The sequence below is a fragment of the Acomys russatus genome, chromosome 6, assembly GCF_903995435.1.
Source record: "Acomys russatus chromosome 6, mAcoRus1.1, whole genome shotgun sequence".
Taxonomy (NCBI): Eukaryota; Metazoa; Chordata; class Mammalia; order Rodentia; family Muridae; genus Acomys; species Acomys russatus.
Window position 1 is genome coordinate 76513127 of NC_067142.1, and position 71569 is coordinate 76584695.

The 71569-nt window shown below is 46.7% G+C and overlaps 1 protein-coding gene and 1 pseudogene across 1 annotated transcript; one reads left to right on the plus strand and one right to left on the minus strand.

Moving 5' to 3' along the window:
- The first annotated feature begins 10847 nt into the window (after positions 1–10847).
- On the plus strand, positions 10848–19993 carry Srp9 (signal recognition particle 9). Its single transcript, XM_051148050.1, has 3 exons — positions 10848–11061; positions 17048–17116; positions 19674–19993. The coding sequence occupies exons 1-3, from the start codon at positions 10990–10992 to the stop codon at positions 19791–19793; spliced, it is 261 nt and encodes an 86-aa protein (XP_051004007.1). The 5' UTR covers positions 10848–10989; the 3' UTR covers positions 19794–19993.
- Positions 19994–57796: 37803 nt separating this feature from the next.
- LOC127190806 (vomeronasal type-1 receptor 90-like) lies at positions 57797–58712 on the minus strand (annotated as a pseudogene).
- Positions 58713–71569: the final 12857 nt, after the last annotated feature.

Below are 71569 nucleotides of genomic sequence, written 5' to 3' on the forward strand. Positions count from 1 at the left end.
GTCCTTACACCTCTGCCCACAGCTTAACCTGAGACCTGCTTAACGTCTTCTGCTGGGACCGGAGAGCTCACTCTTGGATGGTGCCTGGAGCTGCTGAGGTGTTTCCCCCCCTCCCCCAACTGGTACAAAAATGACTCAGCTCTAAAAACCCAGTTGCCTCAGGGGCCTGAACCTGCTGAGCAGGGTTGTGGGGGGAAACTAAGGGGCCACCCTTCAGGGTTCCAATCTTGTAGCTCCCTGGGAAGTATGCTGGGAAGTTAGGAACACCGAGCAGAAACTGGCTGACTCTAGGCCGGCCGGCCTGAGACCAGGTGGTTATTATGTAGGTGGTTCAGAGAGGTCACAGGACATTCCCTGAGCCACATACTTATCCCATCCCAACTTCATGTGGAAGGAGGCCCTCTAGCAGTCCCGGTTTCAACTGAGATAGAGGAGCTGGGCGTGGTGGCGCACACCTTTAATCCCAGCACTGGGGAGGCAGAGGCAGGCAGATTGCTGTGAGTTCAAGGCCAGCCTGGTCTACAAAGCGAGTCCAGGACAGCCAAGGCTATACAGAGAGACGCTGTCTCGAAAAACAAAACAAAACAAAATCAACTGAGATAGAGAAGGAAGGTTGTGCCATGTTTCACAAGCCTTAACCGTACATACAGACAACTCCAGAGATCTCACTGCATGTATATTCAAGTCAACATCTCAGGAACTGCAGAATTTCTCTCAATCAGTGGCCGAGAGTAATGTTTGCCTTAACCCTGCATGTGAGGTCGTTTCCCCATGCACTGTCACCTTGGGCACTAGTGAACACTTACAGAACTGTCTGTTTGCCTGGCCCTGTCTGAGGTACTGAGCCACAAAGCCAGTTCCAGCCCTCTCAGCTTCTGCACGCAGCAGATATTTAAAAAGTGTAGTGAGGCGTCCAACACTAAGGGGATGGACATACCATCTGTGCTTAGCCCTGATCAAATATGCGCGACACAGGACACCGAGTCTTAGGACTGAAGTTTGCACATCCTGTCGTTTTTCTCTCCCATAGGGGCTTGGAAGGCTAAGTGCTGTGAGGCAGGGAGACGTGCCAAGGAGAACAATTGGGTGGAGAGGTTGACAAGGACAGAAGAGAGCTAGGGAGCTGGGCACGGGGGTTCCCAGGGCTGAGTGAGGAAGATGACACAGCAGAGGCCCTTACCCACCATCGTCCCTCCCCTTTTATCTTCCTCGTCTGCTCCTCCACAGTCACAGAGCATCCAGTGCTGGGGAGTTTCAACCCTTCTCTCTCTGTACTTCCTGCTTTGGAAGTGCTGCATGCTGCAGCCCAGATGCCATGCTGCTAAGGATGCTGCCAGGCCAGTGCTGTCCCATGCCTCACAGCGGACAGGTGGGAGGACCTTCCTCAGCTCAGTTTCAGCTCTCACTGCCCACTCATCGCCCTCTTTGCCAACAGGCCAGTAAGGTCATCATGGTGTTCCCAGGATTCCTTGCTTGCTGTGGCTGTTGCTCACACCTCCTCATATCAGAAAGCCTGACCATTTCATATTGCAGAAACTGCCTTTCCCTGCAAAGCCCAGCTCCTTGGCACAGCTGTACAAAATGACTCAGAAGAACCAAACACTTACGATGGCCTTACTCTGTGCCCCGCCCCTCTCCCTGCAAACCCAAGGAAGCTCTTACACCAGGAGGATGCTGGGAACGGTCAACTGACCTTTCGGACTGAAGGACCAATGGCTTGATAGCTGTGAGGCTGTCAGGATTCCACAGTGCCTGTTCGCTAGGCCACCCAGAGGGTTTCTACAGCTGAGCAGAGCCCGCTGCTGAGTGGAGATGTCATCTGATTCATTAATTAAAGCAAACACTGTTCATCCAATGCTCTGGGGCATGGTTTAAAAAAAGGAACCCAGAACATTTAACATTTGATAAAAATAGCATTTGCCAGCATAGATGTAACAGAAGTTTTTCCCCAGCCCCTTGTTCCAGGAGCACCCCTGCCTGCCCTGTCCCCCGTCCCACCTTCCCTACCATGCTTCTTTGTTGACAAGGGAATTCCTAACAGAGTTTGCTAATTGGGTTAATGGAGTGACTGTGTAATTGTTCTCTCTCCCACAGCCCAGCCCACCCCACTGGCTGCTTTCCGACTACCTGCCTCTCACCACTTCCAGGATGGCTAATTTGCAACAACAACTCCCTTTGTCGTCCACATCTGGGACTTTGGGGTTTTAAGTGAAGCTCCCTAAGGCAGAGGACAGAAAATGCTGCTATTTTGGTTTGTGTGGCCTACAATGGGACCATTCTGCGGACTTTCTGGGCAGTGCGGGGCTACCCAGGCAAAGGGGAAATCGGAGCTGAGCAGTGATGGGACCCAGGCCAGATACAAGAAGGAGGGACTGAGGGGAGGTCATCGGCAGGGTCAAATCCCGACCTTTTCTTCCAGCTGCTGGGATTTGAATTTCATTTTAATCAGATGCAGATGAAACCTATGGGCTGAGCCTCAGAAATCTCAGCCTTTGACCTCTAGTCTAGAACCAGCAGCTTGTTCCAAAGGAGACAGCCCTGAGGGCGGCCTTGCTGGTCTACGAGGTTTAGTCAGAACCTCTTTGTACTCAGCACCCTTGGGAAAGCACCAACCCTTATACTCCCCCAAACAAGACAAAACAAAATACTCCAAGGCTTTTTCTCCTGTTGTTTTTTGGGGTGTGTTGGTTCTGTTTGAAATCTGTTTCACTTAAAGGGATTATTACTTGTTCAAATTGTAAAAACATCAGCATTCTTGAGGTGGGGCACAAGACGGACAGCTGGAGGCAGCCTCCAACACCTCTGAGGTGTACCTAGGGTGTCTTGGAGGTGGGCAGAGTCTGCTTCCTTGCCCCTGGGCTTGGGTGCCCTGAGGCTCTTATGCTGAACCCCCACCCCCACCCCCAGTTGCCCTTCCCTTCTCTTCCTTCTCTTCTGCCCAGTCTCAGTACAATCTTGAGGCAGCCCCGGATTCTGGGTGACGGTTCTGGCTGTCAGCACAGTTCAGAAGGAGAGCGACTGCCTATTCATGTACAAGACCCTGGGTTCTATCGTCAGCACAGGAAAATAAAAATCAGTAAAAAAAAAAAAAAAAACCCAAAAACATGTCGGGTTTGTAATCCTAGCACTCAGCAGGCAGAGACAAGAGAATTGCCACAAGTTCCAGACCAGCCAAGGATTACAAATCAAGACCTTGTCTCAAAAAAAAAAAAACTAAGCACACAAATAGCCCACCACTACCACAACAAAAGACAACCAGTAAAGAAAGAAAATCCAGGGGCTATTGGATATGGGTCATTGGAGATCAGCCTTGGGCGACTTCCCAGATCATAAACTTCTCCTGGCCCTTTGTACACACACTGAAAGTTTCTGTTGTCCTGGCTTGTGACTGGTTCGGTCACACAAACACCTGGGTAGGCAGGGACTGTGAAGACCTCTGTGGAACCGTCAGTATTGCTTGTCCCTTTGTGCATGTACTACATCAATGTGAATTTTGACCTCCAGGTAAATTTGACTGACCTCTCCCACCTGTGCTCTCTCATTAGCTTATAATCAACTGATGTGCCTCTTTGGAGTCTCCAAAGCTCATCTACTTGGATGGCAGGCCCAGGAATAGGTGCTCGAGGAGTAATTAACACTGGATTGGGAATTCCTGGCCAAGGCTTGCTGGCGAACACAAGTGTCAAGATTGTCTGGCTAAGGAGGTTGACCAGTGATGGGACAGGACGGCATGTGAATGCCATTGTATGCACAAAGGTTCCTGGGAGGCAGCTCAAGGCTGGTCTCCATGGCTCCACGTTCAATGGTGCCTGGATTTTGAGTACAAGGCAAACAACTTCCTGCTAAGCTGGGTTCCTGCTGCTTGGAGCCTGGTCTCTTCAGGGCTGAAATCTGTGCCAGCACTTGGCTTGGATCTACTGCACTGCACTGCCCTCCTCTGGACACTGAGCCGAGGCTGCCTAAGCCCTTCTGCTTTGAGTTTCTCAGGTTTCCGTCCCTCCTTCCTTGGGACAACAAGGCTTTTCTGGACAAACAGGTTTTTCAGTTGTCTCCTCTAGCAGGTGTGTTTTACCCGGCCTGCCTCACTTTGACTCCATGAAACCTGGGAAGGTACAAGAACAAAGTCTTCCTTGACTGCTGCTGGAGCACAGTGGGCTCTATAAATATTTAATTCGGGAAAATAAACTAGCCGCACACATTCTTGGCATGCCAGCTGCACTTGGGACTATTATAATGTCCATTAGAGGAAGAATTCATTTAAGAATTCACACCTGTTCTTAGTTGAGGACAGTTGCAGCCCTGTTTGTAGAAGACAAACGCAGAAAACAGGGAGGGACAAAGGTTCAAGCAGAAGAAAAGAGCTCAGAAACAGCCATTCCTCTCCAAAGACAACTTGAGATTTTGTTCTTCTTCTTTTGCTGTACTTGAGTGAAACTCAAGACCTCATGTACAGTGGGCAAGTGCTCTGCCAATGACAACAGTCCTGGCCCCCTTGGCACTTCACAGAAAAGAGTCCCCTTCTCCCATCTCTTACCAGCTACATTTGTTTTTTTTTTTTCCTTTAAAATTTTATTTATTTACTTTTTACATACACATTTCTATTATTCGACATATATATATTAAACTACCTACAGCAAGAACAACCATGACACACAACTAGGAGTTATAGGTATATGTTACATTCTTAGTGTTTTGGCTATTTGTATTTGACAGCCTTGAAGAAGATATCTTTCCTATCTTGGTGCATCTAAAATTCTGAATGTAAATTTGTTACTGTCCCTGTTGCAGAGATTAAATAGCACGACAAAAGCAACTCAAGGATGGAAAGGGTTAGGCGGTCACATCACACCCACAGCCAGAAAGCAGAAAATGGCCAGGAAGCCAATGTGGCAGGAGACTGAGGTGGCTGGTCACATCACACCCACAGTCAGAAAGCAGAAAATGGCGGGAAGCCAATGTGGCAGGAGACTGAGGTGGCTGGTCACATCACACCCACAGTCAGAAAGCAGAAAATTGTGAGGGTTTGTGCACCACTCATTTTGCTCTTGTTGGGTTTTTTGTTTGTTTGAGTCAGTATCGATAGTCCTGGCTGTCCTGAACTCACTATGTAGACTAGACTGGCTTCAACTCATAAAGATCTGCCTGCCTCTGTATCTGGAGTGCTGGGATTAAAGGCACATACCATCATACCTGGTGCTGCCCATAGTGGTTGGGTCTTCCCACTTCAATTAAACCAATCGCTATAACCCCCACAGGCACCCTCCTGGCCTGTCTCCCAAGTGATTCTGTATCTCATCACGTTGACACCTGAGGTTAACCATAGCACCTGCCACTGAAGCGCTTTGGTAAAAGATATGGAATTAAAGACAAGGAGCAAATGAAGCCAGTGTCTACCAGCTCTCAGGAATCAGGCTGCTTTGGCCCTTGCTGTGTATAGGTATTTGTAAACTCGCCTTCTTGTCTCTGCTCCTGGCCTCATTAGCCTTAAAACATTCTGCTCAGCACAATGACTGGCTTGTAAGAAGTATGCAACTCAAAGGCACTGTCAGATATAGTGTACGGATGACAATAATCTGCTAACCATAAGCCTTAAGGAAGCAGATGTTACACTTATTCCTTAGATGTTATTATGATTTGGTGAGAAACTGTTTTAGTCTCTCAAACTCAACTCGGGGGTTAGGCCAGGACCTGGCATATTTGGACATATAAGCCTCAAGTTCAGAGAAGAGGTCTAGACTCAGTACTAACCCAGGTGTCCCTCATCATGTATGTGGTAGTTAAAACCAATGGCTTGGGCTGGAGAGATGGCTCAGAGGATAAGAACACTGGCTATCCTTCCAAAGGTCTTGAGTTCAATTCCCAGCAACCACATGGTGGTTCACAACCATTTATAATGTGATCTGGTGCCCTCTTCTGATGTGTAGGCACATGCAGGTAGAATACTATATAAATAATAAATCTTAAAACAAAACACAACAAAACAAATGACTAGTACGTTGGGATTCCAATGCCCAGGGGAGGCAGGGGAGGCTATCATGGAAGCAGGGCAGTTTTCCATGAGGGCAAAGCTAAACTCTGGAGCAGAAATGACTATCTTATAGAAACCCCCTAATTTAGGGTGATTTCGGGATGCAGGTAGGAATTATGACAATAGGAACTATGAAGATGAGGGGAAGGCCTATGCCCTGCATAAGAGCCATCAACACTAGCGTAGACAGGTAAAGAGAGGCCATAACTACAGGAAAGTGGTGACTTCAGTCTAGAAATCAACCTGAAGTCTAAGGTGGATGAATTGCCAGACTGGGTTGGGTCACGTAGACTGTCGCTGGAACAAGAGACAAGAACTTACAAAATTCTACCACAAAACTCAGAAAGGTAAGGGAGAGAGAATGGGCCTTGTCTACTGTTAGGGTTTAGAGGTGCTTGTGATGGTAAATGTTTATTGTCAACTGGACTCACACAGAAGCACACCCCTGGGTAGGACTAGGAGGGTGTTTTCAGGGTAGAGCCTCCTTGAATGTGGGTGGCTCCATCCCATAGGCTGTAGTTTTGGGTGAATGAAAAAGAAGGCTGCTGAGCATAGTGTTCATCTGTCTATGCTTCCTGGCTGTGGACATAATCCTGACTCCCTATCATGACGGAGTCTATCCTTAAGTCCTGAGCCAAAATACATTTCTCCTTCCTTAAGTTGTTATTCTCGGGCATTTTTTTTTACAGCAAAGAAGAAAATTAATAGTATTTGAAAGTGGGATTCTCTTGGTCTCGATTGAAGAGATGGGGATCTCCCCAAGAGGCTCAAAGGAATAGGTCCTTGGAGCTTGCAGAAATGACGCCATCTTTCAACTCTGAGCAGATGACCCCATGACCTGGTAGCCTGACTATAATTGGAGATAGACTTGGTAAGGGTCAGGCCAACAGCTTCAGGTGGCCTTGTATTCCGTGGAAAGGCTTTTAAATAAACCAACCTGCCCCCCTCTATTAACACAAGGACAAGGATAACATCTGGAAAGCGTAAGGCCAAGTTTGAGGCTGCCAATACCTTGGTAGTCAGCAATGGCTTTGGTCGCCTGGACCCAGAATATAAAGTGCTGAAATGGATAATGAGCCTCAGAATTTAATAAGGGAAGAGATCAGCCTGGAGAAAAGATGTACCATAAAGGACTCTGAAAGAGTAGAGATGAGTGGGTAGTCTTGGGGGTAATTTGGGATCTTAAGGGTGAAATTGGGAGGAGAGTGGGCCAAGGCTATTGAGTTGTCAGTGTGAGCTCCTTCTATCGTTGCAGAATATTGAAGGTGCCGGGTGGCACGGGCATACTGGAAATGAAATCTGGGCCATTATCAGACTTTTGCGACTGGGAAAGCCCAAAGCAAGAAGTGCTATGTTCTGTAAGGATGATGGCCACCTCTGAGACTTTCTGGTGGGAAGCCTTTATCTATACAGAGAAGACAGTCAGTCATTATCTGCAGCTCTTGCAATGGGTGCGTGTAAGTCAAATCCATTTGCCAACCCTCCCCCTGTGCAGTTCCTCTATGCTGTGCAGAAGTAGAAGGGAGTAGGTTTAAGGACCCCCATCTGCACTGGCTTCACAAGTCAGGCCGGCCTTAGAAAATGTATCACACTGTCTAAGGAACACTGTGTCTGTGAAGACGGGCTCAGTTAGAATTTGGAGGGACTTAGCCTCAAATGTATGGCCTAATAAGAATTGTTAAGGACCTTTCTTTAGGAGGATCCAGGGAGTAACATCTTGTTTTCTGGGCTTTGTAACTATGCCTCTAGAGTGGTTGTGAAGCCCTGATCTTTGAGACATGGGAGGAGTTGGGACTTTCGACAGCTGTAGCTGGGCTTTTGGCTACTTTATTGGGTTCTTTTTCCTACCTCCCTTCTCCACCTGAATCCCTTCCAACCACCTCACCCCCAGCCAACATTAGATAGAAGAGAAAAAAGGGTAGAGGGAAAAAGGGGTGTAGATCTTTTTAGACTACTTCCTGATGATTAGGGGGCGTCAAGTTCCTTGGGGCAAGTCTATTGTCACTGTCAGGGTATCTCTAACCAGCCACCAGTAATCCAGCAGCCAGCAAAAGCAATCAGCAACCAGCAAAAGTAGCAGCAGGGACCACCAGTAACAGGGACCACCAGTAACAGCGACCACCAGTAACAGGGACCACCAGTAACAGGGACCACCAGTAACAGGGACCACCCGCAGTAGAAGGAGCAGCAGCTGCCCCCAGGCCTTCTTGGGACTCTCACATTTATACCCTGTCAAGAGTCTCCAGAATTCCAAACATAAACTATCTTCAGCTGGCACCCCTGCCAGAGCATGGGGCACATTATAGTCAGCTGCTGTAGACAATCTGAAGCAGGCGTATATCCCACACCTGGGATTAAAACAAAAACATAGTCACAGAACATAACTGGTTTTTTTGTTTGCTTGTCTTTTTTTTTTTTTTTTTTTTTTTTTTTTTTTTTAAGAAACCAGAATTCTCAGTACAGCAGCTGAGGTGGAGGCTTAGCTGCCTGTTTAGCCTGATGATCTGCCTTGTTGCATCCATGAGATGTCAGAGTGGTCTTTAAAGTGGACCTCTAATTATAATGCCATCTGAATCAGAAGCCAGGGGACTTCTAGAAAGGTCCAAACCTCAAGAGCATGTTGAACCAAGGTATTCCCTGCAGTGAAAAGGCCCCTTTCTCTCTAGATGGCCACATGGGTGTGGGTCACATAGAAACCACAGGCCGAGTCTGTGTAAATATGTCTCACTCTTTCCCCTAGCTGGAGGCCTCTGCTGAGGGCAGTTAGTTCTGCACCTGGGGCTGACTTGGGGAGCGACACAGAGTCTGAGCCCCCGGGCTCCCTGCTGCATACCCTGAAAGTCTGTGTCTTACTGTCATTAAACCACTTGCGTTCAGGAACCAGGTTGCCTCAGCTTAGGAAAGCGGGGAAGCTTGTTGAGCTGGGTTAGTGTAGCGGGAATGTTGATTGTTTCTCACAGGAGTGGTACAGACAGACCTTGGGGTTAGTGTAATGGGTGCTGCTCCCACTGCTGTGACAAAAAGCCTGTCAAGAGCCACGTAAGGAAGAAAAGCTTCTTTTGGCTCAGTTTGGGGTACAGGCAGCTGGCCACACTGCACCCACAGTCAGGAAGCTGAAAGCTGGGTGCTGTCACTCAGCTTCCTTTCTCCTTTTTGTACAGCCCAGGACCCCAGCCGATGGGCGAGAGAGGAAGCTTTCCAACACAATGAGCCTAAGCTAGACTTCCCTCACTGACATGTGCAGTGGCTCTGCGTCAAAGTAGAAAGCTATGTCATAGGAAGGCTTGACAGGAGGGTCATAAAATTCGAAGTTTTGTGATAAGTTCTGAAGTCTGTTTTTGTTGATTCTGCCTCGGAGAGACAAACTATTGGGCATTTTGAGGACTCCACAGTTTGGACTAAACTCTCAATACTGTGCCCTTTCACTCAGATACATGTGCTGGGACAAATCTAAGAGCTTTAGGGCACGCGGGGGCAAATATGAGCAAAATACACTTTGTACATACATGAAGATGTCCTACGAAACTCACTCGTATGTGTACTACTAAAAATGGTTAAAAGCTCCTCTTCCAAGAGGGTCATTTTGCTGGACTGTCATGACTTTTGCTTCTTTAGGGTTCCCACAGCCCTTGTACTAAGATGCGGGCTCCTACTTCAGCACTGAATCTTATTCACGAATGACTTCAGCCTTTGTGTAGATGACTTAATTAACAACCTAGCCTCCTGGGAACCTGAGGCATTAAACCCTAAAATTTGAGGAGGTCTTCAAATATCCCCTAGTTAGATTTCTTTGAAGTTTCATCCCTTTCTTTTTTTCTAAAATTATTTCTTTTCGTTTTAATGTGCATTGGTGTTTTGCCTACATGCATATCTGCGTGAGAGTGTCAGATCTTGGAATTACAGACAGTTGTGAACTGTCATGTGGGTGCTGGGTATTGAACCCAGGTCCTCTGTAAGAGCAGTCTGTATTCTTAACCACCGAGCTATGTCTCTAACTGCGCTCCCCCCTTCTTTTTTCTAACCTAAGTGATTACTACCTATTTAGCCTGATGCCATGATGGTCTCTTGCTAGGACCATCATCAATCTTATTTATTTAGAGACAGGGTCTTCATAAGTAGCCCAGTTTGGCTTTGGACTCATCACGTAGCCAGGGCTGCCCTTAAACATAAAAATCTGTCTAGTTTTGGTTGCACACTCTCAGTCACTGCAGAAGTTAAGAAAGAAGAACCATTCAAGCCTGGAGCTTGAGGCAAGTCTGGGCAACAGAGGAGACGCTGTTTCAAAAAGAAAGAGGAGAGGGGCCCGGAGGAGAGGAGAGGAGAGGGGAGGGAAGGGAAGGGAAGGGGAGGAGAGACCATGCCTAACAAGTGCAATCCCCACCAATGTAATCCCAAGACAAGACCAGACAAAACAAAACAAAAAAAAAAATGCCTAAAGCTGTTCAATAGACATGGAAAAGTAATTTATAGTAAAAGAAATTATATTTGTGGGGCCAGGAGTGAAGGTGAGGAAATGAATATAAGGAAGCATGAAAGAGATCTTTGGTAGTAAAATAATGTCCCATACATTGATTATGACATTAGGCATGTAGGTATATGCTCCCTGGGTGTGGTTTTTGGTTTTTTGTTTTGGTTCCACTGACTTTATTGTCCATCATCAATCACGGTCGGGAAAGGCTGCACAGGCATCACGCCTCCAGCCCTGCAGGCGGCACTGTGACAGCTGCCACCCGTCTCCCCGCTCCAGACTACTCTAAGCGGAAGCCCCGCCCCCTGGCAGCATGCCTCCTGCCCATTGGACCGGCGCGGCCGAGGCTGACCAATGGCGGAGCGCTGGTGCGCCTCCACCTTTGTGCCGCCGTAGTCCTCCGCTCTGGGCGGTTGCAGGAGAGAGGTGGGCAGCGGGTGCCACCGCGCCGTTTCTTGCTCCGGGGCCTGGTTTCTCGCTGCCCGAAGCCGCGATGCCTCAGTTCCAGACCTGGGAGGAGTTCAGCCGCGCGGCCGAGAAGCTGTATCTCGCCGATCCCATGAAGGTGAGCCGCTGGCGGGACGGCCCCGGGGCCTGGGGTCTACTCTACCTTTTGGGGCGGCTTTAGCACATTAGGAAGCGGAGTCGGCCCTCAAGTCTCCCTGCCTCCTCTGTCTCCTTCCGTCTGGCTCGGACAGTAGCCACAGGCAGGGCCATCTCCGCTGTGGCTGACTCTACACCCGGGGAAACTTCGCCATGGCTTTGGTTTACGTGTCGCTGAGGCTGAGGCTCCTCCCCTGCACCTTCCCTTTCCTGTCCGTCACTTAATTTTGTACTCCCTTCCCACAAAGACTCAAGAATATACCTAATGTTTATAAAATGGTGATGAATTAGGTCCCAATTGGGAAATACCTGCCCCACTCCTCAGGTTAATGGAGATTTTTAGTCTTTCCCGTGAGTCAGTTATCTTTTTAAAACCCTGAGAATGCTTGCACTTATACCGTAGATATGTGTTTGCAAACGGCTTTTTTTCCCCAGAGCAAATCTACCCATTCCCAACTGACCTACTCAGAATAGGTTCTGTGAGAAACTCAAAGGTCAATTTCACCATTCCTTAAGGGCTGTTGAAGGTGCGGTAGATGCATATGTTGAATATATCCTTTGGGAAAAAAGAAAACGAGCACTTAACATCTCAAGAACCTGGCCTCAGGGCTTAGTGTATTCCATCTCTAATGATTGAAATTCAACACGAACTGTTTTTAAAGATAGGTATTGGGTCTGGGGAGATGCTTAGTATGCACAACTCACATAAAGAGAGAGAGAGAGAATGGCCAGTCATGGCGGCACACGCCTTTAATCCCAGCACTCAGGATGCAGAGGCAGGCAGATTTCTGTGAGTTCCAGGTCAGCCTGGTGTACAGAGCAAGCTCCAAGACATCCAGGGCTGCACACAGAGAAACCCTCTCAACAAACAAACAAACAAACAAACAACCCAAAAAGGTAGATTTAATAGATTCCTCAATGTAGTCTTCTGACCACACACACAATAATAAGTTTTTAAAAAATTACATTAGCTAGGTGTGGTGGCACAGGCCTGCCTTTAATCCCAGCACTCAGGAGGCAGAGGCAGGCAGGATCACTGTGAGTTCAAGGCCAGCCTGGTCTACAAAGTGAGTGCAGGACAGCCAGGGTTACACAGAGAAATTCTGCCTCTCAAAAAACCCAAACCAAACCAAAACATTGCTGCTGGCAACTTAATACGCTTGTTTGTTTGTTTTTTTACAAGAAGCATCATTTATAGTTTTGGTTGTAAACTTAGCCTTTAGCAGCTGAGCCATCATCTCTCCACTCCACAGGGAGCATCTTTTTAAAAATTAAATCTTATGTGTATCAATGTTTTTCCCGAGTGTATGTAGGTACACCTGTGCATGTACGGTGCCTGCTGAGGTCAGAAGAGGGCATTAATCCCCTGGGGCTGGAATTAGGGATGGTTGTGAGCTACCTACCATGTGGATTCTCGGACCAAAAATTGTCCAACTGCAATACGTTGCTATTACCATCAGTGGCTGGAAGGGAACGGTGGCGCACACCTATAATCCCAGCATTCAGGGGGCTGAAGAAAGGAGAATGGGGAATTTGAGGTCAGCTTAGGCTACACAATGAGACCCTGTCTTAAGGAGAGGAGGAGGAGGAATAAATGCACTAGGGGGAAAACGGGGAACTGAAGGTCCTCTGCAGCAGGCTGAGTCCTGGACTACAGGCTGCTGGTGGTGCCATTTGTCCTAGTTTCCTTCTGTTGCTGTGACAAAACACCCCAACAAGAAGCAAAGAGGGAGGAAAGGGTTTCTTGGCTGCCCATTCCATGACTGTCCATTACTGAGGGAAGTCAGGACAGGGACTTGACACCGATACAACTGTAGTCACAAGCAGAGCGACAACACAATACTTGCTCGTGCCACACTTAGTTCATAGCTAGCTGTCTCCACTCACACAGTTCAGGGCTCAGCCCATAGTTGGTTGTCTTCCCACCTCAATTAACAGACAGCCCGGCCCCTCATACCATAGGCCACCTGAGCTAGATAACCCCAGGCTCCCTTCTAAGCCGACGTTTAAAGTTAATTATCCTTTTACTATTAAAATTGGCAATAGTTCATCAGCTTCGTTTACAAAATGATAATAAGTGGCAAAATAAATGAGGTGTTTTTGAAATTGTGTAGTTTGTGACAATCGTGGCTTATGGTACCTCCATCTGTTCATTTCCCTTTCTCCTGCTTTGCCGTTTGTTTCCTCAGTTGAGCAGTGTGCTGCAAGGTGGTATAAGATTTTGTCCAGAAGGGCCTGATACTGGCAACAGTATGCTTGTCTTTAATTTAGTAAAAGGATATAAAGAGTACACCAACACACGTGGACACCAACACAAGTGGAATGGCCATTTTCAGAATGTGGTGGTTGCAGGAAACATGGAAACAAAAACAGAAGTGACAGAGAATTGTGGTGATCAGAATAGTCTAGAATGTACAGGGCAGGGACCATCTCACCTTTCTACTTTTCTTTATAGCTTCTGTTAGTCAGTGTCTTGTCTGTCTGTCCCACTTGTCGTCCTGACTAGAGAGGACTGGACAATGTGATAGCATTCTCAAGTCCCTGAATGACTTGCTGTGAAAGACCGAGCTTAGGTACAAGCCTTGGCCCCGAGCCCCAGTCCTCTCTGATCCTGTAGGGCTAAAGAAGACAGCTTGTTGGGTCTCTGAGATCTGTTCGCCAGGGTTCTGCCTTCTCCCCCCAGCGCACTTAGTCTGGAACGCATGCCTGTCTTTTTACCCTTTACCACTCTAATCTGCATGGCTTGAACTGAAATGCAGGTGGATTTTTTTTTTTTTTTTTTTTTTTTTTTTGCTGGTGGATTGAAAACGAGCCTGTTAATTGGGTCTGTCTCCCTTTTAGTCTCTACTTCACATTTGTGCCACATCTTTCTGAAAACAAACACTGAAGTGTCCTCTGCTTAAACCGGTTCTCCCTATATAACTGAGTAGGGTCCCAGCTCCCAGCCGCACTGTCTTGGCTTAACCATTGAGGCTTTAGACTTGGTGAAGCCACAGTCTAGATCCGAAGAATACACTGGCTTTTTGTTCAGAATGCTCCTTTATGCTTTCTCCAGCCTTCTCTACAGGAAAACAAAACATATATCTTCAAAGCCACCTTCTAAGAAAAGTGGCTCTTGACCTTTTTCCAGTATAAATTATTTTTCTCCCTTTAGCACTTTCTAGGGCTTTTTTTTTTTTTTTTTTTTGTCTTAGCAGACTTATGTGGTAGCCACAGCTGGGGCCTGGATCTTCTGGTCTGGGTTTTCACAAGATGGTCAGTGAAACCTGATGAGACTTGGTGAGCACAGGCTCTCTCCTGAAGTTGGGGGGTCAGGTAGCCGTAGGTCTTGGAGGTGTGGCCTTGTCAAAGTTGCCCAGGGTGGCAGTGCAGCCCCTGGTTGATGTGTAGCAGTCATCAATACTGGCCATCATCAGGTGCAGAGACAATAACAGTGCCTCTGGGGGCAGGGATGAGACGCACCAAGACAGAGCCACAGGGACAATGGAAAACTTCGCCAAGGTGATGGCTTCTTAGATGGCAGTGGCTACCTCCTAGAGCACGTAAAACTGAGACCAACGTGACCATGGTAGTCCCCAATAGCGACAAAAGCCTTGAACCTGGTCCACTGGGCAGCCCGTGTCTGCTTCTGCACTGACATGATCTTGAGAGCCTCATCCTTTAGGGATGCTAGGAATGCGCCCAGGAAAAACTTGATAATCTCGGATTTCTTCTTCGTCGTCTTCTTCTTCTTCTTCTTCTTCTTTCCTTCCTGCCTCCTCCCCCTCCTCCTCCTCTTTTTCTTTCTTTCTTTTTTTTTTTTTTTAAAGTTTCTCTTTATGTATCCCTGGCTGTCCTGGTCTCACTTTGTAGACCAGGCTGGCCTAGAACTCAAAGGGAAGCACCTGCCTCTGTCTCCCAAGTGCTGGGATTAAAGGCATGCGCCACCACGCCCAGCCCAATCTCAGATTTCTTACTGGGCAGGGAGAACAAGTAGATCTCCTCCAGGGACAGAGAACAGGTAGATCTCCAGGGACATCTCATGTTCTTGACTTGGTGATGGGGACCCACCCTTGTCTTTGGCTTTACCCTCATGACTGTCCTGGTCTCAAACGCAACCTCAGCCACTAACGCTGCTGCCAAATCCTCCATGAAAGCCCTGGCCTCTGAGCCCTGGGCCCCTAGGTCCTCCGTGCCTTCTGGCTACACCAGGGTCATCTGCCATTTGGTGTTTTCCTGATAAGAAGCCAATTTATTTCTTTATTAACACATGCACGCACGCACGCGCACACACACACACCCTGCCTCCATGTACACCTGCAGGCCAGAAGAGGGCACCAGATCTCATTGTAGATGGTTTTGAGCCACCATGTGGTTGCTGGGAATTGAACGCAGGACTTCTGGAAGAGCAGACAGTGCCCTTAACCTCTGAGCCATCTCTCCAGCACCCTTTGTAGGACTTTTAGTTCATTCTGTTTTGTATCTGGTTATTTTGGTTGGCTGAATTCAAAGTTCTTAACTAAATAGAATCCTTGACTTTGTCTTTGTGATTCGGTTGAAAATGGATGCTGATCTTACTGCCCCATTAGCCCTGTAACTTTCCTGTGAAAACGATATTTTTTCAGTCAACAGTTGTCTTGCTTAGTTTATCTTTTAAGTTTTGATTTCTCTTTGTTTCTGGAAACTAAAATTTTAAAATGTATAACAGTAGTTCAGTGAATGGGTCAGGAGTTGTAAACAGATGTAGTAACTTTTTTTTTTTTCTTTTGGTTTTTTGAAGCAGAGTTTCTCTGTGTAACAGCTCTGGCTGTTCTGGAACTTGCTCTGTTGTCCTGGCTGGCCTCGAACTCACGGAGATCCACCTGCCTCTGCCTCCCAAATGCTGGGATTAAAGGTGTGTGCCACCGCCGCCCTGCCTGTAGCAACTGTTTTATAGTCTCAATTTTGGGTGAATTTCCCCTCTGCCCTCACAGAGACAAATCTCTTCAAGGGCCAGTAGCAGTTATAGCCTCAGCAGTGCAGAGTGCCTCAGGGAGAGCTACAGATTGCCACACTGAAATCACTTTAAGATTGTGGGCTTTTGGAATTGTAGGGGAAGAGGAAAAGACTGGTGATTCTAGGTATTTTGTGGGGGTTTCTTTGGGGGTTGTGTTTGTTTGTTTTCTGAGATGGGGTTTCTCTGTGTAGCCCTGGCTGTCCTGGAACTCACTTTATAGAACAGGCCTTGAACTGAGAGGGGGTCTGATTGCTTCTGCCTCCTGGGTGCTGGGATTAAAGGTATGTGCCACCACTGCCCTGCTAGTGTTTTGTTCTTTAAAGTTTCCTAAACAGGAATTATTGATAACTCAGGAGTTTACTGACTTATCAGTATAAGAAAGAAAGTGTTCATAGAAGTTGGATGTTTGGGCTGTTGTTGAGGAGGGTTTGCTGAAAGCCAAATGATACCATAGCGACTTAACTGTAGAATAGCAAGCAACAAAGTGTCCTGTGCTCATGTTCTGAGCGATTCTGGCTTTGAGACTTCTTCCAAGTGGAATTCCTTTAAGGACGAGTGTGTGGTGTGTGCTGAGTGGGCTGAACCCGCCTTCCTGGAGGAGCGGGCACAGGGGAGAAGGTGCAGTAGATTGCCCACAGCGTGGTTTCCACAGGGATGGACATGGACTTCGGCAATTTCTGCTACTTACCACCACCTGCTTCCTTCACCCTTTTACTGACAAGAACGTATCATACACACACACACCTATTTAAAGTATAAATAGAACAAAGAGACTTGAACTAATGGCTGGCTTTCCCCCCTTGCCTCACTTCAGTGTTGAGCACACAGTGGAAGTGTTTTCAGGTATCTGGGGCACTTACTCTGAAGAGCCTCCGTTGCATCTCACTTGACTAAGTTGCTTATGAACAGTGCCATTGTTTTGTTTGTTTGTTTGTTTGTTTTTTGTTCTTAAATAAGTATTTTTTTGTTGCAGGTACGTGTGGTGCTCAAATACAGGCATGTTGATGGGAATTTGTGTGTCAAAGTAACAGATGACTTAGTTGTAAGTATGCATTTTTATTTGTTGCATTGGGGGGGCGTGAGTTGACCAGTTGTTTGAAATTATTGATGGAGAATTCATGCAGATGACTTACTAGGGTGCTTATTATGCATGCATTCCACAGTGAAGAACACCATTTGAGAGCTGTTGTTGTAGATCAGCGAATCACTAACCTGCCTCCTGAAGGCAGTGTGCCAGCTCTGGCCTGGCCAGAGAGCAGAGGCTACACTTGAGCAGGTTTCCGTTCTCATGGTGAGAGGTAAATGATAGGTAGCTTTTGTTTCCTGTTTGTTTGTTTGTTTGTTTCTGAAACATGGTTTCTCTATGTAGTCCTGGCTGTGCTGAACTCACTATGTAGATCATACTGGCCTTGAACTCACAGAGTGCTAGTATCAAAGGCATATGCCACCATGCCTGGCTCTGTAAAAGATTGATTTGAAAAAGGAGGGGCTGGGGAGATGGCTCTGAGGTTAAGAGTACTGGCTGCTCTTCCAGAGGGTCCTGAGTTCAGTTCTCAGCCACCACATGGTGGCTCACAGCCATCTATAATGTGATCTGATGCCCTCTTCTGGCACGCAGGTGTACATGCAGGCAGAGTACTGTATGCGTAATAAATAAATAGATCTTAAAATGAAAGAAAGAAAGAAAAAGAAAAACCAAGCCAGGACCTGTTTCTGTCTCGCTTCCCTCCTCCTTCCCCTTTGTTGGCTGGTCTCTTTGTGCAGCCCTCCTTGAGTATTGCTCCTGGTGTGAGCTCCACCATGCTGGTGAGATCTGAAGCCCAGTGAACTCAAGTTCATGCTCCATTTGGTCTCCGCCACTTGCAGTGTGAAGGCCATTTTCTGATGGGAAGTTTTAGCCCTTGTAGTTTCATTTTATGTTGGCTTTGCTTTTCTATGTTCCTGTCTTTGCTAATTATTAGATGTTTCTCCATAAATACTGTTTTTTACCAGTATTCTGTTGTCTCGTACTTCCTGTATTTGTGCCTGCTTGAGATTTGTATCTTTGGCCCCTGTCTCTGCTGAGGCTCTGACTAACTCTGAAGTCAGGTAACTATATGTCATGCACTGGTCAGAGTTAGCCTTTCCAGAGTGGAGCATATCAGCTCTTCTGGCCTCTCCTCTTCCACCCACCTGGCCAGAAACCTGGGGAGGTATTTCCTCCTTTTTTTCTCTCGTTATGCCTACTGTTGGTTATTTGGGCATTTTGATCCCTTACCATATACACACTTGGCTAGGCACTTAGACTTGCTGGCTTGAACCTCTTCGGCCCCTCCCTGTTGTGCTGCCTCTCCATCCTCACTGGTTCTGCAGCTTAGGAGCGTACTACTTGTTTGGTTATAAGAATTGTCTTCCAATGGTACCCTTGCTTTTACTTCACACTGTGCACTGCCAGTGACCTTACACACACACACACACTCCCTCTGTCTCTGTCTTTCTTACACTTCCCTGCCATTCAAGGGTCTTGCCCACATATGTTCTACTTCTGAGCACATTCCTAGCACTGCCAGAATTATTTCATTTTTTGTTTTTGTTTTTTGAGACAGGGTTTCTCTGTGTAGCCTTGGCTGTCTTTGCCTCGAATTCACAGTGATCCACCTGCTCTGCCTCCCAGTGTTGGGATTAAAGGCATGCACCACCATGCCCAGCTGCCAGAATGATTTTTAAACATGCAAACTTTCTATAGTTCCTTTAAAAACAATCCTTCTATGCTGGGCGTGGTGGTGCACGCCTTTAATCCCAGCACTCGGGAGGCAGAGGCAGGTGGATCGCTGTGAGTTCGAGGCCAGCCTGGTCTGCAAAGTGAGTTCAGGACAGCCAAGGCTACACAGAGAAACCCTGTCTCGAAAAACCAAAACAAAACAGAAAACCCAGTCCTTCTCCATGTTATCCCCTGTCTCTGCTAACAGTTTCCTGCATTAGTTAAGGGACTGTCCTCCCAAGTAGGACATGTACATTGTGTAACCTATGCTGAGCTCACCCTGCTGTGTAGCGGAGAATGAGCGGAACTTTTGAAACATTAATTTAGGTGTTTGGGTGTTTTGCTGCATGCATGCCTGTGAGCTGCATGCATGCCTGTGGGCCGCATGCGTGCCTGGTGTCTTATCAGTCCAGACGAGGATGTCAGTTCCCCTGGAACTGGAGCTACAGGTGGTTGTAGCCAGCAGGATTTAACTTGCCATGTTTGAGAGTTTTCTAGAAGAGTTTCTTTACCTTTCATCTGCAGCAGTGGCATTTACAAATAGGGAAAGCACAGCCTGGCACATGCCTGTAATTCTAGCACTCAGGGAGGCAGAGGCAGGTGGATTGATGTGAGTTCAAGGCCAGCCTGGTCTACAAAGTGAGTCTAGGATAGCCAAGGCTACACAGAGAAACCCTGTCTAAGAACAAAACAAAACAAAAAGATAGGAAAAGCAATAATTGCTGGGTGCTCAGTATGACACCAGAGAATAGACCAGAATACAGGCGGCCAAGACCCCCTGCCACTGGGCCACTCACTTGCTTCCTTCATTATTAGTATCTTGTTTTGCTTAGTTTATGCATCTTTACATTTCTGACAGTGTTTGATGTACAGAACAGACCAAGCTCAAGATGTAAAGAAGATTGAGAAATTCCACAGTCAACTAATGCGACTTATGGTGGCCAAGGAATCCCGCAGTGTCGCCATGGAAACAGAGTGACTGGTTTGAAATGGAGACTGTTTGTTATGTTCTTGGGAAGTAAATAGCTTTTGAAACTGAGAAAGTGTTGGGAAGAAAATATTTATGTAACTGAGCCGTCAAAAGCTGAGCGACCAGCCTGTGTTCTAAGGTTTGCTTTAGAGTAGGAATGTCAGTGTTTTTAGTTAGGAAACCTTTATTTTTGGAAATGGAATAAGAAGTACCTTAGACACTTTTTGCAGATCATTTGCTGTCAGGCAAATATGTAATTATTTTTCTGGTAAACTCATCAGTAATTTGTGGAGGAATTAACAAGAAAAGTTAGTTCCTTCTAGATTGTGTTTGTTTAAGCGAAAATAAAATGTAACCTTTTGCTGCATTGGATGTTTCCTTCAGAGCATAATGTGTGTGTCATTTATACTAAACACGTGGTAACTGGGATCACCTGCTCTGTGCCGCGCCCAATCCAGTGTTGTGCCGGCAGCTCTGCTTTACCTTTCTGGCCAGCTTCAAACTGGGTGTTTGAATGGAAGGAACTTGAAGTGTCGGCTTGCTGAGTGTGGCTGACTTTAAGTCTGGCTTCCAGTGAGCTAGAGCCAGACGCAGTTCTGTGACCCCACAGCAGGGCAGTGACCACTGTGGTGGGCTGAGACCACCACGGGCAGAACTTGTTTCGAGTTGTCCCCACCTGTAGTTACTAGAAGGGCTAAGGATGACTCAGACTGAACTAAAGTATGAAGTGGAGCGCGCCTCTCAGAACTGTTAGGTTTCTAATGAACCAGAAGTCTGCTGTTTATATTTAGCTTGTATTTATAATCTGATTTTACCATCTAAATGTAATATTCCATGTTTTCTGCTCGAGTGAAGTTAAAGTACTGTATTAACATATTTTTGAATAACATTTTAACTTGAAATTTTTATTAGTTATAAGAATTTTACCCTGTTTTAGAACGGTCAGTAAATAAAATATAAACATACTGTTTTTGTTGAGGTTCTGGATTTCCTGTATAGGCTCCTTTCCTTTCCTTCTTTGTCTATGGTCTCACTAGTCATGGCTGTCTGAGAACTTTCTATGGAGGCCAGGCTGGCCTTAGACTTACAAACATCCACCTGCCTCTGCCTCTCAAGCATTGGGGCTGAAGAGAGCATCACCACACCTGAGTATGGCTTTCTTGACTAGGGTATGCGTTACTCATTTCATCTGAGATGAGTCTAGAGGTACTGAAAGTGAGTGCTTCTGTTAGTTATTTTTCTAATCTTTTTATTGCATGAGTCTCTAAGCTATTTGTTGATGGTGAGTTTGTTTTCTTGATTTAGGGAAATACAATCAAACACTACTTTTTTAGTTTCAAGTTTTCTCCCCAGAAGAAATGGGAAAAGGGAATGTGCGGTCTATTTTTTTTTTCCATGACCCTGTAGCAATAACATGGAAGGAAGGGATGGCTGAGTCCTTCTAGCCCATAATATAACTTCAGCGGCCATGTCTGCTGAGTGGTGTGGCACGGTGCCTCTGAGTGTTCATGTGTCATCAGCATGTTTGGATGTTGGAATTAACTTGTATGAATATACTTTAGCAATCTGTTTTGTGACATATTTGATCAAACTACAGGGCAGGAACTCAAGCAAGGCAGGAATCTGGAATATTTATATATGTAAGCTAATATAAAAAGTAATAAAAATAAAATGATCACTGAGGAAACTGAAGCAGGAGGATTGAGAGTTCAAGGCCAACCTTGATTACTTCGCCTCTTTTTGAAATCAAAGAAAGAAAAGAAAGGAAGGAAGAAAGAGCGAAAGAATGAATTTTTACATACAAAATATCTTCATATGCCTGTAATCCCAGCACTCGGGGAGGCAAAAGCAGGTGGTTCTCTGTGAGTTTGAGGCCAGCCTAGTCTATAAACAGGGTAGGGGGTGGAGGTGTCTTCAGGGGGTGGATGCCAGTTACACCTCAGTAAGGGGATTCTGGCAGGAAAGAACGGAGACGCTGCAGTGACTACCACCTGCCCTCAGTTTTCCAGTGTGAGGGGGATGCTGCTGGTCCCAGCAGCCCTACTTGGAGAACTATCTGCAACTCTTCTGTCTCCTACTTTCTTTTCTCCCCTTATTCGCAGGCATTAGGCCTACTGCCATGCTTGCGCCTTCACCTGGTGCTGCTGGTGAGCCTCACATTTTTCTGCGCCAGCTTTGCTTTCTGGGAGACTTGAGTTAATGTCCATTTGAATGGCAGAATTTTAGCATTTTCTGTTGGATTTAAGTGCCTCAGTTTCCTCAGATGTAAAATGGCATTAGTAATGATATTTACCTCAGTTATGAGGACTAAGTAATTAATATCAGTGCCTGGCACATAGCAACTCTGTATTAAAATTAATAAATTAGAATGCGCTCCATGTTTAGAATATGCTGGTTGAATACATTGTAAATGCCTTTCCCATTTCTGTTAGTTTTTTTGGGGGGAGGGGTCTAGGAATACTGTTCTGTGTTTCTAGAAATTGATTTGTTTTCTATTTGTGTTTTAACACATTACCACAAATTAAGTTATTTTAAATGACACGCTGAATTCTTCAATGTTCGAAATGAGCCTTAATTGGCTAAAACCAAGGTGTTGCCACAGCTGGTCTTCTTGAAGGCTTCGAGAAACTTTGCTAGCTTTATTCCTATTTGTCTGCCTGCCTTCCCCTTTCTCCTTCCCTCCTTCTCCCCTCTCCCTCTCCGCTCCCTCCCTCTCCCCTCCCTCTGTCTGTCTGTCTGTCTCTCTCTCTCTCCCTCCCTTCCTCCCTCTTTCTCTCTCCCCCTCCCTCTCTTGCTCTCTCTTATTTATGTACATGTGAGTGTACATATCCCACATCTGCTCGTGGAGATGGACAGGAGTTGCAGGAGTTGATTCTCTCCTTCCATCGTGTGGATAATGGGGTTTGAACTCAGGTCATCAGGTTTGGTGGCAAGCACTTTTACCCCCTGAGCCTTCTCTCTCAGCTTTGAGTCATTGCAGGCTCATGGTGTCACAGCAATGACACCTGTTTCTACCTGTTTTCACATTGATCTCCTTTAGCCTTGTCTTCTTAGAAGGACCTGTGTGGTACATTAGTGCCAACCCAGGAAAACCCCAGGATACTCTTGCCTCTTGATCACATCCACCAAGTGCATCTTGGCCTATAAAGATGTGGTCACAGGTTCCAGGGATTAGGATGCTGATGTCTTTGGGGATGCTCAGCCTACCATGGATATTTCTTATTATAGAGAAATGTTCAAGTTTTGATTCACACTTGTCCTTTGGAACTTGTGGGACTTCACTTCAATGCCTCCTTCAAATTCCAAAATACACACACACTCAAGTCTTGTCTGAGATGGTAAGATATTTGTTTACAAGAAAGTTGAGCATTGGCTCCCTGAGGCCCACTTACCGCCCACTTCTGACAGTTCCTGAGCACCCTGTCTGTCCCTGGGAAGTCACCCAGGCAGCAGGAGAGTTAGACATGAAGGGCTGCTTCTCTGGGTTTTGGAAGGTGAGAGCATTTGAGGAAGACAGTCCCATGGAAAGGGCACACAGGAAGAAGAGGTACTCTGGAGTGGCCCAGCGAGCGTGGTAGACAGTGTGTCTCCTTGAGCAGTGGAAGGAAGCAGAGGCCAAGAGCTGAGGCCTCCTGGGGATTGGTGGGCATATGTGTCTTTGCACAGATTGACTCTTGTGAGTATCAAGGGTGAGTAAGACCAGGCCACTGTCTCCCTAACCCTTAGGACAGGAAGAAAGCCTCTCAGCCCACCCTGGGCACCAGCTCACAATACAGAGTATCAAATACAAGAAAATAACCCTAGGAGAAGTCCTGACACCCTAGGCTAGACCCTTATCAGGCTAAATACTGGAGAAAAAGAACAATTGGATGGAGGAGCTGGTTGTAGAAATCTGTTTTGTTTATGTTTAGGTGTGACCTCAGGTGAATTAGATGTATTCCAGTTCCTCCACTGGAAAATGGAGTGAGAACAGTTCACACTTTACTATGGTGGTTGTAAAGAGTAGAAAAAAATATGAATGGAAGGCACAGAGCTTGCATGTCTCCCAACATTATTGTCAAAGTATGTATTGAGGGAGTCACTTCCAGAAGAAGGCTGCCATTCCCCAGCATGCATGTGGGTGCTGTAGGGCTGCTGTTCCCCAGCATGCATGTGGGTGCTATAGGGCTGCTGTTCCCCAGCATGCATGTGGGTGCTGTAGGGCTGCTGTTCCCCAGCATGCATGTGGGTGCTGTAGGGCTGCTGTTCCCCAGCATGCATGTGGGTGCTGTAGGGCTGCTGTTCCCCAGCATGCATGTGGGTGCTATAGGGCTGCCATTCCCCAGCATGCATGTGGGTGCTGTAGGGCTGCTGTTCCCCAGCATGCATGTGGGTGCTATAGGACTGCATTTCCCAGCATGCATGTGGGTGCTATAGGACTGCATTTCCCAGCATGCATGTGGGTGCTGTAGGGCTGCTGTTCCCCAGCATGCATGTGGGTGCTGTAGGGCTGCATTTCCCAGCATGCATGTGGGTGCTATGGATTCACACTCCTTATGCTCTCATGGTAAGTGCTTTACCACTGAGCTGTTTCCCAGCCCCAACTCTGTGTGTTCTTAAGTTAGCATGATGATTTCTCACGTCAAGAGTGATAGTGTTGAGCACATCACCTTGGAGGAATTCTCTTTCAGACTCAAGCATCCGTGATGTCACCAAGACAACCTCAGACAGAGGCAAATGTTGGGCTGACTCAGTGACTCAGGCTCATGGGGCCCCTGGACGGTGTCTCTCATGCTCCAACCCCTGCACCATGTGTGGGGGATGAATGAATGGGATGAACCTGAGTCCCATCTCAAGAGCTAGTGACTGTGGCCTTGGACAAGTCACTTGCTGAGGTGCCATTTCCTCCCCCAGAGACTAATTCTGGCATCACCTGGCACGCAGCAGCTCCTTACATGGTGACAGTAGAAGCACTGTCATTGATGGGAGTTGGGAAGGGCACAGAGCAGCTTCCTACACCTTGGTTCCCCTATAGTCGGGTCACATTACACTAGTTTGTGGTCTGTTCCTGGTCACCCATTCCTACCATGCTTCCACAGCATTGTTTCCTGAAGGCAGGCATGTCTTCTTCATCCTGCTGTGTCCTCAGGGCCTGGCCTGTACTCAGTACTCTGTAATGTTGCCCTAGTGAAGAGGTGTATGTGACCAGCAGCCAGGGTCTTACTGACTTGTAGCACTTAGAAGAGGGCCCTCGGGGGCTGGTGAGAGGGAGGGCTCGGCACGCAGAGGAGAAGCCTGATGTTCTAGTGCAGTGGGCAGAGTCAATGTGGCGGGAAAAAAGAGCCAAGTGCACACATGCACGTGCATGCGCGCGCGCGCGCACACACACACACACACACACACACACACACACACAGGCCAATAAATAAACGTTAATTTTTTTAAAGTATGCATGGTGGTGCACACCTGTACTTCCAACACCTAGGAGGCAGAGGCAGGAGGATCTCTGTGAATTCAAGGCCAGCCTGGTCTACAAAGCGAGTCCAGGACAGCCAAGGCTACACAGAGAAACCCTGTCTTTAAAAAAAAAAAAACCCACAAAAAGTATGTTTTATCTGCTTGAGGTGAACCCACCAAGGCCTAATTCAGCACTCTTATTTGCAGATGAGGAAACTGTGGCTCAGGGAGGCCTTATCTTGGCTTGGGTTGGACATTTAAACCCAGCCCCTCCAGTCCCCCAAGGAGACCACTCCTGGGGTGCTAGCAAAGTCAGTTGCAGAATGGGGGAAGGCTGGTGTGCGGTTGTGCATGCATGCGTGCATGTCCTCCAGCAAGCACTTACAGAGTGTCAGGCTGATGATGTGTCCCCATGCTATATTTCAACAACCCCAATAGCAGACACCATTTTCTGCAGTGTCATAATTAGAGGACAGAGGCTTTAACAAGAAAAGCCAATGGCTGAGATGCCCCACTTAGAACAGCAGGATTTGAGGGCCGTGCTGGACTGTGTCCTTCCAGCCCCCCACCTCTCCCTTTCTAGACTGTCTGCCTCTGGAACTCACAGTTAATATATACTTAGATGGCACCCCGTTAATAACCAGTCAAGATCTGTCACTAAGTAACTGACCAGTTACCCTTTGACAGCCTGGCAAATGAAAGCTGGCAACCAGCTGTGATGGCAGATTGAGTAAAGAACCCTGGAACCCTAAAATCCACGCTGTACTAGGCTCCACCCCCTAAGGCTCTGTCAGCCTATGCCTGGCGCTGCTGCTGGTGGTGGAAATTGAGAGGAATGGGATAGTTCCCTGGGCAGCTCTAGGAAGAAACCAGGCTGCAGGTCATTGTCCCATCCATTCTGAGAGTGTCCCTTCCCTGGGAATTGCCCTGTCACACCTCATTGACTCCTGTGGGATATGTGAGCCAGGCTCAACTTGTACATACAACTGGGAGTGAGCTTCTTGAGTCCCAGTGTGAGGAGGGGCAGACACTGTCGGCACCTAGTCACAGATACGGACTTTGAGCCTGAGATCTGCAGCCTTGCAAGGATACAGATTCAGACCGACTGGCTCCAGACTCTAACCCTCAAGCCTCCTGCCTCAAGGCCAAGGTGGCATTGTGACCCAGGTGACTCGTAGCACATTTCTGCCAGATCTCTCACACTGACAGGGGAGTGTGCTTCAGCCTCCACAGAGGCTGGCTGCACGTCAGGAGGAGGGGGCGGGTACCCCCGATTGGTGGTGGTAGGGTATCTTCTCTGATGGACTTTCCCTTCTGCCCAGGAGGAGAGCTCTCTCCCTTTGCCAGTCACTTTGCCAGTCCTGCCCTTCATAGGTATTTCTTGAGCACCTACTATGCAGTAGACATGACACTAGGGATTAGGAAAACCAAGATAAAGGGTTCAGTGTGGCCCTGATTTTATAGGGGGATAGAACAAGATCACGTCACTCAGTGGCAGCTGAGGCCTCTGAAGAACCCAAACCAGGGCAGCAGTGGGAGCCTGGAGCATTAGGGCGATGACTTGTGAGTCGGGGGAGCCATCTGTGAGGTGTCTGTATGGGAGGGAGGGCTCCCACAGTGTAGCCTGAGAGATGCGCATGGCCTTGACCCATGTGGCCCTTTCGGGGTTGGGGGCTAGGAGAAGAGATTGTGGAGGTGAGCAGTAGGCAGCATCTGTTGGCTGAGTGGAGCCATGTCCAGTCTCTGTAGTCGGAAAGGGCTTTTTAGGGCCATAGATACAGAGCGCCAGGCCCTTCCAACAACAGTAGGTTTAGGACATTCTGTAGGTCACCAGTGACTAGAAATACCAGGAACTAGAACCAAGGTCTTGGGGCTCCCAGGGCACCTTGGATACACCCTCCTCAACTCTCAGCAAGGCCGCAGCCTCAGGAGTTGCCATACAGAAGCTGGGAAGCCCACTGCCTCTTGGGATTGCCCGGCATCCCAGCCCTGGTATGGGATAACAGGGAACTTGGCAGTCCCTCCCCTCTCTCCATTCAGCTGGGGAGTCCCCCATCTGTTAACCAGCAGCACCTAGGAGCAACAGCCATGTTGCCCAGAAGATTAATGACACTTAAGTGCCTCCAGATGGACTCTGTAAAGGATGGCAAGTGTCATCACTGAGGGGAAGATGGACGCACTTGTGTTCAGTCCACAGTCTCACGAGGATAGAGGAAATGAACCCAAAGATTCCACCCACCAGCCTGTGCAGCCTGTCGCCGGTTTGCACACAAATGTCCTCTGGGTGTGTTATTAGTGCCACTTACTAGAGACTACAAAGTGCATGTATTCTTTTAAATTTTGCTCTTTAAAAACTAATGGGTCAGAGAGAACCATCCATAACAATAAAGCCAAAATATACGATGACTTGAAAAACTGGCAGATGGAGAAAGAATGCTCTTGCTAGCCCCATGTGGTAGCAGACTGAAGCCACCTGGGCTCAGAATGCCACACAGGGCTGTCTGTGTCCAGAGGAATTGGGAACTCTCTCAGTGGTTTGGGAATTGAGAATGTGTGACTGGGTTGCCCTGGGTTAGGTGATAGAACACAGACCTGGAGGAGGGTGTGTGCCAGTCTCCTGTCCTTGCCCTCAGGCTTGGCCTTAGCCACTGTCCTCCCCACAGAGCCGGAGCCAGAGCACACTGCTGGCCACCTATGGTCATCATGTCCTGCCATCCTCTTGTCCTTCCTGCAGCCTAGAAACATTCCCCCCCCCCCCCCCCCCGTTCCTCAGCTCGGCAAGGGGCTAGGAATGGCCTGGGAGACCTGTGACCCTGTGTTCAGCTTCTCAGCACAGCCAGACCTTGGGCGGGTTAACTCTCAAGACTCCAGTTTCCTCCTTTTGAATTGGGAACTGTTTGGTAAGCTTTTGGGGTGATTAAACAAACTCATCCCCACAGCAGCCTCACGCCTGTGAGGGGGTCAGTGGACAGGCCTCTGAGCTGAGTTGTTGCTAGTTAGCACCATATCCAAGAAACTGACTGCTGGAGTAGGCTCAGGGGCAAAGCAGGTGTAGTGGCCTTGAAGAGGACCCGGGTGTGGCTCCCAGCACCCACGGAGGGCGGCTCACTATTAGCTTAACCTCCAGCTTCAGGGGCTCCAGTGCCCTCTTCTGACCTCCGTGGGCATCTGCACCCATATGCACATACACACAAACACACACATATACACACACATAATTTAAAATGCAATCTTTAAAAAAATTGTGGGGCTGGAGAGAAGGCTCAGTGAATGGTTAAGAACCCTTGTTTTAGCTCAGTGTGGTGGCGCACGCCTTTAATCCCAGCAATCGGGAGGTAGAGGCAGGTGGATCACTGTGAGTTCAAGGCCAGCCTGGTCTACAAAGTGAGTCCAGGATAGCCAAGGCTACACAGAGAAACCCTGTCTCAGAAATAAGAACAACAACAAAAATAATAAGAACACTTGCTACTCTTTCAGAGGATCTGGGTTCAGTTCCTAGCACCCACATGGTATGGCGGCTCACAACCATAACTCCAGATCCAGGGGACTCAATCTCTGAGAACAGCAGGCAGGCATGCAATGTACTTACACACACAGGCAAAAACCCCAAACAAAATACCAAACTGATAGACATTTTTAAAAGTCTTTTTTTTTTTTTTTTTTGGTTTTTTTGAGACAGGGTTTCTCTGTGTAGCCTTGGCTGTCCTAGGCTCACTTTGTAGACCAGGCTGGCCTCGAACTCACAGTGATCTGCCTGCCTCTGCCTCCCGAATGCTGTGATTAAAGGCGTGTGTAACCACGCCCAGCTTTAAAAAATTTTTTTTAGAATGTGATTGTAATGTCTCCTGCTTGGATTTGTGGTCGCATCCTGTTCATCCCTATTTTGTACAGACTATGAATTGTCATTCTCTTCCCACTAGGTTTTGGGGAGCTGGATTTGTAAAGTCATATCAAGTGTGTGTGTGTGTGTGTGTGTGTACTTGTTCATGCTGGAGTCAGGATTTGGAAAATAAAGGATGGTGGGAAGAGGGATCAAAAGACAAATGACCGGCCCCCTCTCTCATGCCTGGGAGGGTTGGATTCTCCCCCAAAGCAGCTGTGGTGGCCTCACTGCTAGTCAAGGAGGACAGAGGGCAGCACTGGCTGCAGATGTGTGAGCCTGCCACCATGGTCCGATAGCACCTCAATTCATGGCTGAAGCACTCCACACTCAGCCAGCCAAGCACAAAGGAAGACTGGTCATGCAAATGCATGCAAGTTGCTTCTTGGAGCCATCAGCTCCCACTTCCCATGGTGCAACGGGCTCTACTTCTGCCCTAAAACTGAAGGGGACAATGTGTCTGAGGGTATCCCAACCTCCTCCAGCAGAGTCTGCTGCCCAGTTCCAGTGTTGGGGTGTCTTCAAAGAGCTTTGCATCCTTGGGCTGAATGTAGCCCTTGCTCTACTTTGATGTATGTTGTGGGTAGAAGGCACTGTCTGGTTGGTGTGTGGACAGGCTCAGTGTGAGGGTCCCAAGAAATCGCGTGGCGCCAGGGCTGTGAGAAGTGGTTTATGTTTTTGCTTGTAAATGTCCCTTTTTGTGGCAGACTGGCCACACCTGCCATTTGTGGCTCTTATGTGTCCAAAACATCTATGCCCATGCCCACAGTTCTGAGGGCGGGGGTGGGGCAGAGGGGTCCGGGCTCATATTTCTGCTGGACCTGCTGATAGCATCCCTGTGTAGCTCTATTTCTAGGGCCATGTCAGGTCGCTTGCCAATGTCTATGCAGCTGTATGTACTCTGGGGGCTCAAGGACATTTGTGGGCTTGCTGCTGCCCTACCTGCCCACCCGCCTCTCAGGTGGCCAGTGATCCACGCATCTCATTCCCAAGAGAAACCGACTTTGCAGAGACACACAAGCTCTGAGGGAGCACGAACTGCCTTGAGTCTGTCTGAGGTAGATCTTGCCCAAGCTGGGAAAGAGCTGGCCTAGGCAGTATTGCCTTTTTCAAGTTGAATTCCAGGTTGGTCAGTGAGACCATGGGCTTGGCTAAACTGATCCCACAGCCTACCTGGAAAGTGCAGGACAGGCATCCATGTACCCCAAGCCATGCAGTGCCCTAGAGTCTCAGGGAGCACAGGAGCCACTGAGCTCGAGTGAGGGAGAGATGTGAGCTGGGCTCATGGCAGTACCTATGCTGAAAGACAGTATAAATACTGGACCCAATCCTTGGCCCACTTAGAAGTGGTAGATCAGGGTCTGTAAAGCTACTTTGGAGTCAGAAAAGATCAGGACTCAGCCATGACTCCTCAAGCCTGTCTTAACTTCCCTGAAGTGCCTGCCCTCACCAGGAGACTGGGTTTGGAAGGGCTCATGAGAGCTCCCCCCTCAGCTCCACTCAGGAAGCGAACCTTACAGGAAGGAGCCTTCTACGTTCCTGCTGGCCAAACACAGTGACCATCCCTTAGCCACTCTCCTTTATTTGAAAGACAGGCAGGAAGTGCTCTGATGTGGCAGCCGCCTATGGGCCCAGCTACAGTTGTTGGCTGCTCCAGCTGAGCTGTGCCTTCAGGGCACGTAGTTGCAGACTGGGGCTCAGGTCGCACTCAAAGCACTCTTATAGCGTCACCTGGTGGACATGGCGGGTACTGTAGTCCAACCTCATGCTAGATAGGATTCCCAGAGCAACCCTACCAACCCAAGACACAAACTGATTTCTTCCTTTTCTGTACTACCTAAAGCAGGGAGCTGTGAGACACTGGGCTCAAGGGAAAAAAAAAGTCTCTGGGAAATGAATTTTCTGAAAATTCACCAGCTGCTTAGTGGCAGAGGCAGACTGGAAAACTAAGGACAACTGTCTACTATTCCTTTGCCCGCTTCCCACTCTGAAGTGGGGAAGGCTGAATGTCTTTCTGAACTAAATTACCTTACATGTGGAAGCCATTGTTCGTGAATTCATTTATGGACTACCAAGGCATGCAGGCACCATGGATACGGGGATGGTGAGAATTCTTCCCCAGGGACGATACGTGAGCATGCACAACTTCAGATAGCACAAGACAGGAGGATGGAGAGAGAATACCAGGTGTAGGAGAATCTAGAGGGCAGCTGGGCTGAGCCCTAACAGAAACAGGATCCATGTCCTGGCATTTGGGGAAGAGGGCCGTTTTATGAGGAAGCTCAGAAGTGTGAGTCCCCAAAGGGTGGTGGGCTATGCTCTAGAAAAATAAGGGTGGTGACAGGGAAGGGAGGAGGGTGCAGTTCCAGGGAGGAATCCTGGAGGGGTGGCACAGGGGACGCATCTGCCTTGTGTGTCTTGTAGAAACCCCACTGGGATAGGGAGGATGGGCATACACAGTAGGGCTAGCTTGGCCAGAGAGACTCTAGGGGAGACATGACTGTGGCGTGGGGGAGGGCTTTTAGAACACAGTGGGGCAATTTCTTTGCCTTCATCCCCAGTGCCAGGAACTCTGGGTCCTCTCTTATGTATCTGGGAAAGACTCTGATGGCTTCCACTGCTCAGGCAGAAGACCCGAAGCCTCAAGGATTTAGTCACTTTTTTTGTTTTGTTTTGTTTTGTTTTTCAAGACAGGGTTTCTTTGTGTAGTCTTGGCTGTCCTGGACTCACTCTGTAGACCAGGCTGGCCTTGAACCCACAGCGATCCACTTGCCTCTGCCTTCCAAGTGCTGGGATTAAAGGCGTGAACCACCATGCCCGGCTACTTTTATGCTAAGGCCCTGAGCCGTCCCAGAAGAAGCCAGCAACTGCCATGCAGTGAGTGAGGAAACTCAGGGATATGTAGAAGCCGTTCTTGCCCACAGTCCCAACTGGAGCCTCTCAGCCCAATTACCAGGTAAATGTACAAGGGCTTCTCCAGATGGTCAGTCAGCCTAGCCCTCCAAGCTGGTGCACTAGGGCACTGTGCACAGTGGCCTGTGTGTCACCCCACATGTGCCCTCTCTAGCTGCCACGTCCCTTGCCACGTGCTTCCTCATTTCTCTTCTTGTTTTCCTTTCTCACCCATGGATGCAGTCAGCATCAAAGCCCAAATGGTCCCCTGTAGAACATCTCTCAGATGCACCGTCTCTTTCCAAGATGCACCGTCATGGCTTAGAAAAACGAGTCATGGGTCACAAACATGGCAGAATGTTTACTACCTGGACAGTGGGGCAGACCCTGGGGACAGACCAGGAACTCGGGGCAAATGCTTTCATGGAGAGGGAAGAGGAGCCGGAGAACAGCACAGGATTTAGAAACACACCAAGACAAATGGCTGGATGGGCAAACCCAGTCTCTACCCTCTAAGAGCAGATTGTTCGAGGATTAATTTAGTTATAAGCCCAGAGGTGGCACCGTGGTGTGCCAGGCTCTGTTACTCGGAGCTTCAGCATGTGAACCAGTCCTCTGACCGTGCCATGAGGCAGCCACTGTTGCTGCTGTCATCACCACCACTATCATCATCACAGTCAGCATTATTTTACAGTATGAGGAATGTGGACCATGGAGGGATTAAATGAATAAGTAAATAGAATTAATCAATTAAATAAAGTCCTAGGCTCCCACATGGCAGAGCTGGCTGGGATTTCAACATTGACAGTATTAGCTTTGGTATCAGCCGTGGAACTTTTAAAATTCCATTTACTAGCTGAAAGAGTTGTCACTAAAATAGAAAAGATTGCATTAGATACCAAGATGGTTATTTCAGCCAGGTGTACTGAGACACAATACCTAAAACAAATCAGCTTGTAAGGTAGAACAGTCTGTTTATACGGATTATCCCAGAGGTTTCAGCCATCCCTGTCTTTGGGCCTGCGGTAGGGCAGAGCATCGTGGTGGGGGCGCGCAAGAGAGGAAACATCTGACCTTGTGGTGTCTGAGCTGACCTTGGTCAGGCCTGTGATCCTGAGTTCGAGGCTGACCTGAGTAAGTAGTGAGACTCAGTCTCGAACAATTAAAAACCAACCAACAAAACCCCTGAGACTCCAACCATGGCATCACGTCCTTGTGGGAAATCTCCCTCAGCTCCACCTGTGCACAACACCTGCACAGGGCTTCAGTCGCTACAGGACCGTGCCTTTCGGAAAAGACTGTTTACTCCTCGGGGTTAACTAAGGCTGGGTGAGATCCTGCCTCTACCACTCTTAGTTTTATGATCCAACATAGATTTTTTTGGCCTGTTTTAATTTGTAGACTGCTCTTTGAGCCAGTCTTTTCCAGGCCATCTAATCCTTGGGGGACTTGGATCCCCTCCACTCCGAAATACAGATTCATTCCAAGGCACAGAGCAACGTACGCTTCACCGTTTTGTGACTCACCGGGAGGAGTTCATTTTTGGTAGGCCATGCTGATCTAGGATCTCGCTTCCTATGGGCGCGCTCTATTTGGATCCAGGGAAGGAAAGAACATGGATCTAAAGTTGGCGCCAGTTCCCTTTCAGCCGAACTTCAAGCTTAGGTGGGTCAGGCGCACAGCTGTTCCCGTGCTCTGGCGCCACCTGCTGGAGACAGAAGACAAGGTCGCTTAAGGCCCAGGAGTTACATTACATAATGTTACTGACATGCAAACCCTTCTACAGTCAGATATTACCTTGAATGAGGGCTCTGGAAGGGTTAAAGTTCTAGCTTCATCCTTTGCTATCGTTCTGTGGCCTCTGGAGAGAAAACCACCCCTTTGGGGCCTCCATGTAGCTGTAAAGTTTGGATTGGCATGGTCCCCGTGACCTTGAGCGGTTCGGAGGTCTGAGAGACTACAGCAGAGCACTTAAGGTGCCCGGAACACAGTGAGTGCTGCGCACTGTCGGAGCAAGTGGTGGAGCTAAGCTGTCCTCCTCATGTCAGCCAGGAAGTGAGGAAAGACAGAAGTAGAGGCCCCAACACCCTAATTGTAGGGCATGCCCCAACATCTTAATTTCCCTCCACAAGGCTCTACCCCCCATATCTGGTGCCACTTCCCAACAGTGCCATGGGCTGACGTCAGATCTTTCAGGCCCATAGGCATTGTGGGGGCATAGAAAAATCCAGACTATAGCACGTTCCATCTGGCAGGAGGAGAGTTTTTCTCTCTGAGCTGACTTAGCACTCACGACCTATTGAGCACCCACAGTCTAGGCTCCTGCTCTTCCCGGCGGCCTTGTCCCCTGGCGCATGCTTCTTCAGTTTCAACAGAACGCAGCCTCCTACCCTGCTGCCTCCAAGAGGACCGACCCTGAGCTCTACCCGTGTAGGGCACACTCAAACGCCCTCTCAATTCAGCCTTATCTCTTCTCTAAAACTGTATTACCATCACAACTCTAAGTTATATACTACCTTGTTGGCTTCTTTTTCTTTTTTCTTAAACACTTGTTTTACTCAGGCGGCGTCTGTCCTTCTGTCCATCTGTCTGTCTGTCTGTCTGTCTGTCTGTCTAGGTTTGTGCACGTTGAGTGCAGGCGTCGGTGGAAGTAAGACGCGGGTCAGATCCCCTTGGAGCTGGAGTTAAGGCAGACGGGAGCTGCCTGATGTAATGCTGGGGACAGAGCTCAGGTCCTCTGCAACATTAGTGTGTGCTCTTAACCACGGGCTGTTTCGCCAGCTCCAGCCTTCTTGTCTTGCTTCCCCGACGGCACTGTCAGCCCCACGAAGTGGCAGTGCTTGCCACTTTACCACTGCACCTCCTAGAACGAGGCCTAGGGCCTGTGGGCAGCTCTCAGTGGACCTTAGTCCTGTTGCTGAAGGCCCGCTGACCGCCCCCTACTGTAAATGTGGAGGCAGAGAGCATAGAGAAGGGTGCATTAAGACTCATCTACACACAGGGGTCATCAGGTGTGAGCATGCGCAGGCAACCAGGGGCTGAGATACTGCTTGGGACATTGGGCACAGGCAGCCTGGGGTCCCCACTAAGCTGTGTCGTTTTAAAAAGGACAATGAGGGGCTGGAGAGATGGCTCAGAGGTTAAAAGCACTGGCTGCTCTTCCAAAGGTCCTGAGTTCAATTCCCAGCAACCACATGGTGGCTCACAACCATCTATAATGAGATCTGGTGCCCTCCTCTGGCCTGCAGGTGTACATGCAGGGAGAACACTATAATAAATTAAATAAATAAATAAATACATCTTTAATTAAAAAAAAAAAAAGGATGAGGGTCCTCCCTGAACCTCAGTTTCTCCTGTGCATGAAGATGACCATGATGCAGTTGGACAACGGAAGCATTTAGAAGCGTGTCTGGCATGTGCCATGTGTTCACCCATGATGACTACATGATGACAATGACCACCAAGGTGATGTGTGTTAGAATGCAGTCCTTGAGGGCCAAGGGAGAGCTGTAGGTCACCGAGGCCTGTGCATTTCCAGTTGCTGTACGTATCAGAGCGATGCAGTCACAAGTTGATGTTAGATCCCCCCAGAGACCTCCCAACTTCATCTTCCTGCACAAGGGCCCCCAAGAGCACCACGACTGGCTTCATCTAGCACCCCAATTGCTTCCAACTCGCAGTGTCTGTGTTGTCTCCACTGAGAGGTGACTGAGCATACTCAAAACTCTGAGGGAGAGCTACCTTACCAGATGCAGTCCCAGGGGAGGGCCCCTCTGTCAGCCCTGGCACTGGTCAAATTCTGTCCTATCTACAACACATCTTTTCTCCTAATAGTCAAGCCTTGTTTCACTTTGTTAAAACCCACCTGCTGCCTACCCTTGAGGAGTTGCATTTCTTATTTCTTTACTTGTTTATTTATTTCATTCGTGTTCTTGCCTGCATGTCTGTCTATGTGAGGGTGTTGGACCACCCCCCTGGAACTGGAGTTACAGTTTGTGAGCTGCCATGTGGGTGCTGGGAATTGAACTCGGGTCCTTTGGAAGAGCAGCCAGTGCTCCAAACTGCTGGGCCATCTCTTTAGCACCTGCATTTGCGTTTCTTAAGGGATATTACTTACTACCTCTTGTTAAATCTGTCAGTTGTCCGTCCCCAAATCCCCAGCTCCAGATATCATAGCTCCTCCTCCTTTTCCTACTCACCAGGCTAGAGACTGTCTCCCCAGGACTGACTGGCACCTTGACTTTACCCACATGCCCACAGTCAAATGTGTTAGGTATCACCTGGACTCTCCCTGACTCACTCCCTACTCTGTCATCTCCACTTCCTCCTATGGAACTTCACTGACCACTGTCAACCCTGGCCACACACCAATGGTTCATCCCCAATCAACATTGTCCCTCCTCTCTTCCCCCTAAATGGCAGGACCCCTTCAAGGTAATGTGTGTGACCCCCACAGCTGCTGAGCTTGAGGGCCTCTCTCACTGGAGTCACCTATCCCACCTCAAGCCCTTTTCTCCCCCACTTCAAGATAACTTCCCTTTCTACATATCAACCGCAACAGGAAACTTTCAGAGGACACCAAGAGCAACTTTGTCCCCAGATCCAGGAGAACGCCCCTTCATTCTGGTAGCCATGCTTGACTCTACCAGACCGGATATACGTTTCTCCCCTCCTTTCCTTCCTGTTTGCTTCTATCCAGGATAACTCTTAGGTATGGAGATTCAAGGTTCAAGAAACCCTCCCTGATAACCGGCACTCCAAATAGGGTCTGGAAATTGCTCCATAGCAGGTTGTCAGGAGACAATTAGAATTCTCATCTCACCCCTATAGCTACTCCTTCCTTTAATGACTTTTTTTTTTTTTTTGGGTCTCCTTCCTCTCTGATGGACAGAATGTTATTGTAAAGAGTAGCCAGACAGATATGGAGGCTGCACACACTGGCACACTGGCCTGGCCAGTACCACTCGCCATTCCTGGAACCTCGCCCTAATTCTCAACTCTGCTACGGGATAAGGCTTTTTACTTCTATATCCAGGAGCCATGGAATCCCAGGGGCAAAACGGGCACGGTTGTAAACTCTACCATCACTTCAACCCCAGGCACCCAGTAAGCACAATTAATATGCAGAGAAAATATGTCCCAATTATCCAACCCCTGGAGATAGGGGAAGCAGAAGAAAGAGGTAATTAAACACTCCTCCAGAGTCACTGCCTCTTTAATACCCCCCTCCTAAATGATACAGACCTGTCCTCTTTGTCTCCTGCTTCAGACTCTGACCTTAGCCTACGGGCTTATTAATGCCACCCAACCTGGCTGCTTTGGAGACTGCTGGTCTGGTCGTTCCTCTTGGAACTAGCTCACAACTGTCCTTTACAGCTTCTCCAGTGACCCTGTCAAATAACCTTACCTCAACATTTACCAACTACCCTGACCCTGGTGTCGCCATGACTCCCTACCATTTTCATATCATCCTCTTTTGGCGTGGTAAACTGTTTTTAAGGCATCCGGGGCACATTCTGGAGGGGCATTAAATTCCTTAGACTGCAACAAAGCCATAACCCTTGATAACTCATCTCAGCCCCAGTACCCCACAGTCCATAACACCTCTATTTTTTTACGGTACTCAGGTCTACCATCATTGCGTGCCTGCTGGTTGGTTTGCATGCTAACGTTTCTCTTCCCCCAGCTGGGGGTGATACGTGGAGAAGAGCCCCTACTAATTCAGGTTATGGACTCAATAATAAAAGGGCAGTTCAGATCTTGCCCCTCCTGGATGTTGCAGGAATAACTGCGTGTGTCACCACTGGAACAGCAGGAACAGCAGGACTGACCACTCCTAACCCTGTATCACCAGTTTTCTTCCCAGGACCTCCAGCAGGTGGCCCAAACTATACTCAGTCTTTGAGGACAAATTGAGTCCCTGGCTACAGTAGTACTCCAGAACCAACGGGGCCTAGGTCTTCTTAGAGCTGAGAAAGGAGGTCTTTGCCTCTTCCTCCAAGAGGAATTCTGCTTCTATGTCAACCAATTGGGTATAGCAAAAAAACAAAACAAAACAACTCCAACAACTCCAAACAGACCTTCAAAAACTTAAGAACTGACTCAATGCCTCCAACCCCCGGGCCTTTGAAAACCCCACATGAAGTGGGTATTTCCCTTTGTGACCCCTCTCTTCTCACTTTTCACTTTTACTAATTATACCCTGCTCTATCAGTTTCGTTTCTACATTTCTCCAATGACAAATTTAAAAAATTTCTAATCCAACAAAAGCCAGTTACTTTTACAGAATTAACCAACCACTGGCCACAGAGCCTGGTGCTTAGAGCCACCAAGTGTGTGCTGACGGTGAGGATGGGCAGTACGCAGAAGGGGACAACACCCTAGGCAGCAGGAAGTGGTGTAAAGAGCACTACATCCTTATCCTCTCCTCGCCACCCCTGCCTTCTAGTTCTTCCTCTTTTATAAAAAAATGAAAAGGAGGAATGTTAGCAACCAGGCACCTCCATGGCCTGTGCCAGGATCCAGCCACAGCGGGGTATGTCATTGCTAACTGTACCAGGATCCAGCCACAGCAGTGTACATCATTGCTAACTGTACCAGGATCCCCCCACAGCAGCACACATCATTGATAACTGTGTTAGGTACCCCCCACAGCAGCTTACATCATTGCTAACTGTACCAGGATCCCCCCACAGCAGCACACATCATTGATAACTGTGTTAGGTACCCCCCACAGCAGCTTACATCATTGCTAACTGTACCAGGATCCAGCCACAGCAGCACACATCATTGATAACTGCGCTAGGATCCAGCCACAGCAGTGTACATCATTGCTAACTGTACCAGGATCCCCCCACAGCAGCACACATCATTGATAACTGCGCTAGGATCCAGCCACAGCAGCGTACATCATTACTAACTGCACCAGGATCCCCCCACAGCAGCATAGGTCATTGCTAACTGCGCCAGGAACCCCCCACAGCAGCATAGGTCATTGCTAACTGCACCAGGATCCCCCCACAGGAGTGTCATTGCTAACAGTTGACATTCCACACATTCCCAGTGTTGCAGGAGCACATGTCCTCTCCATGCCCATGTGCCACATTCCATTATAAACATCCTGTTCCTCTCCCACCCCTCCCCCTTTCCTTTTCCCTCCACCCTTGTCCAGAGGCGACCTCTGTACACCCTCTCCCAATAAACCTCCCACGTGAGATCTGTGGCATGGTGTGACCTTATGGCAACTGCTGTTAAGAGCATAATAATGAGACCTCTGACACTGAGCACCACGGGAGGAAACAGTCCTTCCTTCCTGCTGCTTTCTCAATTTCACTTATTATGTTGGTGGAGAAGCCTTGTTCTAACCCTCAGCTCTGAGCCTGTGGACACTGGTGAAGGGACAGAGACAGGGCTTCATGTTGCCACCCTGAGTCGTCAGCCTTGAGAGATCCTCTAATGTCTTACAAGCCTCTTCCCAGGCCAAACTGGGATTTATGGCTTCAGTGCCAAAAAGAATTTCAGGCAGAGCCAGTTTGAAGCAGCGTTGGAGGTATGTTTGTTTGTTTTGTTTTGTTTTGTTTTTAAGCTTTCCCCAGACCGGGTTTCTCTGTGCAGCCCTGGCTGTCCTGGACTTGATTTGTAGACCAGGCTGACCTCGAACTCACAGAGACCCACCTGCCTCTGCTTCCTGAGTGCTGGGATGACAGGCATGCGTTAGCACAGCCCCGCAAAGATGCTGGAGATCTTTTTAAAGACATCTGAGGCTGGGACACGATGGGTGAGGAAGAAAGGTATTCAAAAAGAAAGACAAAGACACATCCCAGTGTGAGTATGGGCTATTCAAGGGGGAGTGTTGGCATGTTTTTGTGGACTGGTACAGTTTACCCTTGTTCATTCCAATGCTGAGTTATCTATCCCATTATTTGGTTTGAATCCAGACACTGTGCCGTGATATTTATATTAAGATTTATATCTCAGCTTTGTGTAAACACGTCACCATTTGTTCATTGTATTGCCGATAAAAGCTAACTAGCCAATGCTGAGCAATACAGAGAATAGGGTGGGATGTCCTGGTCTGGGGAGGGGAGGAGAAAGAGCAGGAAGGGCAGGAGGGATGCACGGGGACAGGACCAGGAAACATCAGGAGAAGTGAACCAGACCTAGAAGATGAGTGAAGAAGATGTACAATGTGGGAAATCTGAATGGGAGGGAGCTAGACTAGCTTGGAGGTTCAGGATGAAGTGGTTCTTGCTCAGCATTGTGCGCTAGGCTAGTTAAATAGATCCTGGCCTCTCTGGGTGGTTATTTGAATACAAAGCAGGTTAAGGACTGACCACTGATTTACTAAGATAATAAATCAAAAGACTCACAATAAAGTGTCCTGGCATTAACCATATAGACATGTGGTTCTTAAGGTCCATCTCAGAAGATTGCTAAGAAAGCTTCCTGCAAAAGTAACATTTATTTGCTTGAGGTAATTGTAATCTTGGAGGCTAACTGCCACCCATCTGCTAACCTAGGCCTAGTCCTGGAAGCTTCTAACCTCCTAATCTAACAGTCTAATCTAGGCCTAGGATGTTTTCAGCCTCTGAGACTTACTGCTGAATAAGTTCATCCTTTCTAGCTCTTTCTGAACTCTGGCTGTCTGGTTCAACTCAGCTGTCCTGGCATAAACTCCTCTCCTAGCTGACTGATGCAGCCTGGCTTCTCTCAGCTTCTGACTGAATTTCTCTACTTGGCTTCAGACTAACTCTAGCAATCTGTTCTAATCTTCTGGCTCCTTCTCTGACTTCTGCTGTCTTTACCTGTGTCTGGCTTGATCTCTCTTCAGCCTGTCTGTGTAAAACTCTCCTGGTAAAACTCCCTCTGAATTCCAGGAACTGAACTACCCGGACCTCAACTTCACTGCACTGCCTCTCAACTCACTGGTCTACTGAACGGCCTCACTGAACTCAGAGATCTGCTTGCCTGTGTCCCCTGGAGTTAAGGTCTGTCTGTACTCCAGCTAGATCACCCAGATCTAGAAGGTCTTTGGATGTGATCTCTTGCCAGAGCAGCCATGTTCTGAATTAACATTTCTCTAGAGCTGCCCTCCCTGTCTTCTTCCTCCTTGGACAAGTGGGATCACAGTGAGGCTACAGAGGCGCCTCAGGTGGAATTACAATGTGAGGGTTAAAACTGGACTCCACTAAGGTTGCTCTGAGGGTGTTTTGTACATGCGCGTTCCCTGAGAAATGGGTTTCTGAGGAGATTGCAGGTTTATAACCCACAAGAGAGAATGACAGTTATTATTTGTGGTGGGATTCTTGTTTGTTTGGTTTTGTTTTGTTCTTCCTGGTGAGAGGCTTTAGCCAGATTCCTGGGTGTCCCAGTCAGCCTCAGCTGTCACCTTGACACAAACAGTGACCTCGCAGGAGGGAAGCACAGCTGAAGAACTACCCTGATGAGACTGGCCTGTGGCCATGACTATGAGGCAGTTTCTTATCACTGTTTGGTGTAGGTTTGCTGTCCTGGTGCAGGTGCAAACAGTCAACAAGGCAGAAAGGTGTGACTCCTAGGGCCCCCACTCTAAGGAGGGGGCCACAGAGAGTGAGCCAGTAGGCCGCTGTCCTTCATGGTTTCTACTCCTGTTTCTGCTTTAGCTCCTGCCTGGCTTCTCCTGGTGATGGAGTACACCCAACAGCCAACAGATCCGGCCTCCCTCCTTGCTTCTGCCATGGTGTTGGTCACAGCAACAGAAAGTGAACTAGGACACAGGACAGGAGCTTCTTTCTCTTCCCATGATGTCTCCAGAAGTTCCCCTGTCATCTAACTCCGTGTCCTCACTGGGATATGACAACCATGGTGTCAGAGACGGGCACATAGGGTCACTCTGGAAATTCTTGGAGCCACAAAACCTCTGCTCTGTTACTACACTGCCTGGTTATTAACTAGTTTTTTTTTTTTGTTTTTTGTTTTTTTTTAAAGAAAGATATGTAGTGGGTGATGTGGCTCACACATCTAATCCTAGCACTCAGGAGGAAGAGGCAGGTGGCTCTCTGAGTTGAGACCAGCTGGGTCTACACAGCAAGTTCCAGGACAGCCAGATGAACACAGAGAAACCCTGTCTCAAACAACAACCGTAATAAAATAAAATAAATTATAAATAAAAGAAGGACATGCAGCTAAAAGTTCCATAGTGGTTTCTAGGGACCGGAAATTAAATAGTAGGGAGGTTAGGGGTGGAAGGGGACGTGCACTGGGGGGTGTGTGATCCTTTCCCTGTGTGAAATATTGACACTGCTAACAGGATTAGCATATGTTAATGGACACACAGCATAGAACTGGGGAGTCTCTTCTACTCCTGCAGCACAGTGTGTGTTTGGGGCTCTCCTCCCACACCTGGGGCAGGAAGTTATGGCTTGTGATAGGCTTCCTGCCCGTGCAAAGTGTCATCATCTGCCACCTTCTTTCTCATCAAAGTGGACTGGCTCTAGTACACACACCTCTCTCTCAAGAGGCTGCAAGTGCATGCAACTGTCTCTGACTGTTTTTGCAAAGAGTCACAGAGGAAAGGCATACAGAGTAAAATAATTAGGGTAAAGCAGAACCCTGAAAGGTTTTCTCCAGACATTCCACACAGACTAACTGAAGTCTTCCTGCCTGGTGAACTTTTCCCTTTTCCTTTTGTTTGTGTGTGTGTGTATGTGTGTGTGTAGGTCAGAGGCCAACCTGAGGTACTCTCTATTACTTTGCACCTTAGTTTTTGAGACAGGGTCTCTCACTGAACCTGAAGGTGATATCCTGGCTAGACTTACCAGTCCCTCCGGAGGATCTATGTGGTTTCCCTTCCCAGCCCAAGCACTAGGGTTACGAGAACATGGCAGCACACCCAGACTTTATGTGGAAGCTGAAGACCCGAACTCAGCCAGTCATCTCCTCAGCCTTCCATCCTGTTTTTTGGCATGGGATCGCTCACTAACCTAGAACTCACCAATTTGGCTAGTCTGGCTGGCCACTGAGCTCCCAGAGACCTGGCTATCTCTGAATCTGCAGCATTGGGACCATCTGGGCCAGCACACCTGACTGTCACACCTACATGAGCTCTGGGCATGGAGCTGGGTCCTCCCTCATTTCCCTTGATCTTTACGGTAATATTACACACGTTGTGGAACGGGTTTCTGTTGGTGTGTGTTTTCAGACTGGTTTTATGATTTTGGAAAGAGAAGAACAGTAGTGTGCTGAGCTTCTGCTACATGACGGGGATCATGTGACAGCATTGAGAATTCCCTGTGTCTCTTCCTGTGGTCAAGTTGCTTCCCATGTACATCTTTAGTGAACTTTTCCCTTTTCCGTTTGTGTGTTGACATGTATTTGTGTGTGTGTGTGCACATGTATGTGATGCGTGTGATATGTAGGAGTATGTGCCTGTGTGCCTGTGCTTCTGTGCGGTGTGTGTGTAAGTGTCTGTTCAAGTGTGTGTGCATGGGGGTGTGTTGTGTATCCTGTGTTTGTGTGTGTATACATGTATGTTTGTATGTGTCTCTGTGTGTATGAATGGTTGTGTGCATATGTATGTATGTATGTGTATAGTATGTATCTGTGTGTTGTGTATGGAATGGTGTGTATGTGATGGAGTGACTGTGTGTGTATATGTATGTGTATGTTTGTGTCTGTTTGTGTGTGGGGGTGTATCTGTGTGCACCTCTTTGTGTGTAAAGTGTGGTAGATGTGTGTGTGTATGTAGGAGTGTACATAAATGTACCTGTGTTTGTGTGTGATTCATTTCGTGTGTGTGTCTATGAGTGGTGTGATGTTTTGCAGACAACTGATCCCATTGCTAACCCTGAGACTCTAAACTGGGAAAAACCTCTTTCTTTTGCCCTGTGGCTTGGCCCTAGCACACACCTTTAATCCAAGAGCTTTCTGTCAGCAAGAGTTAAGTAAAGCCACTGACAGGTCAAGAGGAGGAGCCAGCAACTAGTTGACAGGGAGTGAACCTAAGAAAACACCTCAAGGAGGAACAGGGTTGAAGGGTATTGAAGACAGAGTGGAGATACAGAGAGGGCTTTTCCTTCTGGGATGCGGGCTGAGCAGGGAGGCAGCTGGGTGCGTTCTCTGCTTCTCTGAGGTAGCAGGCTTTCTCCCAAGCCCCTGCCTCCTGAGTCTTTATCGGTAAAATCGAACGTTTAGGATTTTGCTCTGTGAGTACTGCTTAGGCAGGAGGGGGACCTTGCTGTCTCGCTCCCCTGTGTCTGTCCACATGGCTTAGCACACAGAAGAGACTACGTGAACCAGGAGTGGTCATGTGTGTACGTGACCCATAAGTGTTCGTGTGTGTACGTGAGTTAGCAGTCGCACTCTGCAGGGGAGAGCTTCACTCAGAGGTGAAAGGACTGCCCCCGGGCTTACCTAGAGGAGATGTGAGAGCCCGTATGAGAAGATGCTCCCAGGTTGTCCCTGACCACAGGAAACTTGCAAGCCTTCTGGTATCATTCCAGAAGCTGCTGGGTGGGCGCTCAACGGCAGGAACACGAATGGGTCTCTTGAGTTGACAAAACAGGAAAGCGAGGCCGCCAGAGTAGCAGCGAGCTGGGCCAGACCCTTCTGGACATGGGCAGCACCAAACCCAACTGCACCCAAAGAAGGAACGACGCCAGGAGGGTACATAGTTAGGAGGAAACGGAAGAGGAGGAGCAGTAGAAGTAGGAGGAAGAGAGGGAGGAGGAGGGGAGGGAGGAGGGGAGGGAGGAGGGGATCAGTGGGCAGATCCACCTGAGGAAGAAAAGCACAGAAGCATGGAGGAGAGAGGCGGCCTTGGCTAAAGGGTGTGGCTAACGGGGTGGAAGGAGTGGGAGGACGAAGAGGAGGAGGTGAAGAGGAGGAGGAGAACGATGAGGAGGAGTTGGAGAAGCAGCAGTGGACGAAAACAAGGAGGAGGAAGTTGAGGGGGAGCAGGAGGAGGAGGAGTAGCAGGGAATCTGTGGGCAGAGGCGCCAGAGCAAGAAAAACACGGTGGTTTGGAGCAGAGTAAAGGCCTCAGCTAAGGGGTGTGGCTAACGGAGGAGAGGTGGGCGGAGATATGTGAGTGGTGCCCAATGAGCGTTCGGCAAGGAGAGGAAGGAGCCTATAGAATCTGCTGTAGGGAGGACTGGACGGAGCCTAAGCGAACAGCAAGGAATGCTGGGAAGCTGAGGCAGAGGAGTGGAGCCGCTGGAGCTTGAGGGCGTGGGGGAGGTGTGGCAGCCTCATGCCCTGTCTGGAGTAGCCTGTGGGCTGCATCCTTTCAGACCCTGGGGCTCCTATGGCCAAGCTGGACCTCTGATGAGTCGTCTCCTTGAGGGGCCTCAGTCTTCCCATCTGCTCAGTGACAGCCATAGGACAGAGGCATTAGGCAGGGATATGAGTCCCTTTCTCTGTATTTGATGGGGCCAGCTGGTGAGTTGGCTTTTGGCGTTAGTGGGAATCTACTTACCCTGGAAGGGATTTTGGAGAATGTCGCTTTAGACTTGGAGACTCTGTCCTGAGTTGTTCACAGAACTTTCACAGGCACCTCCTCTGTAGGTTCTGTAGTTTGGAGGTGTGTGAAGAGGGAGTGTGTGACCCAACTGCCACATGCTTGAGCCTCTATTTTACATTATTATTTTACTTTGTCAAGCTGAGGACTGAATCCAGGGTCTTGTGTCTCCTAGGAGGGAGCCAGGGTCTCTGAGCCTGGACAGAGGAGGAATCCTAAAAGGGGAGCCTCACTGTGGGTTGGCATCTATAAATGAGAAAATGAGAAAAATGATGTGATTGATGCCACCCACGTGTGTGTGTGTGTGTGTGTGTGTGTGTGTGTGTGTGTGTGTGTGTGTGTGTGAAGGGGCCTATCACCTCTGTTTTCCAGAACACTTCTTAGGAGATGGCTGGCCGGGGTGGGGATCTTGTCGGATCTTGTCATAACATGAGCTTATATAAATGATGTACTCTAACCGATTTGTGTGTTTTTGCTTTGCTTTGTTTTGTTTTGAGACAGTATTTTTCTGTGTAGCCTGAGCTATCCTGGACACCCTTTATAGACCATGCTGACCTCGAACTCTCAGAGATCCACCTGCCTCTGCTTCCCAGAGTGCTGGGATGACATGCATGCTCCACCACACCCAGCTTTTTTTTTTTTTTTAATTTATTCTTTTGCACCATGCCCCATGCCAGGCAGTGGGTTAGAGAACTGGGCACATCTGCTGGGAACTCATTTGCATTCCAGTCTCATGTTGATGTTCCAGGGCTCAGGGCAAAGAATGCAAACAGGAAACCGAGGCACAAAGCCTTGAGTCCACAGGCGCCTCTCTAAGGTCACCACCCATGTCCTTCTTCCATTGCTGGAACTGTTGTAACCCTCAGCTCTGAGCCTGTGGACAGTGGAGAGGGGACAGAGACAGGGCTTAATGTTGTCACCCTGAGTTGTCAGCCTTAAGAGTTCCTCTAGTGTCTTATGAGCCTCCTCTCAGGCCAAACTGGGATTTGTGGCTTCAATGCCAAAAAGAATTTCAGGCAGAGCCATTTTGAGCAGAGTTGGAGATCTTTTTAAAGACATCCAAGGGGAGCACAGCAGGGGTGAGGAGGAGAGGTATTCAGAGAGGAAGACAGTCGCCTGTGTGGGTGTGGCTCCTCAAGGGAGAGACACAGTGCACTGTCCTGGCATTAACCATATAGACATGTGGCTCTCAAGGTCCATCTCAGAAGATTGCTAAGACTGCTTCCTGTAAAAGTAACTTTTCTTTGCCTGAGGTAATTGCCATCTTGGAGGTGTACTGCCTTCGTCTGCTCACCTAAGCCTAGTCATGGAAACTTCCAGCCTATGTACATTCTAATCTAGGCCTAGAATGTTCTCAGCCACTGAGACTCACTGCTGAGTAAGCTCACCTTTTCTAGCTCATTCTGAACTCTGGTTGTCTGGTTCAACTCAGCTGTCTTGGCACAAACTCCTCTCCAAACTGATGTAACCTGGCTTCTCTCAGCTTCTGACTGAATTTTTCTACTTGGCTTCAAACGATCTCTAGCAATCTGTTCTAATCTTCTGTCTCATTCTCTGACTTCTTCTGTCTTTCCCTGTGTCTGGCTTGCTCTCTATTTAACCTGTCTCTGTAAAACTCACCTGGTAAAACTCCCTCTGAATTCCAGGAACTGAACTATCCGGAACTCAACTCCACTGCGCTGGCTCTCAACTCATTGATCTGCTGAGCGGCCTCACTGAACTCAGAGTTCTGCATCCTGTGTCTCCTGAGTGCTGGGATTAAAGGCATGTACCACCAGGCCTGGACTTAGGGTTTTTTGTTTGTTTGTTAATTTTTTTTTTTTTTTTGCCTTAAACATGCTGAATACCAGACTAGCCTTGAACTCAGAGATCTGCTTGCCTCTGTCCCCTGGAGTTAAGGTCTGTCTGTAGTCCAGCTGGATCACCCAGACCCAGAAGGTATTTGGATGTGATCTCCTCCCAGAGCAGCCATGTTCTGAATTAACATTCCTCTAGAGCTGCCCTCCCTGTCTTCTTCCTCTTTGGACAAGTGGGATCACAGTGAGGCTACAGAGGCGCCTCAGGTCGATGAAATCAAAGTGGATGTGACTAAGATTGCTCAAGGGTGTTTTGTACATGCCCTTTCCCTAAGGATTGGGATTTCTGAGAAGATTGCAGGTTTATAACCCACAAGAGAGAATGACAGTTATCATTTGTGGTGGGATTTATTTGTTTGTTTTTTGGGGGGTTGTCTTTGTCTTGTTCTTCCTGGTGAGAGGCTTTAGCCAGATTTCTGGGTGTCCCAGTCAGCCTCAGCTGTCACCTTGACACAAACAGTGACCTGGCAGGAGGGAAGCACAGCTGAAGAACTGCCCTGATCAGATTGATCTGTGGCCATGACTGTGAGGCAGTTTCTTATTGCTGTTTGGTGTAGGAGGTTTGCTGTCCTGGTGCAGGTGCAAACAGTCAACAAGGCACAAAGTTTGACTCCCAGGGCACCCACTCTAAGGAGGGAGCCAGTGGGCCACTGTCCTTCATGGTTTCTGTTCCTGAGTCTTTATTGATAAAATCAAATGTCCTGGATTTTGTTTTAAAAAATATAACAGTGGCATGTTTGTGTGTGTTGTGTGTGTGTATATTTTTGTCCATGTGTGTATATGTGTATGTATGTGTGTGCCTGTGTGTGTTCCTCTAGATGTGTGAGTATGTGTGTGAGTGCCTTCTTGTGCCTGTGTCTATGTTTGCGTGTTCAGGCTGTTCTGCAGGAGCTCTCTTAACATGCACAGGGCTGTGTCCTCTCCCCAGCTTGACACAGCCCACAGCCCACCCAGGAGGAGGCCTGAGCAAAGTTCCTCTGTGTAATGTAGCCCTACTGTCCTTAAACTTTCTCTAGTGCAGGCTGGCCTTGAACTCACAGAGATCAGCCTGCCTCTGCCTCCAGAGTGCTGGGGTCAAAGGCATGCTCCACCACACCGAGCTTGCACTTTCATTTCTAAGCAGGATCCAAATGGTGCTAACGATCTCCACCAGAAAGTCAAGCTATTCTGACAGGGCCAGAGATCAGCAGCAAGACCAGGTGGGCTTCTGCCTGGCTGTGGGGTTCTAGGCAAGCGCCTCACCTCATCAGCCTCCATTTTCATTCTCCAGGAAAGAGGAGCTTGAACTTCCTGCCAGCTCATCCAGAAGCACAAGGCTGGGCCACCTTAGGAAGTGGCCCCAGTGTTTCAGCCATGAGAGCCCTGAGCACTGAGCCACATGAGAGGGAGGAAGCAGTCCCTCCTTCCTGCTGCGGGGACAGTAGGCAGCAAGACAGGGGCGGATTCTTAGTCCATGTCCCATCCGTCGCCCACAAGGACCAGTCTGGGTTCGGAGTGAGGTTATATTTGGAGGACAGCGCAGAAGCCACTTTTGCGGAGGCAGCACATGGAGTCAGGGTCTTCTGAGAGTCCTCTGAGTGTCAACTCACCCTTCACCTCCCCGGCAAATGACCAGCTGACCCTTGGGGAGAGGGTACTGCTCACAGTTTTCACTCCTGAAGTCTTCCTGAGACCGTCTCCACCTTCTCTCACTGAGTTCATCTGTGACTAGAATCGGGGCTTCCGGCCACAGGCTCTTCCTTTCCTGGCAATCCTTTCTCCAGCGTTTTTCTTCCTTGCAGTGTGCACACTCCTTTTTCCTTGAGTTTGGGTGCCTGGTTGGAAGACTTTCCTTACCTTGGCCTCCAGCGATGCGCTGTCATCTCTTCTGTTTTTCATTTTGGTCCTTGATGTGTGTGGCGAGGAGACTCTTTGCCAGGTTTCGGATCTGCCTATCATTTGCCATCTCTAACATTTCCTCTGGGCGTTCCCTGTTATTATAAACTTTTTCTGCCACGGCTATAAAATCTGGGATTGACTTGTCATTCATCCCCTCAACCCTCTGCAGTTTACATTTACTATCGGGAACACCCTGTTACCAGAAGCCATGACCATCTTGGCCTTGTTCTCTGGGCCTCAGGATTCATGGCTGTGTATTGTCTGAGAGGCTTCATAATTCATTAATGGGAAAGCTGTTGGGCTTTCTTCCTTTTTCCCCCCGGACATCCTCTATTGTACCTATATTGGTTATCTTCCAAGGCACTAATTTGAGACCTGCCAATAGAGTCTCCTGATAGACTCTGGGCTTCTCCCCACCTTCAGCAGTTTCAGGGTCTCATCTGGGTCGCGAGAGGGGAAAGGCATAACTGATGGAGTCCGCATGAACAGTGGGTTGTCTACTGTTGCCTGGAATCTATTCCAGGCCTCCACCTGGATGTGCTCCCATTCCTCAGTGGTGAACCCAACCTTAAGGAGTTGCTGACAGTCGTCCATGTTAGCTGATGAGTGAACAAAACAGAATCTAACAAATCAGTAAGTTCTCCAAGATTATCAGAGAATTTGGCATTCTGAGATCTCTTATGGTAGAGAGCACTAGAGGCAAGTGGCCAACGGTGATGTGGCTGGCGCTGGGTGTCAGCCACTGGCCTCACAGACCTCGGGAGCAAGATGGTGGAATCTTCAGGTCCTGCCAGGACCACCTGTTGGGTCTGCTTCTTGCATCCTGATGTCTGAGCCATCCTGACCTCCTCCTCTTGCTCTGAACTGGCCTTGTCTCCTTCCCCTCCTGTCCCCTCCATTTTGTGTGCCTGACTTGGAAATGGAACATGTGGCTGGTCTTCAGGGATGGGACTGGGAGATGAAAGATAGGGAAGAGGAAAAATAAGATCTTCTCCAGCCCCTCCCCCTCCCTGAACAACTGTGTTAATCGGTTCCATGGGTTTGGTTTTATGTCTGTTTCCTGCTGCTTCTCTCTTTTCATGAACTGTAAAATTGGTCCTGGTTTGCTTCTGCTCCTGTGGATGTAAAAAACAAACAAACAAACAACAACAACAACAAACCTTCACCCAATGGAAGGGATTTTAAATCCAATCTTCCCAGACCATGATGTAAGGTACTGGGTCTCTGTGGCCAGTTTGAGACTGGAAACTTACATCCTTAACTTTTTGGGTTGTCTCTAGATCTAAAGTGCTGTCAGCAGCCAGCCCACTCCAAAATTGAGCTTCAAAAAGTTAATGAGTTTTCATTTTTTAACCTGTATGCTCAGATTATGAACATGATTCTTTCTTTCTTTCTTTTTTTTAAAGATTTATTTATTTATTATGTATACAGTGGTCTGCCTGCATGTACACCTTCATGCCAGATGAAGGCATCATATCACAATATAGATGGTTGTGAGCCAGCATGTGGTTGCTGGGAATTGAACTCAGGACCTTTGAAAGAGCAGCCAGTGCTCTTAACCGCTGAGCCATCTCTCTAGCCCGTGAGCATGATTCTTAACATCCCTAAAATTGTCTGTCACGAGAGAAAGGGGAGTCTCAACAATCTGTCCCATCCCAGGCAAGCACCAGGTCACAGAAAGACAGAGAAACACAGAAAGAACTAACCACACAGAGAAAGCAGTCTTCCAGGCCAATGAAGGCAAAACCAAGGATGAGGCAGCAGCTCATTTCCCAGCAGGAGCAGCCTGCTTTGCCTCTTCAAACTGGGGGAGGGTGGAGGACTCTTATGCCCTAATCCCCTTCCAACTGGGGTCTGGAAAGGCTTCTAGCACACTGGACTGAGGAACCATCAGTGCATCCGTTTTGGCAATGCTGGTCTACCAGAAACGGGCCCTGCCCTTCACATGCACATAGACAAAGACAGTTGCTTACCAGACAGTTTGGACCCTCAAGTTGGGGTCCTGGGGAATTGTCTTGGGGATTCCAGATGATCCCCCAAATGATATGCCCAGACTGAGAGACTCCTCAAAGACCAACCTGGAGCCATTTCACATGCAAGTTCACAAGGGTCATTTATTCAAGCCCGGGCAGGACTTCCTCCCTGCCAGATGCAGCACACTGGGAGTGAATGCCCCAAACGCAGAAAATGCGTGATTTCTATAGGTTTTAGACAAATAATGGGTTTTACAGTATATGATTGGATGACATTTGAACAGAAAGACATGTCTGTCCCTGATTGGCTGTTGTTATTTGCCAGACCATTTGTGGTCAGTTTTGCAAGCATTAAGTATTTGGCCTCTGGATACTTTCCCAGAATAGCTAATTGTCTGTTGCAGGGGAATTATCTAAGGAATGCAAGGCTGAAGTTACTTACTGTGATTTTCTTCTTGATCTGAAGTATAGCTCCAGGTCATGGTTAGCATGAATGGAGTATCTTTTTAAAAAATAAAGTTAATCCAGTTCCACATTGTCAGCCTGAAGAGCTCCTGTAATATGTTATGAGCCTCCTCTGAGGCCAAACTGGGATTTGTGGCTTCAATGCCAAAAAGAATTTCAGGCAGAGCCATTTTGAGCAGAGTTGGAGATCTTTTTAAAGACATCCAAGGGGAGCACAGCAGGGGTGAGGAGGAGAGGTATTCAGAGAGGAAGACAGTCACCTGTGTGGGTGTGGCTCCTCAAGGGAGAGACACAGTGCACTGTCCTGGCATTAACCATATAGACATGTGGCTCTCAAGGTCCATCTCAGAAGATTGCTAAGACTGCTTCCTGTAAAAGTAACTTTTCTTTGCCTGAGGTAATTGCCATCTTGGAGGTGTACTGCCTCTGTCTGCTCACCTAAGCCTAGTCATGGAAACTTCCAGCCTATGTACATTCTAATCTAGGCCTAGAATGTTTTCAGCCTCTGAGACTTATTGCTGAGTAAGCCTGCCCTTTCTAGCTCTTTCTGAACTCTGGTTGTCTGGTTCAACTCAGCTGTCTTGGCACAAACTCCTCTCCAAACTGATGCAACCTGGCTTCTCTCAGCTTCTGACTGAATTTCTCTACTTGGCTTCACACTAACTCTAGCAATCTGTTCTAATCTTCTGTCTCATTCTCTGACTTCTGTTTTTACCTGTGTCTGGCTTGATCTCTCTTCAACCTGTCTCTGTAAAACTCTCCTGGTAAAACTCCCTCTGAATTCTAGGAACTGAACTATCCAGAACTCAACTCCACTGCGCTGGCTCTACTGATCTACTGACCGGTCTCACTGAACTCAGAGCTCTGCATCTTGTGTCTCCCGAGTCCTGGGATTAAAGGCATGTACCACCAGGCCTTGACCTAAGCTTTTCTTTGCCTAGAACGTGCTGACTAGCAGGCTAGCCTTGAACTCAGAGATCTGCTTGCCTGTGTCCCCTGGAGTTAAGGGCTGTCTGTATTCCAGCTGGATCACCCAGCCGTGTTCTGAATTAACATTCCTCTAGAGCTGCCCTCCCTGTCTTCTTCCTCCTTGGACAAGTGGAATCACAGTGAGGCTACAGAGGCACCTCAGGTGGAATTACAATGTTAGGAAATGATCTGGACTCCACTAAGGTTGCTCTGAGGGCGTTTTGTACATGCCCTTTCCCTGAGGCATGGGGTTTCTGAGGAGATTCCGGGTTTATAGCCCACAAGAGAGAAAGACAGTTATTATTTGTGGTTTGATTCTTGTTTGTTTGTCTTTGTCTTGTTCTTCCTGGTAAGAGGCTTTAGCTAGATTCCTGGGTGTCCCAGTCAGCCTCAGCTGTCACCTTGACACAGTGACTTGGCAGGAGGGAAGCACAGCTGAAGAACTGCCTTGATTAGACTGGCCTGTGGCCATGACTGTGAGGGAGTTTCCTTTAGCTGTTTAGTGTAGGAGGTTTGCTGTCCTGGTGCAGGTGCAAACAGTCAACAAGGCACAAAGTCTGACTCCCAGGCCCCCCACTCTAAGGAGGGGGCCACAGAGAGCGAGCCAGTGGGCCGCTGTCCTTTATAGTTTCTGCTCCTGAGTCTTTATCGATAAAATCAAATGTTGTGGATTTTGTTTAAAAAATATCACAGTGGTATGTATGTGTATGTTGTGTGTATATATGTTTGTGCATGTGTGTATGTGTGTGTGTGTGTGTGTGTGCCCATGCATGTGATGTGTGTGGTAAATCTTGGAGTATGTGCCTGGGTGCCTGTGCTCATGTGTGTGTGCATGTGGTTGTGTTGTGTATCTGTGTGTATTTGTGTGTATGCATGTATGTGTCTGTGTGTGTGTATGAGTGGGTGTGTGCATGTGTGACAGTGTGCACCCAACAAACAACAGACCCTGTCCTCTCCTCCTTGCTTCTGTCATGGTGTTGATCACAGCAACAGAAAGTGAACTAGGACACAGGGCAAGAACTTCTTTCTCTTCCCATGATGTCTCTAGAAGTTCCCCTGTCTTCTAACTCCGTGTCCTCACTGAGGACAATGAGATGACAGGATGTCTACCTGGGATATGACAACCGTGGTGTCAGAGATGGGTACATAGGGTCACTCTGGAAAGTCTTGGAGCCACAAAACCCCTGCTCTGTAACTGCACTGCCTGGTTATTAACTAGAGATTTTTTTTTTTTTAAAAAGAAAAACATATAGTGGGTGATGTGGCTCACACCTCTAATCCTAGCACTCAGGAGGAAGAGGCAGGTGGCTCTCTGAGTTAAGACCAGCTGGGTCTACACAGTGAGTTCTAGGATAGCCAGATGTACACAGAGAAACCCTGTCTCAAACGACAACAGTAATAAAATAAAATAAATTATAAATAAAAGAAGGACATGCAACTAAAAGTTCCACAGTAGTTTCTAGGGACTAGAAATTAAATAGTGGGAAGGTTAGGGGTGGAAGGGGACGTGGGATGGGGGCTGTGTGATCCTTTCCCTGTGTGAAATATTGACACTGCTAACAGGATTAGCATATGTTAATGGACACACAGCATAGAACTGGGGAGTCTCTTCTACTCCTGCAGCACAGTGTGTGTTTGTGGCTCTCCTTCCACACCTGGGGCAGGAAGTTATGGCTCGGGACAGGAAATAGAGGTGTGTGCTGGTATGCCTGGCTCCTGTCTGCCTTTTTGCTCGAACACAGCCTTATAGCTAAGCCTAGAGCAACCCAAGTCTCTGCATTCTTGATCCTATGCCCTAGCTGAAGACTGTATCTTGATAGATTTTACAGTCCCAGTGAACAGAGAGCTTGTTCAATACTGGCTTACAGCTTTGGTTTTGAGCTTCTGAAGTACTTCATTCTCCAGGGAAGCCACATTTCCTGTTCCTTTCTGTGCAGCCGGTGGCCTTGCCTTTGACTTTGCAAAGAATGCAGATGTGGCCCCAACCCCCCAGACATAGCTCTTTTGGAGGAAGTTCCTTTGTCTCCTGTGATCTAGTTGGCAGCTCTTTGAGCTACTGCCTTTTCATCGCCCCATACCTGCTCCAGAGGTCCCACACTCGATCTCCTCCAGCCCAATATAGGATCGGTAGTAATTCTAGCATAAAAATGGAGGCCCCTTGAATAATCTCAGAGAGGGACTCACAGCCATACCCATTCTTGTGACTTCTTGGAGCTTAACGCCTCTATGTGAATCACCACCTGGTCTGACTTGTTCCTAGCTTTCCTTGACTGCTCTCCCCCTGTAGTTGTTTTTTTTTTTTTTTGAGACAAGGTCTCCCACTGAACCTGAAGCTCATGTATTCAGCTAGGTGGGCTGGCCAGGGATCGTTAGGGACCACTTTGTTTCCATGCCCCATCTTCATCCCTGAGTTTGATGCAATGTTTGGTTGTCAACTTGACTATGTCTAGAATTCACTAAAACCCAAATGGCTGGGCACACCTGGGAGAGTTGGCTTTTTATTTTATTTTTTTCTTAATTAAATCATTAGAAGTGCGAAGACCCACTTAATCTGGATCATTGAGGTGGGAAGACCCACTTCTAATCTGGACCACACTTTCTGCTGGTGACCTATCTAAAGACATGGAAGAAGGAAGCTGCTCTCTTTGCCTGCTTGCTCTTGCTCTCACTAGCAAGTCTATCCCCCCACTGGCATTAAAGCCTGCTTGTTTAGGATTTTTGATATATACTATAGACCAGCTGACACATCCAGCCTTGTGAACTACTGGATTCTTGGATCTATCATTGGTAGACAACCATTGTTGGACTAGTTAGATCACAGCCTGTAAGCCATTCTAATAAATCCTTTTTATACATACATAATGCACATATGTTCTGCGTGTATAGAATGTGTAAACAAATATGGAATATATATATATATGTACGTATATGTACACACATATGTATGTATATATTCATTTGTTCTTCAAGTTCTGTTCTAGAGACGCTGACTAATACACTGGGGTGACAAGTGTGGGTATGTCCACCTCAAGCTTTTCGCATGGATTTGGGAACCTGAGCTCAGGTCCTTATGCTTGTGTGGTGGTCACTCTACGACCACCCATCTCCTCGATCCCCATCTTTCTTTCTTTGTAAGCAAAGACGAGGCAACTGTGTTAGAGGGGATGTCATCAAGGCTGGAGGATTTCTTTCCCTAGAAAAGAAAGCGAGGAGGAGGAGAAAGGGGTGCCGGGATCTGTTCATTTATGCTTTCAGCTGCCGTCCACTACTGAAGCCGTTAACCTTACTAATCGCATTCTCCCAGCATTGGTTATTTCAAGATCTTCTAGCTTATTTCTTGTGTTCTTGGCCATCGGTGTATGTTTCAGGGCCACACCTTCTTTCTGGCATAGTGCGCTCGGGTTCTTTTTATATTTCTCTTGTCAGATTCTACATGAGCTACTTCTGCACGGAGCCAGGTTCATCTTGTTGATATTTAATAGATCCAGCTATGTAATCTGCTGAGCCCACTCTGTAGGCTAAGGAGCTTGCTGTGCAGGCCTGATGACACCAGTTCATCCCCCAGAACCCACATGCAAATGAAAGGGGAGACCTGACTCCAAAACATCGCCCTCTGACCTGTGCGTGTATGCCATGGCCAACACCCACCCTCATATACATAGCATGTGTGTATGCGCGTGCACACACACACACACACACACACACACACACACACACACACACAAAAATGTAAAAGTTATCCTCACAAGTTTATTCTATTTGTTTGATTTTGGATTGACAGACAACTTTACATACTTGTATGGCACAATGTAAGTACATGCACATTGAGTAACAAGCAAATCTGATTGATGATCTTATCATATTCCCAGAGGACAGGGAGAGATTGGCCAATGTGTACCCATGTTTTCTGCTAGGCTATATATTTAGGTCAGCTAATTTTTAGATAAGATAAGGGTCCAGTTTCATTATTCTGCCATTGTTGTCTGGGTCATTTGTTCAAAATAGAGTTCTCTCCTCATTGCACATCCTTGTCAAAGGTTAGGTGAACGTGTATGTGTGCACATGTGTGTGTGTGCATTATATATTTGTATATATATTAGTGTACTATGTTTCTTATAATTTCAAAACTATAATGACCCAGTTATTACAGCTTTGTGATATATTTTGAAATCAGAGAGTTTAATGCTTATAACTTTTTTCTGTCTCAAGTGCTTTGCCTATTTAATGCCCATCTTAGCTCATTTGACTGTTATCTATGGAGATCACAGACTGGATAGTTCATAAAGACTAGAAATGTATTTTCTCATTATTTTTAGATTGTGGTAATTCCAAGACTAAGGCACTAACATCTGATGAGAGATGTCTTGATGTGTAAAAATGGAGCTACTCACAGAGGAAGCACCTTCATGACTAGTGATATCTTCTCTCCTCCTCTCCCTCCTCCTCCTCTTCCTCCTTTTGAGACAAGGTCTCATGTACCCTAGGTTTCCCTCAGTCTCACTATGTAGCTAAATCTGGCCTTGAACTTTTGATCTTTCTGACTCCACCTCCCAAGTGCCCGGGTTACAGGTATGCTTCACCATACTTGGTACCAAATGAATCATTTCTCAAAAGTGTCACCTCCTAACACTGTCAGGACGGTAACATCTGAACGTGGCAGGACACCCTCAAAGAAAAGTGCTGTCTTTTTGTGCCTCCAAATGAATTTTTGGATTTTTAAACATATTTCTTTTAAATAAAAAAAGCCATCTAGATTTTGATAGGTTTTTTTATTACATCTGTAGATCATAGAATATAGCATAGTGTTTCATGATAATAATAATTTATATGTCTAGTTAGTGAAACATATATCACCATGACTGTTGATGTATCAAAAGTGCTGTAAAATTTCATATGTGATATATAGGCTACTCTATGCTGTAATAATTGAGTCTTCCATGTGGCCACAATCAGAATTATTAGTAACTTGTATTACATATTTCAGAATGACATAACGCTTCAATGGTAGACTATATAATATTTGATGCACATACAAGAAAATTGTTTCAATGTCTATATATATATTTTTTTATCTAACTAGAAATCATGGGTATGCCAGGACTGATTATCCTGAAATCAATGTGCTAGTTCTTTTAATGAAGCTTGTTCACCACAAAATAATCAAATATTTACTGTAGGCCCTGCATGGTTTTCAAAAAGTTAATTTTACGCTGTTCAGCACTGATAAACACTGAAGGGCTGAATGTGGCATAACCACTGGACACAAGCATCTGCACACAACGATGAGTTGGGTCATATTCCACATAACTCTCAAGGAGGAGGCGATGCTGTCCCAACAGCACATGACCAAAAAGAAACTCCATAGCAACAGAATGGTCCTGACAGCCCTCCGCTCTGGGGATGCTGTGGGAGTGCTGTGAAGGTAATGGGTCTGCCTCTTATGCCTGCACAAGACAGTCGCCATGTACACACTGCAGAGCACCATGAGTCCCACAAAAGCGGCATCCCGGAAGACAGCCCGCACAGCAAGTAAGTGTCTCATGATGTCGCTAAAAGACCAGAGAGAACAGGATTTAGTGACCACTATAAGAATGTGTGAGGTCATGTGGCAACAATGGAGTTCAGAAAACCACTAATGGGCATATAGAAGGCCCACAGGGAAAGAAAGCAACACAAATTGTGATGTAAGGAGTTAAGTTTGAACTTTGCCAAGCAGGAACTTCTGGGGCTGAGGATGGTGACCTGAAGGATGGTAAGGTGACACGTAGCACAGATGGAGATGCTCCTCATCAGCCTGTACAAGGAGATAACTGATTTACATGTGACGTCATCCCCAAAACTCTGGCACCCAAAATGTCTGTCGTTAGGAAGGCCATGGCGAGCATCGTCACTATGTGGCTTAGGGCCAGAGAGCGATGATCAAGTTGATGGGCTTTGTGCCTGAGCTCCCGAAAGAATGCGACCACATGGGTGAGCAGAAGGATGGTATTGGCTGAGATCCCAAAGGCAATTCCAGAAAGAAAAGCATCTCTTATGCCATTGTTATTGTACAATAGGCTGTTTCTTTCCATCTTATGGGGAAAAGAAACACACACAGCGTATCTGAAAGCAAAGCAAGAAAAGTCACTTATTACCTATTGCTGTCTTCATCCATCTCAGCTGACACCATGGCCGCCATGGAAACACGTGGACTAACCACAGTGCACCCCACTCTGTCTCCTTATGCGCTCTCTCTTCTTCCATCACTTTCTAGTCACGGCTGGGTTCTGCACCTATGCCAGCTCCCACAGTACATGAACTTTCTTATACAATAAAAATTGCCATATGGTAGGTAGAGCAAATATTACCTGATTAATACCCTAGGGCAAGAACAATGTCTTATTTGGTTTTAATTCTCCTCACTTTCCTCCTTTCCCTTTGAGACAGGATTTCATGTAGCATAGGCTGGTCTCGAAGACATTTTTTTTTTGGGGGGGGTTTTCGAGACAGGATTTCTCTGTGTAGCATTGGCCATCCTGGACTCACTTTGTAGACCAGGCTGGCCTAGAACTCACAGCGATCCGCCTGCCTCTGCCTTCCGAGTGCTGGGATTAAAGGCGTGCGCCACCACGCCTGGCTCTCAAAGACATTTTATAGCTAAGAATGACCTTGAATTCTAATCCTCCTGCCTCCAGCCCTGCCAGTGCTAGCATTACAGGTATGTTCGCCTGGTTTGTGCGGTGCTTGGGATTCGACTTGGTCACTGTTCATGTGAGGTGAGCACGCTACCATCTGAGCTATACCCTGAACCCCACGATGTGCGTCTTCTCAATCATCAGTACATAGTAACAGTTATATCTTTTGGGCAGACTTAAATGAGGAAGTTGCATAGAAACGGAAACGAGACTCTTCCAAGCGAGTGTCATTGGATTAGATAAGCACATGGGTACATTATCGGTATCAATAACATCATTATTATCAGGGCTAACCTTTCTAGCTAATTTATTACCAGACCAGATTTTGATACGTCAACAGAGGGAATGGTGGTACATTCGGGCTGTGATTTCACACTGGTTGAATGCACTCTATCGTCTGCTGCGCGCGGTACGATCTTAAGCAGTCTATAACTCCAAGGCCTGGTCAACTTGTCTATGCATAGTCATAGTTTAGATAGTAGTTATCTTACACGAGAAAAACAGATCAAGCATGAGAATGTATCTGGTGTATTATCGTGTCTACAAAAATGCAGCAGTTGCCTTTTTGTTGTTATGCAGTTTCTCATGCGTGTAACTTGGGATGTTTAGTGCAGCTCCTTTAATAATTGATTAACTCGGTCTCTGCTAAAAGAGAGAAGATACAAGTTATTGTAATCTTAGACTAGTCTCTGATGGAATTTTAGGTTTTTTTTCCTCTTTAACTTCCCAAATAAGGGTACAGATCTCACATGACTTTTTCTTGGTTTGTTTGTTTGTTTGTTTGTTTAAACCATCATGCCAGAATGGCTAGTCCATTTGAACAAAATCCAGCTATTAACTGGTAGAAACATAGACCAATATGTTTCTCTTACGAGTGGGATCAATATGGTTGATAGAGTTAGAATTAAAATAGGGTATAAGAGTAAATTATTTCTTGGCTTTTTAGACATGTAATTTTGTAGTATAGGACACTAAGGGAATATAAAATGGCAAAGAAAAAGACAAGAAACACACACACACACACACACACACATACACACACACACACACACACACACACCATAAAAGCACTGGACCAGTAAGATAAAAAATGCCCAAATAAAGCAATATGAGACACACACACACACACACCACACCACACACCACACACACACACACACACAAAAACAAAACCAAAAAACAAACAAACAAAAAACACACACACACACACACACACACACAACACACACACAACACACACAAAGAAAAAACCCTACAAAAATACCATTGAGTTAATTTTGTCTTGGCCATTTATTGCTGGGCATGAGCTTACCCTTAAGTGTGGTTTGTATACCTAGTGAGAAAACTGATTTTTGCTTTGCAAGCTTATCAGTTGGAGATAGCTTCTTGGTTAGGATAGAGGCTCATGTCCACTTCCCTTTTTCAGAGCCGGGACCCCATCTGCAGTGCACGCTGCCACAGTCTCTGCGAGTCCTTATGATTGCCAATCCTTCTGTGACAGGAAGATATCTTTCTATTAAGTACTGAATAAGACAGGTGACACGACTTGGTACATTTAGAAGCAGCCACCTGTACTGGCATCCCTGAAGCATGAGGAGAGACAGCAGGAAATATAACCCTAATTGTCCACATTTTCTGCAGGACACCCAACACCATCATTGTATATCTATGTTTAATATTTACATGTATTATAAAGCAGGGGGTATCACTATTTCTTTCTAATACACTGTTTTAGTAGTGGTTAGATTCTGGAGGATAGGAACCCTTTATGAACACAGACTAAAAAGATTCCTGTCAGCGTCTTCTCTCCCACCGTGCCTCCCTCCCGGGACTCACATCCACACCCACTTAGCTTGGTCTAAAAGAATAGAAGCTTTCTGGCATCTGCAGAACAGAGACATTCCCCCCCCCCCCCCCCCCCCCCACCCCACCGCCACCTTAAACATGGCTCGGAGGAACCATGGCTATAGAGACTACATCTGGCTCACCTTACGTACTGCTCATAAACACTGCGTTTTGGGAGCTGGAGAGATGGCTCAGCAGTCAAAAGCACTGGCTGCTCTTCCAGAAGACCCGAGTTTGGTCACCAGTACCCACATGGATGCTAACAACCACAGTAACTTTAGTTACAGGAGACCCAATGCCCTCTTCTGTCCTCTGTAGGCAACGCTTACTTGTGGGTTGCAGACATAGACAAGAATCATAAGGAAAACTCACGAGGATTTTAAAAACAGGTCACATCAGGCAAGACTGTGTTGAGAAGGAGTAAGGGAAGCCTAAGTAGGCAAACAAGGAAAGAAAGCAAAAGGAAATACTACAGAGAAGTGTGAGCTATTGCAGAATACCTGCAGAGAAAGAACAAGACTTAAGACTCGTTATTACGTGGACCACAGAAGCCGATAGTCTGAGCATCTGTGTTTTGCCATCATGGAGTTGATGGAAATAAAAAAAAAAAAAAACCCCTGTGACATGAGGCGTCATCAAGTAGTCCCCAAAGCAGTGATGAATATTCAAGCCATTGCACTTCAGGCCAGTGATCAGGGGAGAAGCGGGGAGTGTGGGGGGGAGAGAGAGAGAGCCCTTTAGTGGACACCTTGTGGGCAGTCATGTTAAGAGAGGGCAGCTCTGGACGATCCATGTATTTTTCTCATGTACAGCGTGAGCAAAATCATCTGTGCTTCTTAAAATCGCCATGAGGTATAAATAATATCCATGTCCGGGAGCAAGCAGTCCATGTAAGGGCATGACCATCCTTACATAGGTGGACAGACATGCTTTGATTTGTTATTATTCTAGGGCTCAACTTCACCAACTCTTTGTCCCCATCGCCATCTGCAAAGGCAATGTGGACCAGAAGTTCTGGGACATGACACTGGTCCTGCTCCACGCAGGTGAGTTTAAACGGAGGCTAAACTGGGCCAGCGTCTTTCACCACGGGGTGCAGTTTTAGCTGGGAAACTAGGAAGAGCTCAGCACCCGGGAAGGCTGGCACCCGAGAGAAGAGAAGAGCACCATACACAGATGTCAGTGCTGCGTGCAAGTGGCACGAAACAAATAAACTACAGGAATGTGGTGAGCAAACGCCTGGAGGATATTCGGGCTAGTGTGTGGCAGCCATTCATGAAACACAGTGACAATTACGGGCTGCTTTTGGAAAATAGCAAAACTAAAAACCAGACTCAGGGTTCACACCTGCAGCTGGAACGGATTAATATAGCGTCACTTTTACATCTCTACCGAGAAAAAGCCAGTGGAAGTAAAGAAGCAGTAGCCCTCAGAGGATGCTGTCTCAGACTCCAAGCTGTCATTACTGGGACATACAAACAGTCCTGCAGGGGTGCCGCTGCCTGATCGACTCAACAAAGGGACAGGAGGTGAGCCAGCTCCCTTGCCAAACAGATTTAATGTTTCTGTCTCAACTTAGTCTTGTCCCTGAGTAACAACCAGAGAAACACCTGTTTATGATAAATGTCTTTAATGGTATAATTGAGGGGTGAAACCTGAATTTAAAAGAACAAGGTAGACTTGGCTTCAACTGCCCCACAATTTCCTCTAAACAAAAACGAGCTCTGCGAGTAGCTGCTGGCAGGGAAATGGGCAGCAGCATTGCTTAGATGAATCACACAGAGACAGGACGAATGGTCACAAATATTCTGTATTCCCAGCTCTTGGAAATTATAATCCCAAGTATTTTGGAGCCAGGAAAAGGAAACAAACACAATTATTTGTTAAAAAAAAAAAAATACATATATATATATATATATATATATATATATATATATAGTGGAAGTTTGCACTAATACCATTACTTTGCATGTCGTGAAAGTCAAATTTGGACAGTTTCCTCAAGGACGTACTTGTAGATGTTTCTGATTGGTGTGAGTCTGTGGTGAATTCATTTCTATAAATGATGTATACTGCTATTTTAAATCTCTCAGCTTAAATCTCACACATGCCCGTCATCCAATCATAAGTCCTTTTTATTTTACCTGTCAAAGAGGTAAAGCAGAAAGTACCTAATTAACATGAGTTAAAACTTACCTTTTCCAGCTGAGGCGTGGTGGCGCACGCCTTTAATCCCAGCAGTGGTAGGCGGGTTTCCATGAGTTCCAGGCCAGCCTGGTCTATAGAGTGATTCCAGGACAGCCAAGGCTACACAGAGAAACTCTGTCTTGAAAAAAACCCAACCCAACCAACCAAACAAAAACTTGCCTATTCCCTGATGATACTGTGTTTAAAGCATTGTTTAAAGTCAATAGGATAGAATCAATGCTACTTGAGAACTGGTGTACTGCTTGAAAAATAAATGGATAGTTAGAATTATTTCTTAGGGTACAAAGTTAGTTTTCCCAGTCTCCGTATCCTAAAAAAAAATTTTCTCTCACTGAGCTGAGTAGGATGGTGGGAGGTGAGTGTCTAATTTGAGGTTAACAAAATCCTCACCCGGAAATCCAGTTTGGTTCCTTCTAGTACCTGCTTACCACCAATCCACTTGCCAGTGGACTCCTCAGCTGTGGAAGAAGGAAGCAGCTACCCAAGCAGAGGCATGAGGAGATTTAGTGCATCCGAGAACTAGCATACAAAATAAATAATGCCCTTAGCCAACCCTCTGCAGGCCTGCAATTGTAATGTCTAAGGTAAGATGACAGGTTCTCACTGGGGAGCAAAGAACAGTTGCATGCCCAGCTGAACATTTCGTCTCCTAAACTTTTTTTTTTTTTTTGCCTTCTGCATCATGCTAATCCGGGGAGAGCTGTGCACAACACTTTTATTTTTTAAGTACCAGTGACACAAGTGGGTGAGAAACGAGGAGGGTCACAGCCTCGCAGATGACACCAGCGTCTCTAATTTTCATGTTAAGACAGGCTGTTTAGGACTTTGCCATCCCTCCTCTCTGCGGTCAGAGATGTTTGTTTCCTCTCACGAGTTCTCAGCGAACTGCGAGTCCTCTCCTAGCATGACGGACACCTTCTTCTCCAGCGCAATTCTGACATGGAGGACTTGGTTTCCAGACACTAGCGTTCTTGGTTTTCATGGTTTCCAGACATGCAGTTTCATGTTTGAAAATGTAATGAATTTAAAAGTAAAATGAAAAAGAAATAAAATTAGAGAGGGAGAGAGAGAGAGAGAGAGAGAGAGAGAGAAAGAGAGAGGGAGAGAGAGGGAGATCTAAAAGTTGGGGTTGAGGTGACCACAGGTAGACCAGCTCAGTGAAAACTGACGTGTAGCCTGAGGAGGACATTGCCCTGGGAGGACCCTGAACGGTCATCCCTCATCTTCACTAATGCCTTCAGCAGGAGGCTGAAACTCTCCATGGAAAAAATACAAAATTATGTTCCGACCTCCAAAGTAGTTTGTGCAATATTGTGATAAGATGGTGCCTATTGAACTATAGTTGTTGATGTGCCAGGTGTGAAATTAGAAAACGTTCCATGAAAGCAATTACTATGAACTTCATAAAGGTTGTAATAGAGAGGGCAGGCAAAAGGTCAGATGTTTCCTCATAGAAATGCAAACTTGAAAGGAACCAATAGAAATACATGACAACAATGAAAATAGTATTCACAGCCAATACTTTTATGTGGATGAACCAGGGAAGCGAGGAAAAGGCGGAAGAAAGCTATATCCAGATTCCTGGCAAGTAAGTCTATTATGTAAGGTAGTCTACATTTAAGACGAAAGGAAAAACAATTAAACTTTTTATCTTGTAAAAGATACAATATTTAAGCCGGGTGTGGTGGTGCACACCTGTCATCCCAGCACTTGGGAGGCAGAGGCAGGTGGATCTCTGTGAGTTCAAGGCCAGCCTGGTCGACAGAGTAAACTCCAGGGCAGCCAAGGCTACACAGAGAAACCCTGTTTTGAAAAACAACAAAACAAAACAAAATGGATACAATATTTAAGATAATAACAACCCAGATGGTAGCATACACCTTTCATTCCAGCACTTGGGAGGCAGAGGCAGGCGTTCTATGTGAGTTCAAGGCCAGCCTGCTCTACAGGGTGAGTTCCAGGACCTCCAGGACTATTTAGAGAAACCCTTTCTCAAAAAAAAAAAAAAAAAAAAAAAGAAAAGAAAAGCAACAAAGCGTACATGGTTAAATAAACATTGTAACATTCATCTACAGAAAAAAAAAAAAAAAAGAAAGAAAGAAAGAGAGAAAAGAGTAAGGAAGGTCTTAGGAAAAATGATGCCCTAAGCATTTCCAACCTTATTTGGTGGTTAGTACTGTCAACTTGCAGGATCTAAAATGACATACCTAGGAGATAGGCCTGTGGGCCTGTCTATGAAGGATTTTTATATTGAATGAATTGAGATAGAACAATCCACCCTAAATGTGAGCTGCACCATTCAATGGTCTGGGATTCTAGACTGCATAAAAGTGAGCCAGCAGCATTCGGCATTCAGTGTGTGTGTGTGAGTGTGTGTGTGTGTGTGTGCTCACACGCACTTGCTTCCTAAATACAGGTGCAACAGAACCAGCGGTCCCATGAACCTGCCACCATTCTGTCTCCACTACAGATAGGACTGTGTTCTCTAACTGTGAAGCAAAAATAAACTCTTACTTGCCATTGTCAGGCATTTTGTTGGGAGGGAAACTCATACAGAAAATTAATTCCAGAAGTGGGGTTGTGATAAAAACCCAATGGACAGGCTTTGGAACTAGTTTCTTGGAGTAATATGGGAAGATTTCAGTGGAGCCACCTGAACTTTCTAATAGTGCTTATGATAACTAATCTTATTGTCAACTTCCGAAGATGTAGAATCACTGTGGAAATGAATTTCTGGGCGCGTCGGTGAGGGTTTCTAGATCAGGTTAATTGGAATGAGAAGTCTCACTCTAAATGTGGGTCACACCATTCCATGAGTTGTGGTCCTGCACAAACTAGGTAGCGCCCATTTCTCTCTGCCTCTTGACTGTAGATGCGATGTGGCCAGCTACCGCAAGCTCCTGCTGCCATGGTTTCCTCACCACACTGGGCTGTGCCCTCAAGAGTATAGACCCCTTTGCTCTTAGGTTTACGTTTGTTAGGGCATGCAGCTAAGCTTCTTTCTTTCTTTTTCTTTTGATTTTTCGAGACAGGATTTCTCTGTGTAGCCTTGGATATCCTGGACTCACTTTGTAGACCAAGCTGGCCTCGAACTCACAGCGATCCACCTGCCTCTGCCTCTGGAGTGCTGAGATTAAAGGTGTGCGCCACCACACCCAGCTAAGCTTCTTTCTTTTAATGTTTTGAGTTCTTATATTCTGGGTCTCAGTCACCTTTTGATGAATAGCTGGAAACTTCCTTCTTTTCTTTCATAATCAGCCTAACAATAGATGTATGAACTCTGCTATTTCAAAATCCTACAACTTTGGTTATATCAATTTATCTATTTTTTTTTTTACTTAATTTTTGTTTTTGTTTTGTTTTGTTTTGTTTTGCTTTGTTTGTTTTTGAAACACGGTCTCTCTACACAGCCCCAGTTGTCCTAGAACTTACTATATAGACCAGACTGGCCTCAAACTCACAGAAATCCACCTGTCTCTGCCTCCTGAGTACAGAGATTAAAGGTGTGTACCCCCATGCCAGACTATTTCATTGATTTCTATTTTTAGCTTGGTTATTTTATTTTCCAAGCTACAACCATTTTTTTGCCTTTTCATATGTTATTTATTATTCATAAGGAACTTCCTTTCTTGTAATGTGTTAATTTTAGACTAATTCTGCCTTAAAAATTCTGCCAGAATGAGTTAGAGCAGTCCCTGTGTTCCACTTCTGGAAGAGTGGAGAGTTGGTGTTGTTTCTTCCTTGTGTTTGCAAGACTCTACAACATTTCCTCCTAGTCCTGGGTATTTGTGTTCATGGAGTGTTAATTTTTTGATTAAATCTGTTTAATATTTATAGGCCAAATCAGATCATTTATTTATTCTTGTGTGACTTTTGCTAATTTGTATTTTTCAGGGAATTAGTTCACACTTAATTACAGTGATCAGTTTGTAGGCTTATATATACTTGCAATATTCCTTTAAAAAATTAATGTTCATAGTGACTGTAGTAATGATTTTTTTCATTTATATTTGAAGGTTTGTTTCAAAAAATTAGCTTTTGAATTTGTTGTCTTTCTGTAGTAATTTGTTTTCAATTTCATTGTTTTCTGTGTTAATTTTAATTTAGTTTTATTTTACTTTTCTGTCTGATGTTGGCTTTAATTATTCTTATTTGGTGTTCTAAAGTATAAGGACACTTAGATTATTGATTTTGTATAGTTATTATTTATGTGAATTATATTCTATGGCTTTCATTAGTGATTTTGCTGCATCCTTAAATTTCTCTAATTTGATTTTTTTCCATTGGCTTGGGATTATTTTTCTTTTTTTCTTGAGTTATTTTCTTTGGTTTATGAATTATTTAGAAATGTTTTATTTAATTTCCATGTATTTGAATTTTTTTCAGCTATTTTTTGTTACTGGTTTTACTTTTATTCCACTGTGATCTAAGGGGTTTATGGTCATATTTCTATTATTATAATTTGTTAAAATTAATTTTATGCCCTCAAAATGTGGTCTGTCTTGGTGAGTGTTCCAGCTGATCTTGAAGAACATGCACTCTGTGTTTGGTGATGAAATATTCCAAAATGACAATTAGATCTATTTGATTTATGGTATTTCTTAGTTCAAATATATCCATACTTGCCTGCTGGGTAATAATTTCAGTGGGTTTGTCATACTTGTCAGTTTTTCTTTTCACATTTGTCAGGGTTTTGTTTTGTTTTGTTTTTTCATATTTATGGGTTGTATATCAGTGTTTTCACCGTGATGACTGGAACAAAGACAAATAAACAGACTTTTAATTTGGGCAAGGCAGTGGAAACATGTTGAAGTATGCTCAAGGGAAAAGGAACAGTTTTGAAATATACCTAGAGAATTTTCTATAACTAAACTCTACCCTTCATTGTAAGTCACATTAACTAACCATACTTGTGTTGGGAGAAAATGACAGTTAATTAAAATCAGCCTCGATAGTTTACTTTTGTCTTATTAAAGAAGAAAAAGTGTCTCCTAAACACATGTGAAGGCGAATGAATATCTAGGGAGCTGGGTTCAGTAAAATCAGAGATTTCATCGTAAGATCTTGAGCGTTCCTCTGTCCTAGTACCTTACAACCACCACACCGGAAGTCTAGTCTAATCCTATTTATTAAAACCAAGAGAGCTATGAGGCACAGTCTCCATTTCAGGAAATTTTAAGATAGCCAGGAAGGAAACTGAAGCCTATGGCACCCACAGCTATAGGAAAGCTTAGTAAGCTCCAACAAAGTTCCCATCAATCTATACTTAAGAAATAACCAGCCCTTATTATCTGATATTGGGGTTTTGTGGGTTTTTTCCTCCAAGAATAATGACTCATGAGACTCAAAGTGTTGCTTACAAATACCTAGTTCATACAGCTAGGCTCTTCTCTGACTGGCTCATAACTTCAAACAACCCATTATACTAATCTACGTTTGGCCACATGGCTGGTTACCTCTGCTTGGGTACCATAAGTCTGTCTTCATATCTTGCTGGGGCACATCTCCTGTGCCTGTTTGTCTTTCTTTCTTTCTTTCTTGGTTTTGTGAGACAGGGTGTCTCTGTGTAGCCTTGGCAGTCCTGGACTTGCTTTGTAGACCAGGCTGACCTCAGACTCACAGAGATCCACCTGCCTTTGCTTCTCTGAACACGAATTATAGGAATGTGCCTCTGCTCCCAGCTCAGATTTTTTTATTGACAGGTGTTGCACCCGTAAAAGACACAGGATATTTTCTCAACAACCTGACACATCATATCCAGCTTTTAATGAAAGCTTACAAGGCAAAGTAGGACAGCAATTAGGAGCCCCTGTACACGGTGACCAAAGAGAGTCGGGAAGACAACAAAGAGAAAGGGTGGAAAGAGTACCAGAAGTCATAAGTAGGTCGTGGAACAGCATCAAGCCAGCGGTAAACAGGACAGGTAGTCACAAGGAGTGTGGCCACATGTGGCACCTCGGAAGGTCAGCCAAGTGACCCTGGGAAAAAGAGGCTGGTAGTCTCACAGGACTAGCCCATCATTCCCACAAGGCTTAGACCCAATTAGGGAACTTGGTGAAATAGTAACTCTCCCTGCATGCTGAGGTAGCGTTGCAGAGGAGGTCTATTTTGTCACTTCCTGTGCCTCAGAGGACTGAGTCCGGATGCCAGCCTGCTTACAACTGAGCTATTCCAGGGACTCCACAAAGGTGGAAAATGAGAAACTGAGGCCCAGGTGGAAGACGGCCATGAAGAGTTCCTCACGGATGGGTGGAGCGTAGTGACAAGAGAAAATGGAGTTGTCCGTTGGTGGCAGTTGATGACTGGAAAGTGGCCAGTAGCCTCACCCTTGATCTCAAGAAACAGATTGCAACACCTGAAGAAAACTACTTAGGCTTACAGCTGAAGGTCAGAAGGTGGCCTTGTTTCTGGAGCCACCAGTATGGAGCCACCAGTCTCCTATGTAGCTTACAGCCAGCAGGGCTAGGAACAGTTGATCAGAGCTCTTCGCTTCTAAAACGTCTTACTTCCCATAGGATAGTTAAGGCCGCGCAGGATTTGGAAGCATCGAGACAGATTCTCCAGGACACATCTCAGTGATCATCTTGATCCCATAGTCCTCAGTACTCAGGAAGCACCGGCTGCCTACTAGCTACCCCACTGTGTGTTAACTGGAGAGTTTTGGAACATGCGAAGATCTGCCTGGCTCACAGGCTGCAAAGGTTAGCGTGGCTAGCAGAGGCTCTTAGTATGCAAAGAACAAACACCACCGAGTCAAAGGGACATGTGACATTTGATCTGTCTGGACCCAGCACTAGTTTGAATGATAGAAAAGACAAGAGACCCCAACCTCCACTAACCTGGGAAACTTCAGTGTTAGGGTACCCAGGCTGAAGCTGTGTTTAAATAGTTTTTAAATAGTTTCTTTCAATTGTATTTCAATACCTGGTTCAATGTGCTGAATCACAGTTCCAAGGGTCTTTCTTTTTTCTTCTTTCTTTCTTTCTTTTTCTTATTCCCTGAGGGTTTGAGTGGACTGCATTTTCAAGGGAAGAGCTACCTAAAGCCATGTAAGGCGAGTCTATATCTGGTGCTTGAGCCTATGTAAACAGCCCAGTTGTGCAGTGATGGCCATCTTTCCTTCTCATCATGCCCTGCACTGTAGGCTCCACTTGGGTAGGCCCATCAGTTGGCGAGGTTGAACAACAGCGGTGCCAAGGCAGTCAAGCCAGATGTGTGGTGCGTGGAACCAGAATTCACCTTCTGGGCCAAGCTCATCCTGCTTGTGGGGATTGTCCAGGCCTTGCCCGGCCTTTTATGTGCTCTTGTTCCTCTCTGTTTGGATGATGAGGTGCTGGAACTCCAGGAAGGGCAACATGACAGGTCCTAGGTCCAGTAAGGTGAATAAATGTCCAGGAGAACTGGTGGTGGCACTACCTAATTTAACACAGCTGTCACCTGGTCACTGCTTGCTCAGACTCAACCTCAGTCCATCTTTCCTCATCATCCTTCTTTGGTATCACTGACTTTTTTTTTTTTTTTTGATATGGAGCTTTTATGGTTTTCATGATGTGGCATGATCTTCATGAGGTAGGAGAAGTTCTAGGTATCCGAGTGACTCAATGAGCATGTACATTGGGTTGGCAAAGTGCCGAAGCAATCACGATGCGATGGGACATGGGGAAAGCAGGCGAAAGGGCATGCCTAGGTCACTCAAAGAAAATGTACGAAGACTTGGGTCAAGCTGAACTCTTCACAGCACAAAAGATTAAGAAAAGCTAGAAATGCTCTACCTGGGAACCTGCAGGCCATGCTGGCCTAAGAGTCAGGTGGCCATCACTCTTCTTATCCTCCACTGCGAATTCTCCTGTCTCAGCCCCAGCCCAGCAGCAGTCAATTTAAAGAGGATTGTCCTGCAGGACTTTAGAGAACATTTAACCCGCATAAGAGAGTATACTTTCTTTTCTGTACTTCATGGACCTTTCTCTAAAATTGACCACATCCTTAGACATAAAGCAAGTTTCAACAAATACAGGAAATTGAAATGACACTCTGCATCCTTTCTAAACACCATGGTTTAAAGCTGGATGTCAACAACAACAGAAACAACAGAAAGTATACAAACTCATGAAAACTGAATAATTTACTACTGAATGGAAACTGGTTCAAGACAGAAATTAAGATGAAACTTAAAATCTTTTATTATTGAATAAAAATGAAAACAACATACCCAAA

What these genes read in the sequence shown, in the direction of transcription:
- Srp9 (XM_051148050.1), top strand. Translation starts at nt 10,990, where the DNA reads ATGCCTCAGTTCCAGACCTGGGAGGAGTTCAGCCGCGCGGCCGAGAAG. An exon ending in ATCTCGCCGATCCCATGAAG is followed by an intron (nt 11,062 to 17,047) that starts GTGAGCCGCTGG and finishes TTTTTGTTGCAG; the next exon opens with GTACGTGTGGTGCTCAAATA. An exon ending in AAGTAACAGATGACTTAGTT is followed by an intron (nt 17,117 to 19,673) that starts GTAAGTATGCAT and finishes CATTTCTGACAG; the next exon opens with TGTTTGATGTACAGAACAGA.